Source organism: Citrus clementina, unplaced genomic scaffold (genome assembly GCF_000493195.1).
Source record: "Citrus clementina cultivar Clemenules unplaced genomic scaffold, Citrus_clementina_v1.0 scaffold_8, whole genome shotgun sequence".
Taxonomy (NCBI): Eukaryota; Viridiplantae; Streptophyta; class Magnoliopsida; order Sapindales; family Rutaceae; genus Citrus; species Citrus x clementina.
This window is the reverse complement of record NW_006262022.1, coordinates 5362424-5424365: the sequence shown is the minus strand read 5'-3', so window position 1 is coordinate 5424365 and position 61942 is coordinate 5362424. Positions and strand designations below refer to the sequence as shown.

General features: G+C 39.0%; 5 protein-coding genes across 8 annotated transcripts; all 5 read right to left on the bottom strand.

Annotated features, from left to right (window-relative positions):
* Window positions 1–1280: 1280 nt before the first annotated feature.
* On the bottom strand, window positions 1281–16188 carry LOC18035121 (isoflavone reductase homolog PCBER). Of its 2 annotated transcripts, none has more exons than XM_006423246.2 (5): window positions 15957–16188; window positions 15685–15819; window positions 15342–15579; window positions 14641–14844; window positions 1281–1456 (listed from the first exon to the last, which is right to left on the bottom strand). In XM_006423246.2, the coding sequence occupies exons 1-5, from the start codon at window positions 16137–16139 to the stop codon at window positions 1281–1283; spliced, it is 936 nt and encodes a 311-aa protein (XP_006423309.2). In that variant the 5' UTR covers window positions 16140–16188. The 2 variants fall into 2 exon arrangements, with proteins under 2 accessions (XP_006423309.2, XP_024034775.1); XM_024179007.1 differs by having other exon boundaries at window positions 1281–1444.
* Window positions 16189–19831: 3643 nt separating this feature from the next.
* On the bottom strand, window positions 19832–28576 carry LOC18033754 (isoflavone reductase homolog PCBER). Of its 2 annotated transcripts, none has more exons than XM_024179322.1 (7): window positions 28511–28576; window positions 23285–23413; window positions 23071–23182; window positions 21427–21449; window positions 21091–21328; window positions 20236–20439; window positions 19832–20004 (listed from the first exon to the last, which is right to left on the bottom strand). In XM_024179322.1, the coding sequence occupies exons 1-7, from the start codon at window positions 28574–28576 to the stop codon at window positions 19838–19840; spliced, it is 939 nt and encodes a 312-aa protein (XP_024035090.1). In that variant the 3' UTR covers window positions 19832–19837. The 2 variants fall into 2 exon arrangements, with proteins under 2 accessions (XP_024035090.1, XP_024035091.1); XM_024179323.1 differs by having other exon boundaries at window positions 19832–20001.
* A 10745-nt stretch (window positions 28577–39321) lies between these two features.
* LOC18034881 (isoflavone reductase homolog PCBER) lies at window positions 39322–41485 on the bottom strand. Its single transcript, XM_006423243.2, has 5 exons — window positions 41219–41485; window positions 40947–41081; window positions 40466–40706; window positions 39835–40038; window positions 39322–39740 (listed from the first exon to the last, which is right to left on the bottom strand). The coding sequence occupies exons 1-5, from the start codon at window positions 41399–41401 to the stop codon at window positions 39574–39576; spliced, it is 930 nt and encodes a 309-aa protein (XP_006423306.1). The 5' UTR covers window positions 41402–41485; the 3' UTR covers window positions 39322–39573.
* Window positions 41486–44068: 2583 nt separating this feature from the next.
* On the bottom strand, window positions 44069–52367 carry LOC18035004 (isoflavone reductase homolog PCBER). The gene is given in 7 exon segments (XM_024179344.1): window positions 44069–44235; window positions 44467–44670; window positions 45312–45549; window positions 45648–45695; window positions 45698–45808; window positions 45911–46039; window positions 52302–52367. Coding segments are annotated over 7 exon segments (963 nt in total).
* Window positions 52368–59588: 7221 nt separating this feature from the next.
* Window positions 59589–61821, bottom strand: LOC18035583 (isoflavone reductase homolog PCBER). Of its 2 annotated transcripts, none has more exons than XM_024179168.1 (5): window positions 61478–61821; window positions 61213–61347; window positions 60733–60973; window positions 60102–60302; window positions 59589–60007 (listed from the first exon to the last, which is right to left on the bottom strand). In XM_024179168.1, the coding sequence occupies exons 1-5, from the start codon at window positions 61658–61660 to the stop codon at window positions 59841–59843; spliced, it is 927 nt and encodes a 308-aa protein (XP_024034936.1). In that variant the 5' UTR covers window positions 61661–61821; the 3' UTR covers window positions 59589–59840. The 2 variants fall into 2 exon arrangements, with proteins under 2 accessions (XP_024034936.1, XP_006423303.1); XM_006423240.2 differs by having other exon boundaries at window positions 60102–60305; window positions 61478–61820.
* Between the last annotated feature and the right edge of the window lie 121 nt (window positions 61822–61942).

The window sequence follows — 61942 nt, the reverse complement described above, 5'->3', positions numbered from 1 at the left end:
TTTATTTATTTAATTTTTTGTGTAAAATTATTATCATCATATCAAAGATTAAATTGCTTCTTTTGCACATTCTTTTTTTTCCCTTTCATAAATTGATTTTTAGTAGTAGAATAAATTGTCTTTAGCTCGTCAATTTAATAAATAAAATTTCCCTTTAAAATTTATAAAAATTAAATAAATTAAATCAATTTATGAAGTACCTAGCACCACACGGTCAATTTTACAAAATTCATAAAAAGTAATTTTTACCATTTAAGAAGGAAGAACAGCAAATGATGATTTAATTATAAAATTCATAAAAGGTTAATTACATGGTCTTTTACGCTCCAGGGATAAAATTGACCTTTTATTAATTTTCTGTTACATATTAACTGAGTTTTAACGGAATGGTGGGAAAATACTAACAGTTTAAACGTTTGGTAATAAATTGATGGTTTTACCAAACCGTGGTACTGACATGATGTGTCAGAATACCTTTGGTGGGAAAATAATAATATCCCTAATAATTATTATTTCAATTTCTTTACTTTCTCTCTCTCCTTAGTGGATTTTGTTGAAGTTTTGATAACTTCGACTGGTTTAATCTAATGAATATTATTAGTTCTAGATCTAAAAATAAAATCTTATAGGACATACCCAAAAAACATTCGATGGCATAGGAAGATTGTTGTCGTAAAATAGAGCGAAACCAGCAAAGATTGTCGCCGGCAAAAGAGAGAGATGTTGGAGCCGTCGTCCAAGGAGCTCGCGAAGACGTGAATGGGAGAAATAGGAAAATAGTTAAAAAAAAGCTTTTACGCCGTTAACTTGGGGTGATTTAACTAAGTGACGTGGTTAGTACCCATCAGCTGCCAACTCAGGTTGTACAAAAAGATTTCTACAATAATTTGTACAAAAAGATTTCTACAATAATTTGTGGCTGTATCATTATTGATTCTTATATATCTTGGATTTTTACACTTTTCTCACTCATAAAGTTGGTTCCTGGAATCTCTCTTCCATAAAGTAAATTTTACGTGACAAATGTTGATGAATTACCTTTTAATTTCTAGGTGTTTCTGACTTTATAATTATTTTATATCAGGCACATAGGGCTACTTTACTTGATCACTGGTGTACTCACGTAGCGGGCATAATATGGTGTTACAAATTCCATCGAAAACCAAAAGAAAGGCCAACAACCAACAACCATAATGTTTATATATATATATAATTAAGATGGCAACAAGCCAATTATTTATTTCCTAAGGTCCCGCAAGCTGTAGCTCAGCAGAGTAGGGTTACACAAACTGATTGAGGTACTCATCAACTGTAGTGTATTTGACACCAGGATAAAGCCGCGACGCCTCAACTCCAAACGATGGTTCAATCTCGAAGTTGGTTTGATCTCCCTTCACGAAAACAGAGCGCTGAACTGATAATATCACGTCGACTGGAGGTGCAGCTGGTGCAGCTTCTGCAACATTTTGGGGAAGACAGTATCAATAAGGCACAAAATTTATTGCTCTCTTTGATAAAATTTAAAAAGTAAGTGTTTTCAACTGATTTTGGGGTAAGAAAAACCAAACCAATCTAGAACAATAAATTTGTTATTTTGAGGGGAGATGGGGTACCTCACTGGTTTGTTGTGTGCGGTGCGGTGCGGTGTATCTGAAATTCTGGGGAGGTGAGAAGGGGAGAAAGAGTGGTAACAATGGTGAAAGGTCATAAACAAGAGAGGTGTCCTTCCAAATGAGCTCCACGCCTGCAAAACAGTGAAATAGAGGTTAGAGGTAAAGCCGGGGTACCCCGGCGTTCACACTCCGACGCTCAAGTTAGCAAACTCAAGCTTTTATGGCAAAGAGAGCTAGCTAGCCCTCTGTAAATTAGGGTTTAAGGTTGAAGAAAACCTCTTTTTTGGAGTGTGAGTGTTTTTGGGCGAATGAGAGCATGCCCTAGAATGAAACCTAGGCACCTTTATATATGGAGTACCTCAGCTGCCACGTGGCATACCCTTTTTGGCTAACGTCCTTTTACCTCTTTATAATTGTTTTTGGGCCGTTATTTGAATGTTCGCGGCGTATCTCATCTTTTGGAAACGTGGCGCGCGCTGGAGAGTGGTCCAGGGTACCTCTGCAGTAGCTGTTGGGTAGGCGGCTAGGGACCACTGTCCTTGGGACAGTGTCCTTCACTTTTGGCAGAGGTAGCAGGCGGCTGTCCCTCCTTTTAGCACGTCGCTTTTGATTCCTAATTCTGAAAAAATCAAATGATATCTTTTAGGAGGCGGAGACGTTTCTCATGGCGGGTATTTTTGGTGGATTCTCTTGCATTCGCTTTTCCGGATACCTCGAATTACATGGGGTATCCCCAATTACGCGGGGTACCCCTATCTGTATGGGGTACCTCTATTTGTATGGGGTACCTCATATTATATGGGGTACCTCTATTTGTGTGGGATACCTCTAATTGTGCAGGGTACCTCTATTTATACGGGGTACCTCAAGTCATGCTGGGCACCTCGGATTATGCAGGGTATCTCCGATTGTGCTGATATCATTCCATTGGCTGACACGTGGCGCTCTATTACCTTTCCTACTTTTCCCTCAAACAACATCCCCCTAGTTTCTTTTTGGTGAGAAGTATTGGAGGCAAAAGAAACTCATTGTATGAGTGACACGTGGCGACGCGGCCGGACCGGAGGGTACCTTGCTTAGCTTCTTCCCTTGACTAAACTTTGTGTACTTCAAACTAAAAGTCGTCTCTTTGTCTTTTCCTTTTCCCGCTTTTTTTTTTTTTTTTTTGACGATGAGAAAGAACAGTTGTCTTCATATGTCTCTCTCCTTTTTCTTGGGAAGTGGCAGCCGTCTGACACGCAGTTTGAATTTTGAAAATACAAATCTCACTCAGACATCCCCGAACTCCTTTCTTGGGCAACGTGTTCTGTCAGGTTGAATTTAAAACTCCTGACGTGTGTCAAAATTTTGAAAATCCCCAAACGAACTCCAAAAAATTGATTATTTCCAGTAGCCTTTTTCTTCCATAATTTCGTCTCTTCTTCTAAATGCATCAACATCATCAAAAAATTTTTTTTTTTTTTTTTTTTTTTACTTCCTTTCGTCTTCCCCTAGGTTTTATTCTTTCTTCCCTCTTTTTCTTTTATTTCCTTCTCTTTCCGTTTTCTCTTCTTTCTCTTTCTCTCTTTTCTTTCTTCCTTTTCTTTCATTCTTTTTTCTATTTCTCTCTCGGCTGGCGTTGATCTAGTACGTTTTCCGGCGTGGATCTCGGCTGCTGCAGTGGCGGTTTTGGGCTCCAGATCTGGTCGGTTCAAGGCGATTTCCGGCGGCTCACGGCGAGATCTCAGTCCGGCGATACACACGGTAACCCTCCCCTTCATCGTTTCTTCATTTTTCCCTTGGTGCTTTCTCTCTTCCTTCCTTTTTCTTCTCTCTTTTTCTTCTCTCTTTTTCTTTTCTCTTTTTCGTTTCGGCTTGGTGTTTTTCTCTGTGATTTCCGGCGTCGGTTTGGTGTGGTTGCGGCCGGCGTCGGTTCGGTGGCTGCAGCTGCGGCAGCCGGCGTCGGTTTGGTGGTTTCCGGCGTTAGTTTAACGGCTGCAGCTTCTCGATTTTTCTCTTTTTTTTTTTTTTTTTTTTTTTTTGGCCGACGTCCTCCTTTGCATTTTTCCGACGTCGGTTCTTCTTGGTGGCGGCAGCTGCGGCGATCGGCGTCGGTTCGGTGGCTACGGCGGTCGGCGTCGGTTCTCGGTGGTTGCAGCCATTACAGCCGACGCCGGTTACTGCAGCTTCTTCGTTCTTCATTTTATTTATTTACTTATTTATAAACAATTACATATATATAAGCTTTATTTTTTATTTTTATACTTGCATATTTTTACTTACTGTTTTTGGTTGCCTGCAGCTTCGTCTTGCCACGATTTTCAATCCCGATCTACTGAGTTGGTGAACCATAGGTATCCCTCATCATTTCTCCTCCTTTGGCGTATTTACAGTGGCGCTATTTTGCATACTCTGAGAAAAATTTATTTTTGGTTTTTGTTGTGTTTGTTTGTTTTTTTTTTTTTTTTTTTGTTGGTTGGTGTTTGCATTTGGTGGTTGATGTGTGGTGGATGGTGCTTGGTATGGACATGTTGCTGTTTGGGAAACGTGTGGTTTGCTGGATGTGTCGTTGGGGGCTTGTGGATGTGTTGTTTGGGGAACTTGTGGATGTGTTGTTGGGGGCTTGTGGATGTGTTGTTGGGGGAAAGTAGATGGGTAAGAAACACACGGGACCCGTGATGAAACGACGTAAAGTTGGGGCTAGTAGGGTTGACAGCCCTTCTGCGGGTTCCCCTTCCCACATCTCCATTAGCGAGGGGGATCGGTCCCCTCCTAGTTCCTCCAAGAGTTGTAATTCTCGTTCTGAGCCCCCTCCCCCTAGGAGTACCCCTCGTGTCAGCCCACGCTTTCCTAGTAAACGGCCTACCCCCCATCCTCGAAAGAAGGGTAAGCCAACCAAGCCTAAGGTTCCAGCTCGTTCCTCGGTCCAGCCGCCTAAGTCTCCCCCTGCCACACCTTCAAAATCTAGCAACCCTTTTTCCCTAGGCATTATGAGGGCTATTTTAGGGGACTTAGAACAAATTAGAGCCAAATACAATATTCCTCCGTCTGTCCAGCTTAGGGTACCCCATGTAGATGAGCGACCCGAGTGTCCAAAGTCTGATGGGATTGCTCTCCATATCGACCTCTTCGATCTAGGACTCCGCCTGCCCCTCCAACCATTCTTTATGAAAATGTTTAGTTATTTGGGGGTAGCTCCTGGGCAGCTGTCCCTTCCAGGGTGGAGGACACTGACGGGCTTACATGTGTTATGGTTGGAGGTCGTGAAGCGCGACATTTCTGTTCGGGAGTTGAGGGGCCTTTACCAATTCAAGAAGCCTAAGGGTCCCGGCATTGCTTACTTCTCCCCCTGGGGTGATCATGGCTACATCGTTGAGGGGAACCCCGCCTTGAAGAAGGGTTACCGAAAGGGATGGTTTGTCGCTGAGGGTAGGTGGGGGACAGAGACTCTGGGTGAGAAGGGCGACTCCGTGGAGGTTCCCCATTCCTTCAACGTAGACTGTAAGTATCTCCCTTACTTATGGTTCTTTATCGGAATCTTTCGCCTGAATGTCTCGCTAACCTTGAGTTCTTTATGCTTTCGCAGGTGTGACATGGGCTAAAGGATCATGCCCAGTTCAGGAGGTGGGGAGAGAGGTGAAGAAGTTTGTGGACAGGCTTCGAGGTGCACATAGGGGTAGTGATGTGCTGGAGGAGAGCCGATTATGGAGAGCGGGGCTGATTGACCGAAGTCCTACACCTGCTCCTGGGGGTGACTCATGTATGATTTGGGTGTCGGGGGGTATCCTATTATTACTTATGGGACTGGGGTACCCCATTATCATTGCATTCTTCGTTTCGCTTCCCCGCTTTCCTTTTCCCATTTTTTACTTTTGCAGTACTTAGTACTTGTCCAGCTAACATAACTTTTGTGCATTGGGTGCAGTCATGGAATCGACGGGTGACGCTTTTGACGCCTTCTTCCAAGCGGTAGTGGGCGGTGCTTCCGGATCTCAGGATTCGGCGGTACCCCCGAAAGGCTCCCGACCTCCTCGAGCTCCCGGTCCAAAGGGGAAATCTCAGGGCACCTCCCACAGCGGGTCGAAAGGTACCCCTCGCTCGAAGAAGAGAAAATTCGGGCTGGTTTCTACTTTCCCTGATGAGTTACGTGAGGGTGACTTAGACCCGGCTTCTAACAAGGAGGTTTCGCACTTGGCTCGCCACTTTTACTACTCTGCTGAAAATGTTACCTCCGAGGTTGCTGAAGAGGCTGACAAGATGAGCTTGAGCCAGCGTTACGGTCAAGCACTTAGGGCTACCCAAGAGGTAGGCTTTCCCGGGGTACCCCGGGTGTACTCTTCATCATTTTCTTTTTACTTATTTAATCTTTTTTGTCATACACATATATTTAACATGTCTTTCATGACCCGCAGGCATCCTTTCTCCTTAGCCACTACCTTCCGGATCTCGACTCCCTTGTTGTCGCACAGTCAGAGGTCAACAAGTTAAGGAGTGAGCTTCAAAGCCATCAATCTCGTGAGGATCAGCTCGCTCGAGAAGTTAAAACTCTGCAAGAACGCATTGCTGGCCTGTCGGGAGAGAAAGCTAGGGTGGAGAAGGATTGTGAGGAGTTGAGGGCCACCAACGGAGATCTGCTATCTCGACAAAAGACGATGGCGGAGGATGCATTCTCACTCATCATGACGGAGGTGTAGAGTGTGGATCCGGAGTTGGAGGTACCCCGCGTGCAGAAATTTGTCAACAAGGCTACGATTCTGAAGACGATTGCAGAAAGGAAGAAGTCTTCTCAGGCACGGTCGGGTACCCCTTCCGGGTCGCCTAGGGTACCCCGTGCGCTCCAGCCGTTGCCTGCCTCGGATGCCCCTACTTCGGCTGCTCATATTCCGGGTACCTCGGAGTCCTCTGCAGATCGCCCTCTAGAGACGGATGTTGGGGATGGCGTTCCCCCCTCGGTGTAGCCTTTTCATTGTGCCCTTGTTTTTCGGATCTATCCATATTTTGTTGTTTGGACCTTGTTTCTTTCCTTTTGGTTTCCTGGGATATTTTGTATGATTGAGACTTCACTTTTGTTATGATACTATGCCACCGAGCCCTTTTATACTTTGCATTCTTGTTATTTTGCAAATGAATGCTTGGCTAAACTGTTATCTTGTAAATGCTTAGGGTACCTCTCATTTTTTTGAAATGGGGTACCCCTGGTACCTTAACAACGATTCAGCATCAGGCGCCTGCTGGTTTACACAGATCGGCGAGTTTGGTGCATGCCCTTCTCGGCAACCTTGGCAGATTTCCCACAAATAGGTCATCAAAACATCATCGCGACATCTCGATCAAAAATTGAAAGTGCGTAATTGGTCCAACCAATCAATTTCTTATTCTTTCGAAGTTCTCTCCGAATTTTTGAATAGCTTACCCCCTACTTTGCTCAAGTACGAGGACGGAGGTGTGGGTGTTCTCATACCTAAGCCGAACCTCGTGCCGCTAGGGTATGACGGTTTTTCTTCACCCTCGGGTCCTCTTTGACCCTCCCTCTCTTTGTCTATGTAGCTCGGTCCTGCTTCCGCAGAAAGGCTATCCCTGGGCTGTTCCCTCTGTTGCCCCTCTTGGCTTTACATAGATCGTCACGATCTTGGCATATCAGGTACCCTGACTGGTCCTGTGTTTGGTTAGTCATAATTGACAAGCGTATGGCGAGAATTGCATATAACCAGATGCAAGGGTATATTAATGGCGATAAGTGAATATAATCCGTATTCTAAGATCGAAATGGCGAAAAATAAAGGAGATATCATACTTGCAAAGAAAGAAAATGCATTTATAGATAACGAAAGCGTTGATCAGTACATGACTTAGCTTTGTTATCCTAAGGAGAATGGGAGACCGCAAGACCTCCTACTCTTTTCATTTGAAAATTAAAGAAACTTCTAAAGTTGCAACTGACCAACATAGGGCATTTGGGGTACCCCATTTGGCCTACCACCCAAAAACATTAAAGAAAGCATTAAATAAAGCAAAAGACTAAAGGTTAAGACACTGTCCTTTAGTAATATTTCCGTAGCATTGCAGCATTCCAGGGGTGCCTCACTATTGTGCCATCCATGTGGAGTAGCCTGTATGCACCTGTCCCAACGGGTTTGTCGATGCGGTAGGGTCCTTCCCAATTCGTCCCAAAAGCGCCTTCGCAGGGTACCCTAGTGTTCTGAGTTACCCTTCTCAAGACCAAGTCTCCTTTCTTGAAGGATCGAGGGCGTACCCTTTTTTCATATAGACCCGAAATGCGATGCTGATATATGGTGGTCCTCAATTCTGCTCTTGCCCTTTTTTCAGCCACCAAATCAAGGTTTGAAGCAACCAAGGAGGTGTTCTCGGCCTCATCAAAGTATTCAACCCTGTGAGAGGGTACCCCAATTTCTGCTGGAATCACTGCGTCAACACTGAATGTGAGGGAAAACGGGGTCTCCCTGGTGGAGGTGTTTTGAGTAGTTCGGTACGCCCACAGTACCCCAGGTAGCTCGTCTACCCATGCTCCCTTTCTTTCTTCTAGCTTCTTCTTCAGGATACCTTTGATAATCTTGTTAACGGCTTCGACTTGCCCATTAGATTGGGGATGGGCAGGTGTAGCAAATCGGTTGGCGATCCCCAACTCCGAACAAAAGCTTCGAAATTTGTCATTATCGAATTGCTTGCCGTTATCACTGACAATTGCATAGGGGATTCCAAATCTGCAAATGAGGTTCTTCCAAATGAATTCGGTGGTTTTCCTTTCTGTGATGCTTGTTAGTGGCTCCGCTTCCGCCCATTTTGTAAAATAATCTACCGCCACGATTGCATGTTTTGCTTGTCCCCTCCCGGTAGGTAACGGGCCAATGAGGTCCACTCCCCACATAGCAAAGGGCCAAGGGGAAGATATAACTGTTAGCTTCTCTGGGGGTAGGTGGGGTACCCTGGCGAACCTTTGGCATTTGTCACAGCTTCGTACCATATTCTTGGCATCTTCCCGCATGGTTGGCCAGTAGTACCCCTGACGGAGAGCTTTTTGCGCCAGTGATTGTGCTCCATAATGATTGCCACAAATCCCCTCATGTATCTCCCTCATGACATACTCGGCCTCGTCGCTTCCCAAGCATTTAAGATAAGGAAGAGTGAAGCCTCTTCTGTATAGGGTACCCTGGATCAAGCAATACCGGGCAGCTTTATACTTTAATCTTCTTGCTTCACTTTTATCGGAGGGGAGGTCTCCGTCCTTGAGGTACCTTATGATAGGCTCCATCCAAAGCCCCTCGTTGGACAGCCATCCTACTTCCAATGGCTCTGGGAGACCAACACTGGGTGCGGGTATGTGTTCTGTTGTGATGGGGCCAGATGATTGGGCTATCCCAAGGGATGCCATTTTCGCTAGGGTGTCGGCTTCGCTGTTCTCCAGTCGGGGTACCCGTTCCACCTTAACCTCACAAAATTGGGACATCAACTCTCTGGTTTTCCCGAGGTACCCTTTCATGTTTTCCTCTTTCGCTTGATATTGTGTGGTAATTTGGCTTACCACCAACTGGGAGTCGCTCTTGACGTGTACCCTTTTCGCTCCCAAAGCCTTCGACATCCTCAGCCCCGCTATGATGGCCTCGTATTCGGCTTCGTTGTTTGAAGCCTTGAATCCAAATTGCAAGGCGTAGCATATTTTCACCTTATTCGGGTCGATTATAATAACTCCTGCACCACTTCCGTGTGAGTTAGAGGAACCGTCTACATATATTTCCCAGACCTGCCCCCGTTCATCGGTGGGTGGGGTATCTAACAGGTATCTCAAGTCACCTTCACCACTTGAGTCATTGGCGAATTCCGCAATAAAATCAGCGATGGCCTGTGCTTTAATCTCCAAACGAGGCTTGAAAATTATGTCGAACTCGCTTAATTCAAGGGACCATCGGAGAAGCCTTCCGGACATGTCTAACTTCTGGAGGATTTGCCGAAGGGGAAGGTTGGTGACGACCGCAATGGTGTGAGCCTGAAAATATGGTCTGAGCTTCCGTGCGGAGACCACCAATGCCAAAATGATCTTCTCAGATGTGGGGTACCTCTTTTCGGCATCAACCATAGCCTTACTAGTGTAGTAAATAGGTCGTTGTACCCCATTATCATCCTCTCGGAGTAACACAGAGCTGGTGGCATGCTCAGATACGGCGAGATACAACAAAAGCACCTCTCCCGGCTCAGGTTTGGCAAGTAGTGGAGCATTCACGAGGTACCCCTTCAGTTCTTGGAAAGCCTCTTCGCAATCGGGTGTCCATTGGAGCTTCTTGCCAGTCTTCAAAGCTTTGAAAAAAGGCTTACACCGGTCAGTAGCCTTGGAGATGAAGCGGCTCAGAGCAGCTACCCGGCCCGCCAAGCTTTGAACCTCCTTGATGGTGCTTGGCGATTTCATGTCAAGAACCGCGCGAATTTTATCGGGGTTGGCTTCAATCCCCCGCTGTTGTACCATGAACCCAAGAAATTTTCTCGAGGTGACCCCGAATGCACACTTTTCAGGGTTAAGCCGCATATGGTGTTTTCTCAAAACGGTAAAGGTATCTCTGAGGTGCCCCAAGTGTTCCCCCGCATGCACCGATTTGGTGATCATATCGTCTATGTACACCTCCATGGTGCGCCCGATTTGTTCCTTGAAAATTTTGTTCACCAGCCGTTGATAGGTAGCCCCGGCATTCTTCAAACCGAATGGCATAACCTTATAACAGTATAATCCACGGTTGGTGATGAAAGCCGTTTTCTCTTGATCGGGTTCATACATCGGAATTTGGTTGTACCCGGAGAAGGCGTCCATAAAACTAAGCATCTCATGCCCCGCTGTTGCATCAACCAGCTGGTCCACCCGAGGAAGCGGGAAGCTATCCTTGGGGCAGGACTTGGTCAAATCAGTGAAGTCCACACACATGCGCCACTTTCCGTTTGATTTCTTGACTAGAACAACGTTGGATACCCAATCAGGGTACACTGCTTCCCGGATAAACCTTGCGGCTAATAGGCGGTCTACCTCTTGTTCAATTGCATCATACCTCTCTTGGTTGAAGGCGCGATGCTTCTGTTTGACCGGTTTATTATGCGGGCTGACATTGAGTTTGTGACAAGAGAGGGAAGGTGGGATACCCGGCATATCCGAGTGGGACCAAGCGAATACATCGTGGTGCTCGCGTAGAAATGTGATGAGCTTCTCTCTTTGTTCTTCCGAGAGGTTGGAGCCTACTTTCACTGTCTTTGTTGGGTCGGTGGCACAAATCGAGACTGAAATAAGGTCTTCAACTGGGGTACCCCGCTTTTCATCTTTCAATATTCGGGGATCCAAAGGTGCCTCAACTTCACATCTGGGCTCCTCCTGGTCCCCGTGGGGTACCCTCGAGCTATCCCCCGTAACTGCTTCTACCCCCATTGGTGAAGACTCCAACTGTTTTCGTGGGTGGGCTACCTGAGGAGATTTTTTGAGTACTGCTCTCCGCTGTCTAGCAAGTGCTCGCTTTGAAGGGGAAGGTGTGGGCTGGCTGCCACTGGGGTACCCCTTCATTGGCGGATCAGAAGCTATTTGGTAAGTGACTTTGAAGGCCACAGAATAACATCCACGAGCCGATTGCTGGTCCCCTTTAATGGTGATAACTTCTTGGGCGGCTGGGACTTTCATGGCGAGGTAGTGCATGGATACCACCGCTTTAGTTGCTACTAAGAACGGCCTACCCAATATAATATTGTAGGCACCCGGGTGATCTACAATAAGAAAATCAATCATATGAACAACACGGTGAGGTACCTTACCAAGTGTAACGGGCAGCGTAATGATGCCTTTTGGTATAACCATATCTCCGGCGAACCCAATAAGAGGCGTAGCATATGGGGTGATCTTTGGCGACTCAATCAATAGTTGATCCAATGCGCTTTTGAAAATGATGTCAACGGAGCTACCGGTATCTACGAGAGTTCTTGCTACCTTACCAGTGGGTAATTACGAAGGCATCGTCGTGGGGGTACGAGATGCCCTCCGCATCTTTTTCTGTAAAAAAGATAGGCGGGGGATGGTGGGGTACCTTCGGTGTACCCCATTCATTAAGGTTGACTTCTCTGCCCATATTGGTGGTTATCGACAACGATCTACCATAGCCTTTGATAGCCCTCCTAGATTGGCCCGCTAAAGTCGGTCCGCCCATGATCATCCGGACATACACGCCTTTCTTGTGTCCAGGGGGTACCTCTCGTTCAAGGCTACCATCAGCTACCCGCTTGCCCTTATCCTGCTCCGCAGATTTCCGAGCTTCTCTCATGCCAGTAACAAATTCTTTGAGGTACCCGCTGAGAATCAAAGATTCAATTTCCTCTCGCAAGGTGAAGCACTCGGCTGTGCTGTGACCAAAGTCCTCATGGAACTCGCAATACTTCAGGCTACGCTTCATGTTGGGGTACTTCTTCATTGGCTTAGGAGGACGGAGGAGGCCGCTATCCCGAATATGATAGAATATCTGCTCTGGAGATCGATTCAGTGGGTGGTAAGACTCGTACCGAGGCCTTGGTGGTGGCTCTCGCTGATCCGGTGGTGGCGATCTTGGAGGTTGGGGTACCCTTGAGGTACCCTGAGGGTTATACCCTCGTCCCCGCAGGGCAACCCGTGGAGGGCTCCGTGCTCGGGGTACCCTAGGTATTGGGGCCTCCACTCTCTTGGGCTTCTCCTTATTCTTTGTAACATCGACCTTATCTTCTTGGCGCTTCAATTGGCATTTTTCGTCCATCTCCACTTGCTGCAACGCCCGAGAACGGGCTTCCCCATATGAAAGTGGGCGCTTCTTTTGAAAAGAACGCCATAACTTGCCCAACCTCAAATTTTTCTCAAAATGGGTCAATGTGTATTGGTTTCCAAATGCTCCGGTTCGCAGCACCTCTTGGTGGAAACGACTCACATACTCCGCCAAAGGCTCGGCTTCCCCTTGCTTGATAAAGGCAAGTTTGGAGGCTACCCTATCTTGAGTGGATGCATAGGAAAACTCTTTAGTAAATTCGGATAGCAATTGGTGTAGGGAAGATATGCTACCCGCTTTCAAAGAGCGAAACCATGACTTCGCGGGGCCCGTGAGTGTGTGGGTAAACATCCTACACATGGCGCTCTCATCTACACCCTTGATAAGCATTTGGTCGCGGTATAACTCAGCATGCTCCGAGGGATCAGTGGTACCCGAGTATTGGGGTATCTGAGGCATGGCGAACGCCTCGGGGAGAGCTGCCGTCCTAATCTCCATAGTGAATGGTGACTGGTAGGTCATTGGTGTTGGTGCAGCTGTGATGTTTTGCTTCTCGGAGAGGAGCTTCACTTGGGCTTCTAGGTTCTCCATCTTTTCCACAAGTTCGAGGGGTACCCTCGGTGTACCCGATGATGTCGCCGCCATTTGAGAAGCCCTTTTGGCATTTAGCTTCTCACGGAGATCCTCGTGGGTACGCTTTGCACGCCTCGTACCCTGGCTGCTGCGGGAATTGCAAGAGGCGGTGGAACGCTCGTCGCGAGAGCCCACGGTTTGAAACTTAGAATGGGTACCCGATGGCCTAGGCTTTGGCTTGCTGGCCTCGGGTACCCCTCTTCTGACCATAGCTTGGTCGTCCGTTTGAGGTGGCGGAGCTTCTAGCATCACTGGTGGAAGCGAACTTTCGGGTGCTCGAGATCCGACCGCCCTAAGTATTGCGTGGGCAAGATCCTCAAAACGCTTGTGCGAAATAGGTTCCTCTTCTTGGCGAACACCTGTCGATTGCTTGATACCTTTGCCCTTGCTGATGCGGGCTACCCTTCTTGCGGGATCACTATCTTCACTGCTGCTGTCATCTCTCATCCTTGTAGGATCCCCCATTAAACCTTCGGGAGGTACGTCGGGTGCCATGTATTGGAGTACACACAACAACTAGTTTGGTAACCTCGGTGGAGGCTTTTTGTGCGACTTCCCCACAGACGGCGCCAATTGTTTTCAACTGATTTTGGGGTAAGAAAAACCAAACCAATCTAGAACAATAAATTTGTTATTTTGAGGGGAGATGGGGTACCTCACTGGTTTGTTGTGTGCGGTGCGGTGCGGTGTATCTGAAATTCTGGGGAGGTGAGAAGGGGAGAGAGAGTGGTAACAATGGTGAAAGGTCATAAACAAGAGAGGTGTCCTTCCAAATGAGCTCCACGCCTGCAAAACAGTGAAATAGAGGTTAGAGGTAAAGCCGGGGTACCCCGGCGTTCACACTCCGACGCTCAAGTTAGCAAACTCAAGCTTTTATGGCAAAGAGAGCTAGCTAGCCCTCTGTAAATTAGGGTTTAAGGTTGAAGAAAACCTCTTTTTTGGAGTGTGAGTGTTTTTGGGCGAATGAGAGCATGCCCTAGAATGAAACCTAGGCACCTTTATATATGGAGTACCTCAGCTGCCACGTGGCATACCCTTTTTGGCTAACGTCCTTTTACCTCTTTATAATTGTTTTTGGGCCGTTATTTGAATGTTCGCGGCGTATCTCATCTTTTGGAAACGTGGCGCGCGCTGGAGAGTGGTCCAGGGTACCTCTGCAGTAGCTGTCGGGTAGGCGGCTAGGGACCACTGTCCTTGGGACAGTGTCCTTCACTTTTGGCAGAGGTAGCAGGCGGCTGTCCCTCCTTTTAGCACGTCGCTTTTGATTCCTAATTCTGACAAAATCAAATGATATCTTTTAGGAGGCGGAGACGTTTCTCATGGCGGGTATTTTTGGTGGATTCTCTTGCATTCGCTTTTCCGGATACCTCGAATTACATGGGGTATCCCCAATTACGCGGGGTACCCCTATCTGTATGGGGTACCTCTATTTGTATGGGGTACCTCATATTATATGGGGTACCTCTATTTGTGTGGGATACCTCTAATTGTGCAGGGTACCTCTATTTATACGGGGTACCTCAAGTCATGCCGGGCACCTCGGATTATGCAGGGTACCTCCGATTGTGCTGATATCATTCCATTGGCTGACACGTGGCGCTCTATTATCTTTCCTACTTTTCCCTCAAACAGTAAGAATTATAGCTAACCCTGAATATTCTTTAGGACTTGCTCCTCTGGAACGTACACCCTATCGAGGGTTTTGCCAATCTTTCTCTCCCACAAGGACACAAGATCATTGAATGAGTAAATATTACCAGGGGGTTTAATGTAAAGGATTTTGTTCAAGGTTCTCGGATCATCAACCGCTTTGATGGTGTAGGTTCCAATATCATTTTCCTCGTTATAGATCGCTGAAAATCAAATGACGAAGCCAGTGGATTTAGATTCATTCAACTATTTTGCAATGAAGACGTTTGGAATTATTGTGTTGCAGCTGTGATGTGGCAATTTAACAGCTAAAGTGTTTGGTCATTATTTAAAAGTCTATCCAAAGTTGAATACATGGATTCATTTAGTATTGAGGTGCTCCATTTAATATATATATATATATATATATATATATATATATTTTGACAAACTTCTTAGGGATCATAAGTTTTAATCAGACAAATGTTGGATAAAATCATCTCGGTTTAAAGTTAAGTCTGCAAATATTCATCAAACACTTTTGCAGTTAACTTTAAGTTACAGCTATGCAACAACCACACCGAACAGAGCGTAAGTTAGGTTGCTACACCTTCCATTGTACAGCAGTTTTAGGCCATAAAATTAACACCGTAGTAACAAACGGAGCCTTAATCATGGTTATTTCAACAGTCTTGCTATAAGCAATGACCTAAATTCATACCTTTTGGATTTCCATCGCCTAAGATGACAACTTTATACCTAGGTGGGGCAGTGGCCCCAGGCTGCGACAAATTGGGAAGGAAGTAGCCAGCAAAGAGATTCGATGCTACGTAAGTATACGGAATGCCTTCAGCCTCAACGGCTCGGCGGATTTTCGCCTTTATGGCAAATAAAGACTTTGCTGGCTCAACGGCGTGGACTCGATCAATGTCATTTCCAAATTCAGAAGGGAAGAATCTCTGGATAATAATAATCACATTCAACATCAATTAATTAATTGAGTCCATGCCATTGGTTTATAATTAATTATTTTAATTTTATTGACAATATTAATTATGCTATACCTTAACGTTACCGGCTTCTTTAATGGCAGCAATAATCTTGACCTGATCAGCTAATAAAGTGTGACCGACCGTTGATATCACCACGTCCACTTGTTTAATCGCCTTCACCAAACTCTCGTGATTCAACACATCTCCCTGCATAATAATAACAGCAACCAAAAAAAATTAAAAAATAATAATATCATTATGTATATTAAGTAGTAGATGCTACACTTCTACGTGTAAAAATGATCGGAATAAAAAATTAAGAAAAGAGAAAAATGAAAACGCACTATGACGAGATTGACGCCGAGGTTTTTGAAGTGATCGAGGAGTTGAGATTTGGAAGGACCAGAGATTGTGGATTCTCTCACGAGCACGAACGTCGGGTGGCCGGCTTTTACGCTCGCTTCGACAGTGAATTTACCGATATACCCTGTCCCGCCGATGAATAGAATCTTACTTTTCGATGCCATTTCTGAGACTCGTTCAGTTCAATTCCTGAGATTTTTTTTTTTTTTTCGTTTTGTTTTGAAATGATCAAATGGATAGATATTTTTTATCCGACAGTGGTGCCTTTAAATGTGCATGGAGCGTGTAAGCGAAGCAGTGCTTACATGCAGTTTCACGCTTGAGTGAAAGGATGAAAATGCCCTTGAGGTTTAAGGAGAAAAGCCATAATGTTTCTAGGTTTAAGGACTGAAAGCACGACTGTTGATATCTCTGAAATGACATAAGCATAACGCTGGCTCGTTTCCGGTTCGCAAATATCGCCGGATTCATTTTTTTTAGTTTTTCAGTTCGATTCTTAAACGGGCCAAATTTGGACTTTGTGACTGAATGCACGAAGGATGAAATTGTTGCAAAGTTAGGGTACCTTACAACTGTTGCAAGGTAGCTGGATACACATACGAATTCCAATTCAGTTTTAATTTTTTTTTTAAATTCAGTTTTAAAATGTTATGTATGTACCGTATGGTATTATCCCATTTAAATTTGTTTACATATTATATTCATCCGTCCAGCTATATTGACTTTGTGGTATGTTACCCTAAGTTTTTGTCATTTTATTGATTGACAGTTAGATATCTTTTTTTTTTATGTTAATATTATAATCTATAACCTATATTGTATGAGACTACAACTGATATTTACAAACATATTATGATTAAGTCTAGTTTATATTAGTTATTATTATACATGACCTAGATTTTTATCCTCCGCTCAATTATTTGTTATAATTAAAGAAGAAAATGAGCCCCCATAATACTTTTGTGGGGATTTGAATTGTTATTAGGGGTGGGTAAAATTGGGTTCGGATCAACCCGATCGGGTTTCGGGTTGGTCGGGTTAGATGAGAACTCATCCGAATTCAACCCGAATCTATAACCCGATCCGACCCGATCCGAATATAATTCGGATCGGATCGGGTCGGATATAAAAAATACACACAATCTACCCATTTACACACACACGATCTACACATTTACAGCAACAACCCAAAGCTTTCAAAACTCAACAGACAAATGGAGCTTGAATCGGATCGGGTGATGGCGGAGGATTGGAGGCGTGGAGGTGGCGCAGCAGATCCGGTACTTGGTAGCAGTAGATCAGTAGATCGGGTCACCATTCTCACGGAGTAGCCTCGGTTGGAGTGGGCTGTATAACTGTCGCTTGTTTCCGTCGATAGTGGGATGCGAGAGAGGGAGGCTGTGGCTTGTGGGTGGGTGTGGGCGATTATGTTGCTGGTCGGCAGGGGGCTGTGGGTGTGTCAGTGTGTGTGGTGTTCACTTCGTGTTCCAGTGTGTGTGTTCCAGTGCGTGGGGGGCGTGGTGTGTGTGTTCCAGGGCGTGGGTGGTGTGTATGTGTTCCAGTGTGTGTGTTCCAATGTGTGTGTTCCAGTGCGTGGGTGGTGTGTATGTGTAATGTGTTCCAGTGTGTGTGGTGTGTATGTGTTCCAGCGTGTGTGTTCTAGTGTGTGTGGCGTATATATGTTCCGGTGTGTGTGTGGGGTGTGTATTTGAGGTTTAATTTTTTTTTTTATTTTGTGTCAACCCGATCGGGTCAACCCGATCCGATCCGATCATGATCCGATCGGGTTGACACAAATGCACCCGATCGGGTTTTCTTTACAACCCGATCCGATCCGAACCCGATTTTTTTCGAATCGGATCGGGTCGGATCGGGTCGGGTCGGGTATTTTGCCCACCCCTAATTGCTATGGCCGAGTGGTTAATTCACCCTTATTAGATATCAAGCAAATGAATCTGATTTAGTGCGTTTTAGACAAAATGCTTTCCTTTTCCTAACAAAATTTACGCAATACACGCAGGTCTTGAAGAACCAGCATTTTTTTTTTTAACCAAAATTCATCGGTTCATATTTTCTTTAATATATTCTCAGATCTCAACTCATTTTGCTCACTTCATTGTGCGTCATGAACTCAATTTCATTTACATTTGCAAGCGTAGAGGTAGCCCCCGTTTCGTCAGCACCCATTATCAAGTCTAGTTTATATTAGTTATTATTATACATTAGAAAGCTACAATGTGGGTGGGGGGAAGAGAATCAGTCATTGTTGAGGCAACTATGGTTAAATAAAGCTCCTAATAGTTGGCTTAACTTGAGGTGAGTTTCTAAAACCTTTTTCTGCTGATTGGGACACTAAGTTTGACCAAATCCCATGTTTTTCATTTTCTTTCACTTCACCAACTCAATGACATTATCCTTTCTTTTAATATTTTCTCTTTTTGACTTTACACAAGGGCTGAAATTATTTTTCTCATGTACCACTATACATTAGTTATCATTTGGATTTCTTTCATTTATACAAGCAAAACTCATTTCTTTCTTTGTGAATGGTCTCGAACCAATAGGCCATTGACCTAGTAGGAGAGCATATTCAAACCCTCATAAGAACAATTCTGAAAGTTTAGTTCCCTGTAGAGGCAGTCTTTTCCCTGCAATAGCCAATGCAATCGATGTAATTATAAAAAAAAAAAAAAAAAGGTCCAGTTTCAGTGGATTTGATTAGTACAGAAGTGTGGGGATCAACGAAATTGTCATTTAAAACTAAAAGTTGGTGCAAATACAAAATTGATTATTTTATAATATGCTTAAATGGATTATGAGTTGCTGAGAGTGATTGTTGACGGTGACAATCAGACAACTTATTAAGGATGGTAAGGTAGCCACTAGTATTTTCATATTTGGCACTTCATTATTTTCTAGAAAGCATACACAACATTACAACAAGACGAGATAACAACCATTCAGTTTTAACAATGTTTCTTTCTTGGTAAAAATAGAAAAGAAAACAGAAGCAGCAGAGTGACAGATCCATAATACACACCAATTTCAATTTATAGATAATCCATACGGTAGATGGTTGGTCGACTTATTGTGATCCTACTGACAGTTAAGGAGGATGCCAGTGCAGAAGAGATACTTCATACGTTCATAAATTGATACCCCTACTAACAAATGACGTGCATGCAACAACCTCTTCGGTTTTATCATTTTGAATGCAAGAAAAGTAATAAACATGAAAAATTTTCTGTTTCATCACTCACTGTCCAACGGGCCAAGCTGAGAAGAGTAAGTCTAGGTCTGGATAATTAATACGCATAAAATGCAGAAAAAAAATGTGAAGAGTCAAAAGGTAGCTGTTAGGGATTGGCCACTGTTTTAATGCGATGCTAATTGTTGAATGACAATGTCTCAAGTTATGGAACTGTAACATGTTTCATGTCTAACCAGAACTAGAACAAGACTCATGTGGGAGTTCTCAATGCATACTGTATCATATTGATGTTATGATCTTATCCATAAATGATCTTTTACGAATCTGCAGAGACAGCAAGTGAAGCATAAGGAAAATCAAAGTTAGTACCATACAAGAGGGTATCTCAACTGATGATGGAGGTGTGAAATGAAAAAAAAAAAAATTAGTGAATACCAATATTAGTGTGAAAAACTAGCATAAACCAATGCCAGAGCTTGGCTTCTTGACAAGAAAGGCAACTTGATCTTTGCTAGTATAGTATAAATAACATCATCTAACAAACTTCATTGAACTGGCAAAAGCAGGGAAAGCCGCTATCTTTATACTATAGAATCAGGGATGGAAACCACCCAATTTTTGGTTAGGATCCTGCTGCTCATCTCAGAAGGTTTATATGAACTGGTTGAGGTACTCATCCACAGTAGTGTAGTTGGCATCTGGATAAAGCTCTGTTGCCTCTACTCCAAATGAAGGTTCAATTTCGAAGTTGGTCTGATCTCCCAGGACATAGGCAGAGTGCCCAATAGGTAATAGCATATTGAGTGGATATGAAGCTTCTGTAAACACAGGAAAAGAGGCAAGCATCATCAAAACTTGACATCCTTGCGAGCAATCTGAGATCTAGAAAGAAAACTGATACATACAGATTTCAAACAACACAACCAGGAATAGATGTTCTTGAGATTGTTGAAACCGATTAGATTCTATCGCATTTTGGAGAAGGAAAAAAATTTCCATTATCGGTCAGTTACATCTATCCACTTGATAAAGTGATAGTTCTAACTAACCTTGAATGTTTTTCAGAAGTTGTTCCTCTGTAACATAGACCCTGTCAAGGGCTTTGCCAATCTTTTCCTCCCACAGAGACACAAGATCATTGAATGAGTAGATACTGCAACGGGGTCTGATGTAAAGTATTTTGTTCAGTGTTCTTGGATCATCCACCGCTTTGATAGAATTGATTCCAATATCATCTTCCTTGTTAAAAAATGCTGGGGATCAAATGACAAAACCAGTTACATTCATTTAACTCTAGTGTCAAGATCAAATATCAATATTTGGCTATTGCCGAAGAAATTACTCTGATTCGTAGTGGCAACTGATCTTTTCCAATTAATGTTGGTGAATTAATGTGTTAAAATCATCCCCTTATTCATGCTTTTCAAGTTCATGTGGCTTAATAAATATTGCCTTAAAACCAAAAGTTTTTTGCATAATTTGCAGAAAAATAAAATAGAGTGTAAAAGAAAGAATTTCTTAGTGGGAGAAAGAGAGAAAGAGATGCCATGGAGAAGAGAGGAAAAAAATAAAAATAAAAATCCTGCCTAGATAACGTCCCACTCCCCTTTTTTATTCTCCCCTCCTTCCATTTTCTTCTTTTGCTCACTATCCTTTATAATTTTTTGTACTTGTCTCCCTTAAATGGCCTTTGAACACAAGTAAATGTCTAGGCTTTGGCGAGGATAGTTTGGTCATTGCATTTTGCAAGTAAGATGAGTGGTGGAGAAAAATGAGGAGTGCACGCAACTCTTCAGCAAATCCCTCAATAATTTCATTTTCTTTATTAATTAATCTCCTTTTTTATCTCCAAACAGTAACCACACATTGCGTGTACAGAGTAAATGTATCCAGAAGCGCTTTGCCTTTTGCATTTCCATCACCTACGATGACCACTTTATCCCTTGGAGGAGCTGCGGCTCCAGGCTGTGAGAAACTGGAAAGATACAAACCAGCGAAGAAATTGGAAGCTACGTAGGTGTATGGAATTCTTTCAGCCTCAACAGCTCGGCGGATTTTAGCCTTGGTGGCAAATGATGTTCTTGCTAGCTCAACGGCATGCACGCGATCAACATCATTTCCAAATTCTGAAGGAAAGAATCTCTGACTAATAAACATATATCAATTTTGAGAACAATTCACGCATTTGAATTTGAAATCCCAAGTAATTAGTTAACGCATTTACTTAGGTTAATCAGTACCTTAACATTTCCAGCTTCTTTAAAATCCCAGGGAAATTTACGAAAATAACCATAAATATTTTATTATTTTCACAACTAATCCTCTCAACTTTTTTCTATCAACATTAGCCAAATACAAGCCTTTCTCCCCAAATTACCCTTCATTACAGACCAAAAGCAACCATCTTTCTCCCATATCCTCAAACCAAACGCAGCTTAATCATTAACCAACGGCGACGGCAAAAGACAACGATAAAAGTAAAATCTGATCATAATTTATTCGGATCCAATACTAATCGGCATCACATAGTGGTATGAATTATTTTCTGAACTTGATCGAGAGTTTCGAAACTGCGAGTCGTGAGTGAATTTGACAACAGACTGCCTGTCGCACCAAAGGTTGGTGCGACAGGTGCCTGTCGCACCAAAGCTTGGTGGAGCTCGTGCTGTTTTGAAGCAACATTTGGTGGAGCTCGTGCTGTTTTGGTCTGCTCACTTGTTGGAGAAGCCCTGCTGTTACCTGACGTTATCTTCAAGTGGTGATATTTAGTCGCACTCTTGCGTCCAAGATTCTGGCGTCGGCTAATCCAACGGTGTGATCAGCGGATGTTGACGAGTGATCAAGGAGAGAATGACAAGAATGGGAAGAATGATCAAACCAGTTGCCAAAATCTTGGCAAGCCTCGTTGTATTAATATTGAATCTCTTATTTGGAGCTCGTGCGAGTTCCGTAAGCCGTTGATCTGCAAAATCTGACCGGTGATGTCGCCTCCGATGTGAATGCCGATCCATAGTACGTAATTGATCGTTAGAAAACTTAGTTTCAGAATTTTCAAATTTATTTCTGTTGCTACTTGCTGTTGTTAAGAGTGGTCAAACGCAAACCGCCAAATGTGCACGGTCCGAGGGAAAATTTTTATCGAGTCTTTCATGTTTGTGTTTAATGTTTATTAGACTTAAATAAACATAATATTGATAGTTTTTGTTGAATTTTTTTGGTATGGGATGCACATCTCGTTTAATTATATAAAAAGCTACAAAACATTGCATGTGCACTGTACGTACGCTGTGTGTGGCAAACGGGAGCAGTGTAAATGCTGGTGAACGAGTCTAAGAACGCTGGATCATCCTCTCCTGTCAACCCATCTTCATAAAAATTATCCCCAGTTGAAGAATATGCTGAGGTTTCGAACGGTCTCACTGTAACTAAAGAGCGTGTGGTTGATAATTGTTTCCGGCCATTTGACTGAAGGACAATAACCACCAAGCAAATTACTGCAATCAAGAAGCAGAGGATTGTGGGGACGCAGTGCAGAATATGTGCTGGGAGGATACTTTGCTCATGATTAAGTTTTGCAAAAAGTCATGGAGAGAGATTAGTGAAGACTTGGTATGTAAAATATAGATTTGAATTAAAAAAGATGGAGTATAACTAGAATAAACCAACTGAGATTGTTTGCAAAGCTTGGTTCTTCGGTTTGGGAGAGATGGGAGAAAGAGAGATTGTTGGGGGAGAGATGAGAGAGAGGGGTATTTTGGTCTCAAAGGCTTTTTTATGGCTAATGTTGATAGAAGTTTGTTTGGGGGGTTAAGATGGAAAAAGTCAAAATTTTTATGGTTATTGGTGTAAATTTCCCAAAATCCCAAGTAATTAGTTATCGCAATTTGCTGCGATAATGTTGAGTTGATCAACTAATTGAGTGCGACCTATCGCTGATATCACCACATCCACTTGCTTTATTGCACTCACCAAGCTCTCATGGCTGTATAGATCTCCCTGCAAACAAAATTATAATATAAAATCTTTACTTTAATTAATTAATTAATCACAATAAAAGCAAATTGGCGGGAAAATTGGAAAGCTAAAAGAGTGGCGCACAGGAACTAAATTGACGCCGAGATTTTTGAAACGGTCGAGGATTTTGGATTTGGAAGGAGTGGAGAGAGTGGAGTCTCTCACAAGCGCGAATGTTGGGTGATCGGCTTTTGCGCTCGATTCCACTAAGGTCTTTTTTGGAATTGAGGTGCTGTAGTTTTTAAACTACAGCTGCGGTAAAAAAAAAACTATAGTTATAAAACAAAAATTAATAATATGTAGTATGTATATGATGGGTGAATTTTCGAATTTTAAGAATATGGAGGCAAAGAACAAAAAAAATTTATTAGGATTTGAGACGTGTTTGCACACTTTCCTTTAAAGTTTTATTTGCCCTCACCAATCTTGGTTTGCTATAGAGTTTTAATGGCAAATTACCCCCAAGATATATCAAATCCTGAATACAATCTCTAGCAAATAAGATTGTATTTCCATAACATATATGAAACCTGCAAAATCTGATTATGATCTAATTGTTTGTCTATATCTGATTATGATCTAATTGTTTGTCTATCTTTAATAAAGAAGATGTTTATTTGAAAGAATACAACCATTAGAAATTGTACTTCTTCAAAAAAACACTCTTTTGTTTTGAGTTTGCATCGATTGACAATTGAAATTTCCAAGTTTGCTAACCGTTTTTCCAGTTGACGCAAAAAACACGCTCTCTGGAAATAAATGGTTAGCCGTTTTCTCAATAACGGTAAGCCTTTTTATTCCAGAATGTCAAATAAGTTGCTCTCTGTAATTAACAGTTGGCCGTTTTATCTAAACGGTTAGTCGTTTTCTCTAGAACAAAAAACATGCTCTCTAGAATTAAACAGTTAGCCATTTTCTCCAAACGGTTAGCCGTTTTCTCTAGAACAGAAAACATGCTCTCTGGAATTAAACGGTTAGCCGTTTTCTCCATAAACGACAAACCGTTTTCTTTCAGAATATCAAACCAAAGATTGAAAATGTTACAATCTCTCTTACAATCCCCCACTAGATTGTAATATTTTTCAGATTTATTAATGATAAACTTATACATACAAAAAGATATCTTTCGATTTTAACCTTTAATTAGTGAGTGTATTTCAAAGCATTTACAAGACAATAATGTGCTAAGCATTAAACTTTGTCTCTTAAGTAAATACCGGAGATACATCACATATAAGCTATCCCAGATTTTCAAAGTTGTGTTCCAATATTTAGCACTATTCCGGGCTTGTGCTCTATCTTGGATTCATGAACATTTACTAGATTAAACCATGATTTTGTTAGAAACGGCACCATTTCTTATGTTCACTTAGGTGAAGTTTCAAATCATGTCTTTAGCTACTATAAGACTTGAACTTCATTAAGAGTAAATACTCAACCTCAACCTCCTAGCTATTTGCACCGAATATCTCGAATGTGATTATTTATTACTCGGTGCCAAACCAGTCACATAACAACAACTTATTATTATCCATTTAACTATGGAGTAGCGGTGCAACTACTACATAGTTAGGTTACCGTCGTTGGTGACTTTATTATTTAAAGGTTTCAATCCCATTCCAAAAGATGTATCCTTAACTAAGTCTCTTGTAAGACCTTTTGTTAAAGGATCCACTAGGTTCTTATTAGTCCTAACATAAACAATATTAATAACACCATCTGCTATTAATTGTTTCACATATTCATGTCTCAAGCTAACATGTCTAGACTTTCCATTATACACTTTATTATAAGCTCTAGACAATGTAGCTTCACTATCGCAGTACAAAGAAATAGATGGCATCGGTTGTGGCCACAACATTATATCAAACAACATTATAATCGAATCCATTTCATTATTTACCGCCTCTCTCCAAAAAGAAGCATCTCTAGAAGACATAGCCTCGCTAAATGTCTTTGGATCTTTTTCAATATTTAACAACAATGGTACTTTGTTAAGTACATTCTTTCTATCCCCTTCAACCAAGAAGAGTAGTGCTTGTGATGAAATAAAATCCGGAGCTAAACTCTTTTCTTTTTTTTCACGTTGACTCCTCATTGGTTCGAAAGATGTCATAGAGTCTTTCCTTTTATTATTGTTAGTGGAGGTAATAGGAGTATTAACATATGGTTGATCAATAATTGATTCTAATTCAATATTAGAATCATGTTGAAATTTATTCTCAATAAATTCAACATCTCTAGATTTCACAATCACATTAGAATCTAAATCTAACAACCTATAAGCCTTGGAATTTTCAGCATATCCTACGAAAACACTCTTTATACATCTAGCACTTAACTTTGATGATTTAGGATCATGTATTTTATAAAAAGCTAAACAACCCCAAACCCTTAAATACATCAAGTTTGGTTTTCTTCCTTTCCAAATTTCATAAGGAGATACATGTGTTTTCAAAGATGTAATTCTGTTATGAATATGACATGCAGTGAGTAATGCTTCCCCCCACAAATTATTTGGTAGTTTTGCATTAAGGATCATGGAATTTATCATATCCGTGAAGATCTTATTCTTTCTTTCAGCCAAACTATTTTGTTGAGGAGTAAATGGAGCTGATCTTTGGTGAATAATTCCAAATTCTTCACAATAATTATTAAATTCAATTGAGAAATATTCACCACCTTTATCACTACGAACCACTTTGATTTTCTTATCTTTTTGGTTCTCAACTTCAGCTTTGAAAATTTTAAATTTATCAAAAGCTTCATTTTTTGTTCTAAGTAAATACACATAAGTGTATCTAGAACAATCATCAATAAAAGTGATAAAAGTATTTTTTACCTCCTCTTGTTAAAACGCCATTATACTCACAAATATCGATATGTATTAAATTCAATATTTGAGTATTTCGTTCGGCTTTAAGAAAATGTTTCTTAGTTAATTTAGCTTGGATGCAAATTTCACACTTATGACCTTTAACATCATTGCAATTAATCAAACCATGCTCAGACATGTATTTCAAAGATCTAAAATTCAAATGTGCTAATTTAGCAAGCCAAACATCTCAAGACTCAACAATATAAGCTAACTTGATATTATTATTATTAATGTTGAGTTTGTACATTCCATCACAAGAATACCCTTTCCCAACAAATAATCCATTCTTTGAGATAATACAAGTATTACCCTCAAGCACAATCTTAAGCCCATGCTTACATATACAACTAGTAGAAATAAGATAAGTCCTAACGGAAGGTACATAAAAGACATTATACAATGTGACTTTATTTCCAGAAGTGAAGTTGATCTCAACTACTCCTTTCCCTGCTATTATGGCTGCATTATTGTTCCCCATGAGAACCATTTGTCCTTCCGTTTCTTCTTTGTATGATAAGAAAATTTTCTTATTATTACAAACATGAATTGTTGTACCCGAATCGAGCCACCAATCATAGGACTTAGTTTCAGCCATATTGGTTTCGGTAATCATGCCAATTTGCATTTCAGAAACCATAGCACAAATCTCTTCAGATTTGTTTTCAATAACATTAGCTTTATAGGAATTCACTTCTTCTTTTTTCTTCTTGAATCTGCAATCACTTTGGCGATGGCCTTTCTTACCACAAAAGAAATAATTTCCAGAAAACTTTTGTGTGCTGGACTTCTTGAATTTCTTGTCATTCTTGACTTTAAAATTCTTTGAGAATTTACTAGCTTCAACAACATTAACTTTAGTAGAATCATGCTTATCCTTGGATTCGCGAGACCTAGTCTCTTCTTCAATTACCAAGTGTTTTTGCAATTCTTCTAAAGTTATGTTCTCTTTACTATGAAGGAGTTTCTTTCTATAATCATTCCAACTTTGAGGCAATTTAGCAATAATAGCCCCAACTTGAAATGATTCAGAAATTTTAATTTTTAACTCTCGAAGCTTAGCAACAATAATTTGTAACTCATGTATTTGATCAAGAATGGATTGTGTGTCTACCATAATAAATTCAAAATATTTAGAGACAAGGAATTTGTCAGTACTTTCTTTCTCCGTTTTGTATTTGTATTCAAGAGCATTTCAAATTTCCACCGGAGAAGTCATAGAATTGTAGAGATCATATAACATGTCAGAAAGCGTATTGAGTATGTGACCCTGGCACATCAATTCATCATCTTTACGACGTTTCCTTGCAGCCTTAACAACTTCGGTATCATCTTCTCTTGGTTCTGGAAATGGTTTCAATTTCGGATCAAGAACATATGCCACTTTAAGAACAGTAAAAAGAAAGAATAATTTTCCCTTCCAACGAGTGAAATTAGTTTCATCAAAACGATCGAGATGGACACTAGGATTAAGAAATGACGTCAAACTCTTCTCAGCCTCCATTTGCATCAAAATAAAACCTTAAAGATTGATGGGTGAATTTTCAAAGTTTAAGAATATGGAGGCAAAGAACAAAGAAAATTTCTTAGGATTTAAGACGTATTTGCACACTTTTCTTTAAGGTTTTATTTGCCCTCACCAATCTTGGTTTGCTATAGAGTTTTAATGGCAAATTACCCCTACGATATATCAAATCCTGAATACAATCTCTAGCAAATAAGATTGTATTTCCATAACATATATGAAACCTGCAAAATCTGATTATGATCTAATTGTTTGTCTATTTTTAATGAAGAAGATGTTTATTTGAAAGAATACAACCATTAAAAATGGTACTTCTTCAAAAAAACACTCTTTTGGTTTGAGTTTGCATCGATTGACAATTGAAATTTCCAAGCTTGCTAACCGTTTTTCCAATTGACGCAAAAACACGCTCTCTGAAAATAAACGGTTAGCTGTTTTCTCAATAACGGTGAGCCGTTTTATTCTAGAATGTCAAATAAGTTACTCTCTGTAATTAATGGTTGGCCGTTTTATCCAAACGGTTAGTCGTTTTCTCTAGAACAGAAAACATGCTCTCTAGAATTAAACGGTTAGCCGTTTTCTCAAAACGGTTAGCCATTTTCTCAAAACGGTTAGCCGTTTTCTCTAGAACAGAAAACATGCTCTTTGGAATTAAACGGTTAGCCGTTTTCTCCATAAACGGCAAACCATTTTCTTCCAGAATATCAAACCAAAGATTGAAAATGTTACAATCTCTCTTACAGTATATATTTTAAATAATAATTTTGACAAAATTATTAAAGATAATAAATTTTTTATTATACAAGTGAAAAATTATATTAAATAGCTTTTAAGTTACAACAGTTAGTGTTTACCAAACATTTTAGTGCTGTAGTTTTAAAGTTATAGTTGTTCAACCTCAATTTCAAACGCACCTTAAGTATTTACTGATGTATCCAGTTCCGCCGATAACCAGAATCTTGCTTTTAGTCGCCATCTTCCCAAATTCCGCTTGAAAATTTTGAATTTTTTTTTGGTTTAAAAACAAATTGAACACTTTGAGATGTTGGTTGGATACCGTTGAAGATATGAGATTGGGGATAGCGCGAGCGTTACTTATCTGTTTCTGCTATCTCGGATGTCCAATTCATTTTTCTATTTGGATCGGGCTTGGTGGGTTTATGGGCATGGGCCGACTGACGCAAGCATGTTGTTGGCGTGCGTTTCTGGTTTGGGTCCGGTTCAATTTTATACTCGGCTTTTAGCTCAACGGATTTTTTTCCTTTTTAAATATTACATTAATTTTACTAATATCAACATCAAATGGAATAAATGTGTAGCTTGAAAATCAGCTAAATAATCAGAGGACGTTACTACAAATAAGAAAAGTAATCTTTATATTAATTGCCACTGACATGATTGATCTTATTTTACCTTTTCAAAGTTTGGAAGGGAGGTGAGAACCATTCAATTAAAAGACAATTATGTATTGATGATTATTGGATGCAAATTCTTACACAAATAAAAATTGTACATATTGATATTTGAGATTGACATACTATTATTCACTTATTTTTTTAAAAAGAATTAAAAAAAGATAATATAAGACATATTTTACTTAAGGATGTACTGTTTGTTCCATCCATTACAAAGAATCTATTGAGCATTTCAAAACTTACCGTTGACAACAATTTATTTGTCGAATTTCTTGGATCTATTTGTTTTGTGAAGGATTCATTGAAGAGGAAGGTTTTGCTGAGAAAAGGTTGTATAAATTGCTGCTCAAATCCTTTCCACAACCTAAATACAAGTCTTTTATATCTTACAATCAAATAAACAAACCTTTGTCTATGTTGCCTTTTTTTTCATTCCAATTTTGTAGCTAGCATTGATCATCTTAAAAAATGTTTTCAATCTCAATAAAATGCTTGTACTAACTCTTTTTCACCAAAAGTTTTGACATCCCAACCCTCAAAATCTAATGTATATTTAAATTTATTTATCCTCATTTATCCTCTTCAAGTATTCATAGTCAAGTATTAAAGCACTTTTGTGAAGCATGTTAGCTTAGTAAATTTCATACGCTTCATTTTCCTAATACTGAAATCAAAACCAAAACTACACTAGAACTTAACCACACTAATCTATGGGGCCTTCACCACTCTATTCCGGTGATGATTCATCCTCTAGTGAATCAAAAGATAAAGATATTGATACAAAAGCTGAGATAATAGCTTGTGCAAAGAAGACACTAAGCAAAAAGCATAGAGAGCAAATTCTGGATGATGCTTATAATAGGTACATGTTTGACGATGATGGCTTGTTAGACTAGTTATTACCAGAGGAAATGAGGCATCAGCAAGCAATTAAACCTATTACCAAGAAGGAGATTACTGCAATGAAAGCACAATTCAAAGAAATTGATGCCCAGCCTACTAAGTAGGGATGGGCAGAATTGAACCGAAACAAAAAAAAACATTCGGTTCGGTTTAGTTTTTTCAGTTTCAATTTAGTTTTTTAAATTAAAAACCCGAATATATAAATACCAAACCAAATGGTTCGGTTTGGTTCAGTTTTCAGATCACAAGTTACAAAATTCGAATTGAACTGATATAATGGCATTTTTGTAATTTCACATTATATATATATATATATATAGACACACACACAATTACACATGTTTGCACCACTCTCAGTCTCTACTTTCTACTCTCTCGCTTTCAGTTTCAGCAGCCACAAACCTAAATCCTAAGTCCCAACTTTGCAATCAAATCCCAGTCTGTGGGTGGTCGGTGCTGCTGAATCTTCGCTGTCGACCTGCCGCTGCCGTTGTTGCTTCTTTCCATTACTTCTGTCGCCAGTTAACTAGCCAAATAACTTGCTATTTTCCTTTTTTTAAATGGCTTTTTTTTTAAATAGCTCTTTAGTCTTTTCTAATTTCATGTTTGCCTTTTTTTTATTCTTACTTTACACTTGATGAAACTGATAAAAAATATGAATTAATTTTTTTTTAAGATGAGGCAGCCTTATAAAAAACAAAAAAAGCTATTAGCCAACAATACAAATAAAGAAGCAACACAAGATAAAGAATAAAATGAGAGAATATATTATAGAGTGATTTTATTTATTCCAATTGTGTGTGTACAAAACAAAAAGATAAGCTCTCCTTTTATAGTTACATAATCACTCCATGAAATTAATGAAAAATTATGGATCATAATTCCTTGTGAGATAGTGGGAGTTATAAGGAAGTTAAAGGTTGCTAATGGGAGATAGTGGGGAGACTAAGAGATATATGTTATGAACATCTACATTTATTTTAATAAATTCATAACACTCCCCCTTGGATGTTCATTACAAAGAATATGCTTCATTAAAATCTTTACATAATTGTTATTGTGTAAAAACAATCAAATTAATTATGAGAAGATGAAAAACCAAATCTAAAAGAAAATTTCTCTATTTATTAGATAATAGAGAATATACAAAGATGAGAAATGGTGATGCCACATCACCTCCTCAAGTCCCAGCTTTATATATATATATAGATACTAAATTATTAATAATATTTAGTTTTATTATATATGTGTGGATATGCGTATCCTACGGTGCTTTTTTAGTTTTTCCATTTCGATATTGTGGTAGCTGCTAAGTGACGAATAAGGATGGCAATTCAACCCGCACCTGGCCCGGACCTAGATGAAACCCGGATTTTCCAGTCCGGGTTCAACTCGTACCGGATTAAATAAAATCTGGATCCGGATGTCATTTTAAAAACCCACGTGTGTTCGGGTCTAGGTAAACCCGTACATCCGAAACTCAGACCCGGATATATATTAATTTTTAAAAATTATTTTTAATATAAATAGGAAAGCAAAAAAACCCAAATGGTGCCCTAGCAGCTCATTACACTTTCCCAGCCGCACAAACATTTCCTCTCTTATTCCCTCTTCAGCTCATCTTCATCAAATCAAATCATCGTCGCATCACTTACCCATCTTCGCGGTTGTTCAACATCATCATCATCATTATCAACTGTCGTTTCCTTATCTTTTCCGCCGCGACCGATAACCAGCTGTGATACGGGTTGAACGCCGCCTTCGCCAATCGTAATCGCGGCTGTGTTCATCATCATCAGCCGCCGTCACTTTTAAGAATGATACTTGAAAATATTTTGATGGGAATCTTATTTTTTGGTCATTTTAGTAACAGTGTGTGCGAGTGCGAGTGAGAGAGAGAGAGAGAGAACGTGGCTTACTCAATGCCACTTATCATGATTTCATCTTTTTTCATCCAGTGCGGGGTGGTGTGATGGTGTCTGTCTTTGTTGGCTTTTTGGAAAACTTGTTGCTTTTAATAGCGTATTACTTCTTCTGAATATCCAATCAACGTAAACTTATTTGCATTACCCCTCCAGCTTTCCCATCACCATTAAAAGTGCTTTGGCTGCTCCTTGACTCTTGACTTCCTACTCGCAACTAAAGCTAGTTCTTTAGCTCTCTTTACTAATTGTTTGGGGGAAAAATATGAAAGATAGCAGAACGCCACGTGTCAACGAATGCAATAACTTCAGTGCAATCCGAGGTACCCGACATGATTAGAGGTATCCCGCACGATTAGAGGTACCCCACACAATTTGAGGTACCCCGAACAATCTGAGATACCTGGCATAATTCAAGGTACCCTGCGCAAATAGAAGTACCCCGCATAATCTGAGGTACCCTGCACAACCTGAGGTACCCGGCCTGATTAGAGGTACCCCGCATGATTAGAGGTATCCGGCGTGATTAGAGGTACCCAGCCTGATTAGAGGTACCCCGCATGATTAGAGGTACCTCGCATGACTTAAGGTACCCTGCGCAAATAGAGGTACCCTGCACAATCTGAGGTGCCCAGCATGATTCAAGGTACCCTGCGCAAATAGAGGTACCCCGCACAATCTGAGGTACCCGGCATGATTCAAGGTACCTTACGCAAATAGAGGTACCGCACACAATTAGAGGTACCCCGCGTAACTGGAGGAACCCGGCTGATCGGATGCAAGAGAATCCTCTGAAAATATCCACAATGAGAAACGTCTCAATCTCTTAAAAGATATTATTCGATTTTGTCAGAATTAGGAATAAAAAATGTGGTGCTAAAAGGGGGGACATCCGCCTGTCACCTCTACCAAAAGTGAAGGACACTGTCCCAAGGACAGTGGTCCTCAGCCGCCTACCCGACAGCTACTGCAGAGGTACCCTGGACTACTCTCCAGCGCGTGCCACGTTTCCAAAAGATGAGATACGCCGCAAACATGCACATAACGGCCTAAAAATCATAAAAAGGAAAAATGACGTTAGCTAAAAAGGGTACGCCACGTGGCAGCTGAGGTACTCCATATATAAAGGCGCCTGGGTTTCATTCTCCAAGAGGTCTCTCACTCACCATTAACACTCACACTCCAAAAAAATAGGTTTCCTTTAACCTTAAACCCTAATTTACAGAGGGCTAGCCAGCTCTCTTTGGCATAAAAGCTTGAGTTTGCTAATTTGAGAGTCAGAGTGTGAACGCCGGGGTACCCCGGCTTCACCTCTAACCTCTATTTCACTGTTTTGCAGGTGTGAAGCTCATTTTGAAGGACATCTCTCTTGGTTTTGACTTTTCACCATTGTTACCACTCCCTCTCCCCTTCTCACCTCCCCCAAATTTCAGATACACTGCACCGCACACAACAAACCAGTGAGGTACCTCATCTCCCCCAAAAATACAAATTCATTGTTCTAGATAGGTTTGGCTTTTCCTACCCCAAAATCTGTTGAAAACACCAATTGTTATCCGAATTTACTAAAGAATTTTCCTACGCTTCTACTCAAGATAGGGTAGTCTCCAAACTTGCCTTTATTAAGCAAGGGGAAGCCGAGCCTTTGACAGAGTATGTGAGTCGTTTCCACTAAGAGGTGCTGCGAACCGAAGCATTTGGAAACCAATACACATTGACCCATTTTGAGAAAAATTTGCGGTTGGGCAAGGTATGACGTTCTTTTCAAAAGAAGCGCCCTCTTTCATATGTGGAAGCCCGTTCTCGGGCGTTGCAGTAAGTGGAGATGGATGAAAAATGTCATTTGAAGCGCCAAGAAGATAAGGCCGAAGTCACAAAGAACAAGGAGAAGCCCAAGAAAACCGAATCCCCAATACTAAGGGTACCCCAAACTCGGAGCCCTCCACGGGCTGCCCCGCGGGGACGAGGGTTTAAACTCAGGGTATCTCACGAGTACCCCAACCTCTAAGATCGCCACCATCAAAGCAGCAAGAGTCACCATCGAGGCCTCGGTGGTGGGGTACCCCATAACTAGTTACTCTGAAGTTATGCGGGGATACCCCAAGGGGACCAGATTAAGCCCAAATGTGAATTGGAGGCACATTTGGATCCTCGAATACCCAAAGATGAAAAACGGGGTACCCTGGTTGAATACCCAATTTCAGTCTCAATTTGCGCCACCGATCCAACAAAGACCGTCAAAATAGGCTCCAACCTTTCAGAAGAACAACAAAGAAAAGTCATACTACTAGTAAAGTGATAACACTTTACCCCCTTCTACTTAGTTTGTTTGTTTTCTTTAATGCTTGTATGTTTGAAATATATGCTTGGCTATATGGGGTATCCAGAGTGTACCCCAAACTGGTCAGTTTCCTAAGCCTTTAATGACAATAACAAGTGATCTCGGGATCCCCTATATTCTCCTTAGGATAATAAAATAGTGTCATATAATGATCCATATCGCCACTCTTTGTGAATGTATTTTCTTTACAAAATTTGATAATGTGTGCTCTTTTATTTGCCTCTCGATTTTTTGATATGGATGAGTAGCTTGAAATGCTATAATAATATGTTCACCATTAAACTAATTTTATATATGTCGTTGAGCATTGTTTATTATGAAGCAAGATGGAATCCAGAGATCACCTTATTCCGGGGTACCCGAGGTACCTTATTCCAGGGTACCCGAGGTGTACCTGACCAATCTCCGATCATGATAATCTACTCAACAGTAGACCCAGCAAAAGGGCACGCTAGTAGCCGCCTTTATCATTATTTTTTCGTCATGTTTGATTCCATGCGAATGGTGGATCATGAGGTTTCGACCATCTCGCATAAGGGTAGGCGAGCAGCCACCTTTATCTTAATCTATATTGTTTATTTGATTCCATGCGAATGATGAATCATGAGGTTTTCGACCATCTCGCATAAGGGTAGGTGAGCAGCTACATTTATCTCAATCTATGTTGTCTATTTGATTCCACGCGAATGGCGGAGCATGAGATTTTCCACTATTTTGCATAAGGGTAGGCGAGCAGTCACCTTTATTACTATTTGTCTTGCATATTTGATTTAGAGTGAATTGTGGATCATGAGGTTTTTCATCATCTCTCAACAGAAACCGCCACAAGTTTTGTGAAGATTTGCAGTAAGCATTTCTATGAAAATCGTCATACGCTGATTAAGGGTACCCCACGCCAGAAAGTTATTCCTCAGATACACCAGGAGGAACCCTAAGAAAGCTTAAGATAAGCGACAAGCATATCTGGAGGAATCGTCATACGGTTGATGAAATTGGGTTATTCCGCCATGAAGTAATAGATAGCTCAAGGGATATCCAAGCATTAGGGTACCCGAGGTACCCCATACACCTTGTCAGTAATGCCGAACAAGGTTACACAGCAGGATGGTTATCTTCAACTTCATCTCTTAAGATGAGGGGATCAACAAAAGTGCTAAAAGTAGCAAAAACACAAGGGTTAGTATCAGGGGTACCTTATAGATACTTCATCTGAGGTACCTCAGCTAATCTCAATGGGCTTTCAGACCAAGATGTGTTGGGAGCCCCGCTATCGTCAATCGCCTTCAAGATAGCCGGTTCATCTACTATCTTCTCCACTCTTGGCACCACCAACCCCAGATCAGCACTCCATTCCTCGATCATGATACGCTTAAAAGCATTGTCGACTATGTTCTTCTGTCGAGGGTACCTCTGAAGTTGCAAGGAAGGAAGCCCTATGATTTTATTTTTGTCTTCGAAGAACATGAAGGAAATGTACCCTTAAATAAGGTGGATCCCGAGATAATTAAATAATTGCTTCTTAAATGCCCAAAGAATGCATTGAAGCCTTCACCAGAGCGATTTATCCATGGCAGTCACTAGAAAACAAACTATGGATAATGGTGGGGTACCCTAACGATACCTTCTACCAGTATTTAGTGTTCTTCCCCAGAAATAGATGAAAATTTTTTGATCAATTAGCTCTGTCATTTCCAACATGTCCAAAGTGGTAGTCATTTCCGAGGAAAGGGAACTCATCTTCCCTTTTTGGGTTCTCAGGGTACCCCTAGAGGCGCCCTCTATTTAGTTACCCATCGAGCTAAACATCATATCGCCACGTGTCGCTCCTACTTTTTATGTAAATTTCTTTTGCCTCTAAAACTTCTCGCCAAAAGAAACTAGGGGGATGTTGTTTGGGGGAAAAATAGGAAAGATAGCATATCGCCACGTGTCAACGAATGGAATAACTTCAGTGCAATCCGAGGTACCCGACATGATTAGAGGTACCCCGCACGATTAGAGGTACCCCGTACAATCTGAAATACCTGACATGATTCAAGGTACCTTGCGCAAATAGAGGTACCCCGTATAATCTGAGGTATCCCGCACAATCTGAAGTATCCGGCCTGATTAGAGGTACCCCACATGATTAGAGGTACCCAGCGTGATTAGAGGTACCCGGCCTGATTAGAGGTACCCCGCATGATTAGACGTACCCAGCACGATTAGAGGTACCTGGCCTGATTAGAGGTACCTCGCATGACTCAAGGTACCCTGCGCAAATAGAGGTACCCCGCACAATCTGAGGTGCCCAACATGATTCAAGGTACCCTGCGAAAATAGAAGTACCCCACACAATCTGAGGTACCCAGCATGATTCAAGGTACCTTGCGCAAATAGAGGTATCCCGCACAATTAGAGATACCTCACATAATCTGAGGCACCTGGCATGATTCAAGGTACCTTGCGCAAATAAAGGTACCCCGCACAATTAGAGGTACCCCACATAAATTGAGGTACCCCGCGTAACTGGAGGAACCCGGCTGATCGGATGCAAGAGAATCCTCCGAAAATATCTAACATGAGAAACGTCTCCATCTCTTAAAAGATATTATTCGATTTTGCCAGAATTAGAAATAAAAAATGTCGTGCTAAAAGGGGGGACAGCCGCCTGTCACCTCTACCAAAAGTGAAGGACATTGTCCCAAGGACAGTGGTCCTCAGCCGCCTACCCGAAAACTACTGCAGAGGTACCCTGGACCACTCTCCAGCGCACGCCACATTTCCAAAAGATGAGATACGCCGCGAACATGCACATAACGGCCAAAAAATCATAAAAAAGAAAAAAGACGTTAGCTAAAAAGGGTACGCCACGTGGCAGCTGAGGTACTCCATATATAAAGGCACCTGGGTTTCATTCTCCAAGAGGTCTCTCACTCACCATTAACACTCACACTCTAAAAAATAGGTTTCCTTGAACTTTAAACCCTAATTTACAGAGGGCTAGCCAGTTCTCTTTGTCATAAAAGCTTGAGTTTGCTAACTTGAGCGTCGGAGTGTGAATGCCGGGGTACCCCGGCTTCACCTCTAACCTCTATTTCACTGTTTTACAGGTGTGAAGCTCATTTTGAAGGACATCTCTCTTGGTTTTGACCTTTCACCATTGTTACCACTCCCTCTCCCCTTCTCACCTCCCCCAAATTTCAGATACACTGCACCGCATACAACAAACTAGTGAGGTACCCCATCTCCCCCAAAAATACAAATTCATTGTTCTAGATAGGTTTGGCTTTTCCTACCCCAAAATCTGTTGAAAACACTAATGTATTGAACGAGCCGCCACATTGGGTTGCTGATTCTGGGCAGCCAAACAAAATTGTTGTTTTTGTTAATTAGTTTCCAGATGAAATAATTTTTTTTTGATTTGTTGAAATCCTAGATATGTATTTCTATTTGATTTTTTTAGTCAAATTTAGTTTTTTTTTTCAATTGGATTCATCAATCCGGGTTAGAAACCCGCAGTCTGGGAACCCGAATTTTTCCGGGTTGAACCCGTATCGGACTCGGAGTGGAAAAATGCGGGTTTATTTCTGGGTTCGGTATAGAAAATATTCGTTCGGGTCCGGATCCGGAATGGCTATACCCGGACCCGGACTCGGATTTTGCCATCCCTAGTGACGAAGGTTGAAGATGAAGTAGAGGGATAATATCGTTTGGATCCCTACCTTTGAAAAAAATTTAGTATAGCCCAATGTTTAGGAAATATTTGCATATAGAAATTTTGTTATGGCCAGTTTTTTTTTTTTTTGTAAATTTTTCAAAAGTGTCATTGACCGGAAGTCAATAAGGCAAAATAAAACTATTAGGAGAATCGAAACTGAACTGAAACCGAGCCGAAATCGATAGGTCAGTTTCGGTTTGGATTTTTTCCATTAAAATCTACTTATTTTTTTATATTATTTTTGAATCTAAACCGATACGAAACCAAAAGTTTATCCCAAAACCGAATCGCCCACCCTTACTGCCAAGAGCGTGGCTAAGACCAAAGCTCGAAAGATACGGGTTGCCATGCGAAATCTTGAGAAGGTTCGCAAGAAGGCAAATGTCATATCAGACTAAGCGGACATCTCTGATCGTTCGAAGCGGAATCAAATTGAACAATTATACCCAAAAGGCCTACAAAAGAATACATGGTCGCAAAGCAAGGAGTTCAAGAGAGAGCTGGAAAGGGGGAGATTCTTGTTGATCCACGAATGAAAAAGGATGCAAGGACACGTGGATCCAGCAAGGCCAGGTGGTTTGAAGAAGGGGAAAATTGGCAAGGCTCAGAAAGGTAAAGGATCTGTGAAGGCTTCAGCAAAGAAAGGAAAGAAAGGAAAGAAAGGAAAGAAAGGAAACAAGTGAATAAAGATAAGCGTGCATGGCTGAACTGGCAAAACTTCAAAAAGATTTTGGTCACTTTTTTATTTCTTAGTCAATTTTATCTTATTTTTGGTTTCTTTCAAATTAAAGAAAAAGTGTAATGAATGTCGAGTTAATAATTAATTGTTGCGGGCTCATGTAGGAACTGTAGAATGTTTTGTTCTTCTTGTCGTATTTGTTTCCTTCCAATAGTCTGCTCTTTATTTTGGAACTGGTTCGCACATATAACGAGTTTCTTTTGTTTATTCGAAAATGTTGTACTCATGTTGTTGATGATGCATTAGTTAAACGGATTTGGATATTCTCCTAATATAATTTTTCTTCATCTTTATAGGAAATTTTGACATACAGTAACTAAATAACTCTATAGATAAGATTAAATTTATAAGAATTCAACATCATCGTAACAAAAAAAGACCAAGATTTGCAATTTTTTAATATTATTATTCTATTGTTTTTCCTTATCCTTTTCTTTAATTAAATTTGCTCTCAAATGTACTAGATCTTTAGTTTAGTTGGAGGATTATCCAACTCTTTAGAATGCTATCTTTAATTTAATTTCTGAAATATCATACCTACTTTTTATTAATTTTAATTATTTTTATTGATAAATTACTTTTAATTTTTGCTTTTTACATAGATTTGTAACTCTATAATCATTTTTATAATGACTGCCCGTTAGGGGCTGTCGAACCCATATCACAAGCCCCTGAAGCCCCCCAACACACGCACCCTAATAGAAGCCCAACCCACGCACCCACCTGATCATGATGGCTTTATAACTACTACTCTCAAATCAAGTACATGGCCTACTTCATTTGATCACTGACATAGCAAACATAATATGGTCTAACAAATTCCATGGACAACCAGAAGAAAGTAAGGCCAACAACCATAATTTTTACATATAAAACCAAAGATGGCAACAAGCCAATTATTTATTTACCAACAGTCCAAGATCCTGCAAGCTGCAGCTGGAAACAGCGAAGGGTTACACAAACTGATTGAGGTACTCATCAACTGTAGTGTACTTGACATCAGGATAAAGCTGCGAGGCTTCAACTCCAAAAGATGGTTCAATCTTGAAGTTGGTTTGAACTCCCTTCACGAAAGCAGAGTGATAAATTGATAATATCACTTTGTGTGGAGGTGCAGCTTCTGCAACATTTTGGAGAAGACAGGATCAATGACATTTACGGCAGAGAATATACGGCTCTCTTTAATACATTTAAAAAAGAGAGTTTTAACCAACCTTGAATATTCTTTAGGAGCTGCTCCTCTGAAACATACTCCTTTTCGAGGGTTTTACCAATCTTTCTCTCCCACAGAGACACAAGATCATTGAATGAGTAAATATTACCGGGAGGCTGAATGTAAAAGTTTTTGTTCAAGGTTCTCGGATCATCAACCGCTTTGATAGTGTAGGTTCCAATATCATCTTCCTTGTTAAAAACAGCTGAAAATCAAACGACGAAACTAAGTTAGATTCATTTAACTGTTTTGCAATGAAGTTATTTAGGTTCTGTTTGAAATTGTTGTGTGGCAACCATGATGTGGCGGTTCAGCAGCTAAAGTATCTGGTAATCACTTAAAACTCTATCTTAAAATCTATAATGACCACTTAAGATTCATTTCGTATTATGGTGCCATTAATGCTTTAATCGTAATATTTTTTTATCAAAGTAGTAAGAATATTACAAGTTTTGAATTAAACAAGTGTTGTATAAAATCAACTTAACTTGAAAGCTAAGGATAGAGGTGTTTATCAAAACACTGCAGCTCTCCAACAACAGTACCAAGCAAGACCATCCATTGTACAACAGACAATAACATTAACACCGCAATACATACCAAACAAACAGAGCTTAATTAAATTATATTACCTTTTGGATTTCCATCGCCTAAGATGACAACCTTATCCCTAGGGGGGGCAGTGGCCTCAGGCTGCAACAAATTGGGGAGGAAATAGCCATCAAAACAATAAGATTCTACGTAAGTGTACGGAATGCCTTCTGCCTCAACGGCTCGGCGGATTTTCGCCTTTACGTCATACGTCGATTTTGTTGGCTCTACGGCGCCTTCGACTCGATCAACATCATTTCCAAATTCCGATGGTAAGAATCTCTGAGTAATAAATAATTTATAAACATCAACTAATTTTAATTGCTTTCATGCCATTGGTATTTATCCTTAATTAATCAATTAAATTATTTTGAGGCGCAATTGCGCATGTGACGGGGTGTTTATTAGCTGAACTGGGAGCTCTACTCTACAGCGAGCTCCACACCAAGAATAAATCACCACGTGTTCGCGAGTGCACAATCCTGATCGGAATTCAAGATATTTATATTAATTATGTTATACCTTAACGTTACCGGCTTCTTTAATGGCAGCAATAATCTTGACCTGATCAGCTAATAAAGTGTGACCGACCGTTGATATCACCACGTCCACTTGTTTAATCGCCTTCACCAAACTCTCGTGATTCAACACATCTCCCTGCATAATAATAACAGCAACCAAAAAAAATTAAAAAATAATAATATCATTATGTATATTAAGTAGTAGATGCTACACTTCGACGTGTAAAAATGATCGGAATAAAAAATTAAGAAAAGAGAAAAATGAAAACGCACTATGACGAGATTGACGCCGAGGTTTTTGAAGTGATCGAGGAGTTGAGATTTGGAAGGACCAGAGATTGTGGATTCTCTCACGAGCACGAACGTCGGGTGGCCGGCTTTTACGCTCGCTTCGACAGTGAATTTACCGATATACCCTGTCCCGCCGATGAATAGAATCTTACTTTTCGATGCCATTTCTGAGACTCGTTCAGTTCAATTACTGAGATTTTTTTTTTCGTTTTGTTTTGAAATGATCAAATGGATGGATATTTTTTATCCGACAGTGGTGCCTTTAAATGTGCATGGAGCGTGTAAGCGAAGCAGTTCTTACATGCAGTTTCACGCTTGAGTGAAAGGACGAAAATGCCCTTGAGGTTTAAGGACTGAAAGCACGACTGTTGATATCTCTGAAATGACATAAGCATAACGCTGGCTCGTTTCCGGTTCGCAAATATCGCCGGATTCTTTTTTTTAGTTTTTCAGTTCGATTCTTAAACGTGCCTAATTTGGACTTTGTGACCGAATGCACGAAGGATGAAATTGTTGCAAAGTTAGGGTACCTTACAACTGTGGCAAGGTAGCTGGATACACATACGAATTCCAATTCAGTTTTAATTTTATTTTTTTAATTCAGTTTTAAAATGTTATGTATGTACCGTATGGTATTATCCCATTTAAATTTGTTTACATATTATATTCATCTGTCCAGCTACATTGACTTTGTGGTATGTTACTCCAAGTTTTTGTCCTTTTATTGATTGACCCTCAGATATCATTTTTCTTTTTATGCCGATATTATAATCTATAAACTTATATTGTATGAGACTATAACTGATATTTACAATTATACTATTATTAGGACTAGTTTATATTAGTTATTGTTATACATGGCCTAAATTTTTATCCTCCGCTCAATTATTTGTTATAATTAAAGAAGAAATTTAGCCCCCACAATACTTTTTTGGGGACTTGAATTGCTGTGGGCGAGTGGTTAATTCACCCTTATTAGATATCAAGCAAATGAATCCGATTTAGTGCGTTTTAGACCAAAATGCTTTCCTTCTCCTAACAAAACTTACACAATACACGCAGGTCTTGAAGAACCAGCATTTGTTTTTTTTAACCAAAATTCATTGATTCATATTTTCTTTAATATATTCTCAGATCTCAACTCATTTTGCTCACTTCATTGTGCGTCACGAACTCAATTTCATTTACATTTGCAAGCGTAGAGGTAGCCCTCGTTTAGTATTGGAGTACTATACATTAGAAAGCCATGATTAAATAAAGCTCCTAATAGTTGGCTTAACTTGAGGTGAGTTTCTAAAACCTTTTTCTGCTGATTGGGACACTAAGTTTGACTAAATCCCATGTTTTTCATTTTCTTTCACTTCACCGAACTCAATGACATTATCCTTTCTTTTAATATTTTCTCTTTTTGACTTTACACAGGGGCTGAAATTATTTTTCTCATGTACCACTATACATTAGTTATCATTTGGATTTCTTTCATTTATACAAGCAAAACTCATTTCTTTCTTTGTGAATGGTCTCGAACCAATAGGCCATTGACCTAGTACGAGAGCATATTCAAACCCTCATAAGAACAATTCTGAAAGTTTAGTTCCCTGTAGAGGCAGTCTTTTCCCTGCAATAGCCAATGCAATCGATGTAATTATAAAAAAAAAGAAAAAAAAGTCCAGTTTCAGTGGATTTGATTAGTACAGAAGTGTGGGGATCAACGAAATTGTCATTTAAAACTAAAAGTTGGTGCAAATACAAAATTGATTATTTTATAATATGCTTAAATGGATTATGAGTTGCTGAGAGTGATTGTTGACGGTGACAATCAGACAACTTATTAAGGATGGTAAGGTAGCCACTAGTATTTTCATATTTGGCACTTCATTATTTTCTAGAAAGCATACACAACATTACAACAAGACGAGATAACAACCATTCAGTTTTAACAATGTTTCTTTCTTGGTAAAAATAGAAAAGAAAACAGAAACAGCAGAGTGACAGATCCATAATACACACCAATTTCAATTTATAGATAATCCATACGGTAGATGGTTGGTCGACTTATTGTGATCCTACTGACAGTTAAGGAGGATGCCGGTGCAGAAGAGATACTTCATACGTTCATAAATTGATACCCCTACTAACAAATGACGTGCATGCAACAACCTCTGCAGTTTTATCATTTTGAATGCAAAAAAAGTAATAAACATGAAAAAAAATTTGTTTCATCACTCACTGTCCAACGGGCCAGGCTGAGAAGTGTAATAAGTCTAGGTCTAGATAATTAATGCGCATAAAATGCAGAAAAAAAATGTGAAGAGTCAAAAGGTAGCTGTTAGGGATTGGCCACTGTTTTAATGTGATGATAATTGTTGAATGACAATGTCTCAAGTTATGGAACTGTAACATGTTTCATGTCTAACCAGAACTAGAACAAGAATCATGTGGGAGTTCTCAATGCATACTGTATCATATTGATGTTCTGATCTTATCCATGAATGATCTTTTACGAATCTGCAGAGACAGCAAGTGAAGCATAAGGAAAATCAAAGTTAGTACCATACAAGAGGGCATCTCCACTGATGATGGAGGTGTGAAATGAAAAAAAAAATTAGTGAATACCAATATTAGTGTGAAAAACTAGCATAAACCAATGCCAGAGCTTGGCTTCTTGACAAGAAAGGCAACTTGATCTTTGCTAGTATAGTATAAATAACATCATCTAACAAACTTCACTGAACTGGCAAAAGCAGGGAAAGCCGCTATCTTTATACCATAGAATCAGGGATGGAAACCACCCAATTTTTTGTTAGGATCCTGCTGCTCATCTCAGAAGGTTTATATGAACTGGTTGAGGTACTCATCCACAGTAGTGTAGTTGACATCTGGATAAAGCTCTGTTGCCTCTACTCCAAATGAAGGTTCAATTTCGAAGTTGGTCTGATCTCCCAGGACATAGGCAGAGTGCCCAATAGGTAATATCATATTGAGTGGATATGAAGCTTCTGTAAACACAGGAAAACAGGCAAGCATCATCAAAACTTGACATCCTTGCGAGCAATCTGAGATCTAGAAAGAAAACTGATACATACAGATTTCAAACAACACAACCATGAATAGGTGTTCTTGAGATTGTTGAAACCGATTAGATTCTATCGCATTTTGGAGAAGGAAAAAAATTTCCATTATCGGTCAGTTACATCTATCCACTTGATAAAGTGATAGTTCTAACTAACCTTGAATGTTTTTCAGAAGTTGTTCCTCTGTAACATAGACCCTGTCAAGGGCTTTGCCAATCTTTTCCTCCCACAGAGACACAAGATCATTAAATGAGTAGATATTGCAACGGGGTCTGATGTAAAGTATTTTGTTCAGTGTTCTTGGATCATCCACCGCTTTGATAGAATTAATTCCAATATCGTCTTCCTTGTTAAAAATTACTGGGGATCAAATGACAAAATCAGTTACATTGATTTAACTACAGTGTCAAGATCAAATATCAATATTTGGCTATTGCCGAAGAAATTACTCTGATTCGAAGTGGCAACTGATCTTTTCCAATTAATGTTGGTGAATTAATGTGTTAAAATCATCCCCTTATTCATGCTTTTTCAAATTCACGTGGCTTAATAAACATTGCCTTAAAATCAAAAGTTTTTTGCATAATTTACATAAAAGTAAAATAGAGTGTAAAAGAAAGAATTTCTTAGTGGGAGAAAGAGAGAAAAAAAAATAAAAATAAAATTCCTCCCTAGATAACGCCCCATTCCCTTTTTTCTTTCTCCCCCCCCCCCCCTCCCCTTTCCATTTTCTTCTTCTGCTTACTATCCTTTATAACTTTTTGTACTTGTCTCCCTTAAATGGCCTTTGAACACAAGTAAATGTCTAGGCTTTGGCGAGGATAGTTTGGTCATTGCATTTTGCAAGTAAGATGAGTGGTGGAGAAAAATGAGGAGTGCACGCAACTCTTCAGCAAATCCCTCAATAATTTCATTTTCTTTATTAATTAATCTCCTTTTTTATCTCCAAACAGTAACCACACATTGCGTGTACAGAGTAAATGTATCCAGAAGCGCTTTGCCTTTTGCATTTCCATCACCTACGATGACCACTTTATCCCTTGGAGGAGCTGTGGCTTCAGGCTGTGAGAAACTGGAAAGATACAAACCAGCGAAGAAATTGGAAGCTACGTAGGTGTATGGAATTCCTTCATCCTCAACAGCTCGGCGGATTTTAGCCTTGGTGGCAAATGATGTTCTTGCTGGCTCAACGACATGCACGCGATCAACATCATTTCCAAATTCTGAAGGAAAGAATCTCTGACTAATAAACATAAATAATTTTTTAGAACAATTCACACATTTGAATTTAAAATCCCAAGTAATTAGTTAACGCATTTACTTAAGTTAATCAGAACCTTAACATTTCCAGCTTCTTTAAAATCCCAAGTACTTAGTTATCGCAATTTGCTGCGATAATGTTGAGTTGATCAGCTAATTGAGTGCGACCTATCGCTGATATCACCACATCCACTTGCTTTATTGTACTCACCAAGCTCTCATGGCTGTATAGATCTCCCTGCAAACAAAATTATAATATAAAATCTTTACATTAATTAATTAATTAATCACAATAAAAGAAAATTGGCGGGAAAATTGGAAAGCTAAAAGAGTGGCGCACATGAACTAAATTGACGCTGAGATTTTTGAAACGGTCGAGGATTTTGGATTTGGAAGGAGTGGAGAGAGTGGAGTCTCTCACAAGCTCGAATGTTGGGTGATCGGCTTTCGCGCTCACTTCTACTAAGGTCTTATTTGGGATTGAGGTGCTGCAGTTTTTAAACTACAGTTGCGGTAAAAAAAAAACTATAGTTATAAAACAAAAATTAATAATATGTAGTATGTATATGATGGGTGAATTTTCGAATTTTAAGAATATGGAGACAAAGAACAAAAAACAATTCTTAGGATTTGAGACGTGTTTGCACACTTTCCTTTAAGGTTTTATTTGCCCTCACCAATCTTGGTTTGCTATAGAGTTTTAATGGCAAATTACCCCCAAGATATATCAAATCCTGAATACAATCTCTAGCAAATAAGATTGTATTTCCAAAACATATATGAAACCTGCAAAATCTGATTATGATCTAATTGTTTGTCTATCTTTAATAAAGAAGATGTTTATTTGAAAGAATACAACTATTAGAAATGGTACTTCTTTAAAAAAACACTCTTTTGGTTTGAGTTTGCATCGATTGACAATTGAAATTTCCAAGCTTGCTAACCGTTTTTCCAGTTGACGCAAAAACACGCTCTCTGGAAATAAATGGTTAGCCGTTTTCTCAATAACGGTGAGCCGTTTTATTCCAGAATGTCAAATAAGTTGCTCTCTGTAATTAACGGTTGGCCGTTTTATCCAAACGGTTAGCCGTTTTCTCTAGAACAGAAAACATGCTCTCTAAAATTAAACAGTTAGCCATTTTCTCCAAATAGTTAGTCGTTTTCTCTAGAATAGAAAACATGCTATTTGGAATTAAACAGTTAGTCGTTTTCTCCATAAACGGCAAACCGTTTTCTTCCAGAATATCAAACCAAAGATTGAAAATGTTACAATCTCTCTTACAATCCCCCACTAGATTGTAATATTTTTCATATTTATTAATGATAAACTTATACATACAAAAAGATATCTTTCGATTTTAACCTTTAATTAGTGAGTGTATTTCAAAGCATTTACAAAACAATAGTGTGCTAAGCATTAAACTTTGTCTCTTAAGTAAATACCGGAGATACATCACATATAAGCTATCCCAGATTTTCAAAGTTGTGTTCCAATATTTAGCACTATTCCGGCCTTGTGCTCTATCTTGGATTCATGAACATTTACTAGATTAAACCATGATCTTGTTAGAAACGGCACCATTTCTTATGTTCACTTAGGTGAAGTTTCAAATCATGTCTTTAGCTAGTATAAGACTTGAACTTCATTAAGAGTAAATACTCAACCTCAACCTCGTAGCTATTTGCACCGAATATCTCGAATGTGATTATTTATTACTCGGTGCCAAACCAGTCACATAACAACAACTTGTTATTATCCATTTAACTATGGAGTAGCGGTGCAACTACTACATAGTTGGGTTATCGTCGTTGGTGACTTTATTATTTAAAGGTTTCAATCCCATTCCAAAAGATGTATCCTTAACTAAGTCTCTTGTAAGACCTTTTGTTAAAGGATCCGCTAGGTTCTTATTAGTCCTAACATAAACAATATTAATAACACCATCTGCTATTAATTGTTTCACATATTCATGTCTCAAGCTAATATGTCTAGACTTTCCATTATACACTTTATTATAAGCTCTAGACAATGTAGCTTCACTATCGCAGTACAAAGAAATAGATGGCATCGGTTGTGGCCATAACATTATATCAAACAACAAATTTCTCAGCCATTCTACTTCCTTGCTTGCAACTGCGAGTGCTATAAACTCACTTTCCATTGTTGAATGAGTTATGTACGTTTGTTTCTTTGAAGCCCAAGCAACTGCTCCTCCAGCAATTGTAAAAATCCAACCAGAAGTGGATTTATTATCTCTTATATTGGTTACCCAACTAGCATCTGAATATCCTTCCAGTACTTCAGGATAATCATTATAAAACAAACCCAAATTAATGGTCCTTTTAAGATAACCAAGTATTCTACCAATTGATTTCCAGTGTTCAACACTAGGGTTACTCGTGAATCTTGACATTTTGCAAACTGCAAATGCTATATCAGGCCTCGTACAATGCATAGCATACATCAAGCTACCAATAGCACTAGCATATTCTAGTTGTGCTACTACTCGGCCTGAATTCTCTAATAATTTAATACTAGAATCATATGGGGTATTAGCTTCTTTAAATTTCAAATAATTGAATTTAAGAAGCACTTTCTCTATATAATGAGATTGACACAACGAGTAACCCCCACTATGTTTCTTCACTTTGACACCTAAGATAGTATCTACTTCACCAAGATCTTTTATCTTAAATTGTGAAGTTAAATACTTCTTTGTATCATCTACTCCTTGCATATTTGTTCCAAAGATAAGCAAGTCATCAACATACAAGCATATAATCACACCAAAATCATTCGTAAATTTAAAATATATACATTTATCAGCATTATTATGCTTAAAACCATGAGATAAAATTACCGAATCAAACTTCTCATGCCATTGTTTTGGTGCTTGCTTTAAACCATAAAGTGATTTGACTAACTTGCATACCTTTTTTCTCATTTCCTGGTAAAACAAATCCCTCAGGTTGTTCCATATAGATTTCTTCATCAAGATCACCATTAAGAAAAGCGGTTTTAACATCCATTAGATGCACATACAAATTATTCAATGAAGCAATTGCAAATAGCACTCTTATAGAAGTTAACCTTGCTACCGAAGCATATGTATCGAAATAACCAATACCATTTCTTTGCTTAAACCCTTTGGCTACTAATCTAGCCTAAAAAGTTTGCAAAGAACCATCACTATTGTACTTTCTTCTAAATACCCATTTGCTGCTAATTGGTTTAGATCCTAGAGGAAGATCAACCAAGACCCATGTTTGATTCGAAATAATCGAATCAATTTCATCATTTACCGCCTCTCTCCAAAAAGAAGCGTCTCTAGAAGACATAGCTTCGCTAAATGTCTTTGGATCTTTTTCAATATTTAACAACAATGGTACTTTGTTAAGTACATTCTTTCTATCCCCTTCAACCAAGAAGAGCAGTGCTTGTGATGAAATAAAATTCGGAGCTAAACTCTTTTCTTTCTTTTCACCTTGACTCCTCATTGGTTCGAAAGATGTCATAGAGTCTTTCCTTTTATTATTGTTAGTGGAGGTAACAGGAGTATTAACACATGGTTGATCAATAATTGATTCTAATTCAATATTAGAATCATGTTGAAATTTATTCTCAATAAATTCAACATCTCTAGATTCCACAATCACATTATAATCTAAATCTAACAACCTATAAGCCTTGGAATTTTCAGCATATCCTACGAAAACACTCTTTATACATCTAGCACTTAACTTTGATGATTTAGGATCATGTATTTTATAAAAAGCTAAACAACCCTAGACCCTTAAATACATCAAGTTTGGTTTTCTTCCTTTCCAAATTTCATAAAGAGATATATGTGTTTTCAAAGATGTAATTCTGTTATGAATATGACATGCAGTGAGTAATGCTTCCTCCCACCAATTATTTGGTAGTTTTGCATTAAGGATCATGGAATTTATCATATCCGTGAAGATCTTATTCTTTCTTTTAGCCAAACCACTTTGTTGAGGAGTAAATGGAGCTGATCTTTGGTGAATAATTCCAAATTCTTCACAATAATTATTAAATTCAATTGAGAAATATTCACCACCTCTATCACTACGAACCATTTTGATTTTCTTATCTTTTTAGTTCTCAACTTCAGCTTTGAAAATTTTAAATTTATCAAAAGCTTCATTTTTTGTTCTAAGTAAATACACATAAGTGTATCTAGAACAATCATCAATAAAAGTGATAAAGTACTTCTTACCTCCTCTTGTTAAAACGCCATTATACTCACAAATATCGGTATATATTAAATCCAATATTTGAGTATTTCGTTCGGCTTTAAGAAAATGTTTCTTAGTTAATTTAGCTTGGATGCAGATTTCACACTTATGACCTTTAACATCATTGCAATTAATCAAACCATGCTCAGACATGTATTTCAAAGATCTAAAATTCAAATGTGCTAATTTAGCATGCCAAACATCACAAGACTCAACAATATAAGCTAAGTTGATATTATTATTATTAATGTTGAGTTTGTACATTCCATCACAAGAATACCATTTCCCAACAAATAATTCATTCTTTGAGATAATACAAGTATTACCCTCAAGCACAATCTTAAGCCCATGCTTACACATACAACTAGCAAAAATAAGATTCTTCCTAACGAAAGGTACATGAAAGACATTATACAATGTGACTTTCTTTCTAGAAGTGAAGTTGATCTCAACTACTCATTTCCCTGCTACTATGGCTGCATTATTGTTCCCCATGAGAACCATTTGTCCTTCCGTTTCTTCTTTGTATGATAATAAAAATTTCTTATCATTACAAACATGAATTGTTGTACCCGAATCGAGCCACCAATCATAGGACTTAGTTTCAGCCATATTGGTTTCGATAATCATGCCAATTTGCATTTCAGAAACCATAGCACAAATCTTTTCAGATTTGTTTTCAATAACATTAGCTTTATAGGAATTCACTTCTTCCTTTTTTTTTCTTGAATCTGCAATCACTTGGGCGATGACCTTTCTTACCACAAAAGAAACAATTTCCAGAAAACTTTTGTGTGCTGGACTTCTTAAATTTCTTGTCATTCTTGACTTTAAAATTCTTTGAGAATTTACTAGCTTCAAGAACATTAACTTTAGTAGAATCATGCTTATCCTTGGATTCGCGAGACCTAGTCTCTTCTTCAATTACCAAGTGTTTTTGCAATTCTTCTAAAGTTATGTTCTCTTTACTATAAAGGAGTTTCTTTCTATAATCATTCCAACTTTGAGGCAATTTAGCAATAATAGTCCCAACTTGAAATGATTCAAAAATTTCAACTTTTAACTCTCGAAGCTTAGCAACAATAATTTATAACTCATGTATTTGATCAAGAATGGATTGTGTGTCTACCATAATAAATTCAAAATATTTAGAGACAAGGAATTTGTCAGTACCTTCTTTCTCCGTTTTGTATTTGTACTTAAGAGCATTCCAAATTTCCACCAGAGAAGTCATAAAATTGTAGAGATCATATAACCTGTCAGAACGCGTATTGAGTATGTGACCCCGGCACATCAATTCATCATCTTCACGACGTTTCCTTGCAGCCTTAACAACTTCGGTATCATCTTCTCTTGGTTCTGGAAATGGTTCCAATTTCGGATCAAGAACATATGTCACTTTAAGAACAGTAAGAAGAAAGAACAATTTTCCCTTCCAACGAGTGAAATTTGTTCCATCAAAACGATCGAGATGGACACTAGGATTAAGAAATGGCGTCAAACTCTTCTCAGCCTCTATTTGCATCAAAATAAAACCTTAAAGATTGATGGGTGAATTTTCAAATTTTAAGAATATGGAGGCAAAGAACAAAGAAAAGATCTTAGGATTTGAGACGTGTTTGCACACTTTTCTTTAAGGTTTTATTTGCCCTCACCAATCTTGGTTTGCTATAGAGTTTTAATGGCAAATTACCCCTAAGATATATCAAATCCTGAATACAATCTCTAGAAAATAAGATTGTATTTCCAGAACATATATGAAACCTGCAAAATCTGATTATGATATAATAGTTTGTCTATCTTTAATAAAGAAGATGTTTATTTGAAAGAATACAACCATTAAAAATGGTACTTCTTTTAAAAAACACTCTTTTGGTTTGAGTTTGCATCGATTGACAATTGAAATTTCCAAGCTTGCTAACCGTTTTTCCAGTTGACGCAAAAACACGCTCTCTGGAAATAAACGGTTAGCCGTTTTCTCAATAACGGTGAGCCGTTTTATTCCAGAATGTCAAATAAGTTACTCTCTGTAATTAATGGTTGGTCGTTTTATCCAAACGGTTAGTCATTTTCTTTAGAACAGAAAACATGCTCTCTGGAATTAAACGGTTAGCCGTTTTCTCAAAACGGTTAGCCGTTTTCTCCAAACGGTTAGCCATTTTCTCCAAACGGTTAGTCGTTTTCTCTAGAATAGAAAACATGCTCTATGAAATTAAACGGTTAGCCATTTTCTCCGTAAACGGCAAACCGTTTTCTTCCAGAATATCAAACCAAAGATTGAAAATGTTACAATCTCTCTTACTGTATATATTTTAAATAATAATTTTGACAAAATTATTAAAGATAATAAATTTTTTATTATACAAATGAAAAATTATATTAAATAGCTTTTAAGTTACAACAGTTAGTGTTTACCAAATATTTTAGTGCTGCAGTTTTAAAGTTATAGTTGTTCAACCTCAATTTCAAACGCACCTTAAGTACTTACCGATGTATCCGGTTCCGCCGATAACCAGAATCTTGCTTTTCATCGCCATCTTCCCAGATTCCGCTTGAAAATTTTGAATTTTTTTTTGGCTTAAAAAAAAATTGAACACTTTGAGATGTTGGCTGGATACCGTTGAAGATATGAGATTGGGGATAGCACGACCGTTACTTATCTGTTTCTGCTATCTCGGGTGTCCAATTCATTTTTCTATTTGGATCGGGCTTGGTGGGTTTATGGGCATGGGCCGACTAACGCAAGCATGTTGTTGGCGTGCGTTTCTGGTTTGGGTCCAGTTCAATTTTATACTCGGCTTTTAGCTCGACGGATTTTTTTCCTTTTTAAATATTACATTAATTTTACTAATATCAACATCAAATGGAATAAATGTGTAGCTTGAAAATCAGCTAAATAATCAGAGGACGTTACTACAAATAAGAAAAGTAATCTTTATATTAATTGCCACTGACATGATTGATCTTATTTTACCTTTTCAAAGTTTGGAAGGGAGGTGAGAACCATTCAATTAAAAGACAATTATGTATTGATGATTATTGGATGCAAATTCTTACACAAATAAAAATTGTACATATTGATATTTGAGATTGACATACTATTATTCACTTATTTTTTAAAAAAGAATTAAAAAAAGATAATATAAGACATATTTTACTTAAGGATGTACTGTTTGTTCCATCCATTACAAAGAATCTATTGAGCATTTCAAAACTTACCATTGACAACAATTTATTTGTCGAATTTCTTGGATCTATTTGTTTTGTGAAGGATTCATTGAAGAGGAAGGTTTTGCTGAGAAAAGGTTGTATAAATTGCTGCTCAAATCCTTTCCACAACCTAAATACAAGTCTTTTCTATCTTACAATCAAATAAACAAACCTTTGTCTATGTTGCCTTTTTTTTTCATTCCAATTTTGTAACTAGTATTGATCATCTTAAGAAATGTTTTCAATCTCAATAAAAATGCTTGTACTAACTCTTTTTCACCAAAAGTTTTGACATCCCAACCCTCAAAATCTAATGTATATTTAAATTTATTTATCCTCATTTATCCTCTTCAAGTATTAAAGCACTTTTGTGAAGCATGTTAGCTTAGTAAATTTCATAGGCTTCATTTTCCTAATACTGAAATCAAAACCAAAACTACACTAGAACTTGATCACACTAATCTATGGGGCCTTCACCACTCTATTCCGGTGATGATTCATCCTCTGGTGAATCAAAAGATAAAGATATTGATACAAAAGCTGAGATAATAGCTTGTGCAAAGAAGACACTAAGCAAAAAGCAAAGAGAGCAAATTCTGGATGATGCTTATAATAGGTACATGTTTGACGATGATGGCTTGTTAGACTAGTTGTTACTAGAGGAAAGGAGGCATCAGCAAGCAATTAAACCTATTACCAAGGAGGAGATTACTGCAATGAAAGCACAATTCAAAGAAATTGATGCCCAGCCTACTAAGTAGGGATGGGCATAATTGAACCGAAACAAAAAAAAAAAAAATTCGGTTCGGTTTAGTTCTTTCAATTTCAATTTAGTTTTTTTAAATTAAAAACCTGAATATATAAAAACCAAACCAAATGGTTCGGTTTGGTTCAGTTTTTGGATCACAAGTTACAAAATTCGAATTGAACTGATATAATGGCATTTTTGTAATTTCACATTATATATATATATATAGACACACACACAAAATTACACATGTTTGCACCACTCTCAGTCTCTACTTTCTACTCTCTCACTTTCTGTTTCAGCAGCCACAAACCCAAATCCTAAGTCCCAACTTTGCAATCGAATCCAAGTCTGTGGGTGGTCGGTGCTGCTGAATCCGCATGTGTCCGGGTCTAGGTAAACCCGTACATCCAAAACCCGAACCCGGATATATATTAATTTTTAAAAATTATTTTTAATATAAATAGGAAAGCAAAAAAACCCAAATGGTGCCCTAGCAGCTCATTACACTTTCCCAGCCGCACAAACATTTCCTCTCTTATTCCATCTTCAGCTCATCTTCATCAAATCAAATCATTGTCGCATCACTTACCCATATTTGCGGCTGTTCAACATCATCATCATCATCATCAACCGTCGTTTCATTATCTTTTCTGCCGCGACCGATAACTATCTGTGATACGGGCTGAACGCCGCCTTCGCCAATCGCAATCGCGGCTGTGTTCATCATCATCAGCCGCCGCCACTTTCAAGAACGATACTTGAAAATATTTTGAGGGGAATCTTATTTTTGGTCATTTTATGCTGCGTTTACTTTTTGGATTGGAGTGGGAATCCTGAGGAGTGGGAATCCTTGGATTAGGAGTGTGGAGTGGGAGTGGGAGTAGGGTGTTTACTTAGACTAAATGAAAGTATGGATTGTCAATTAGAATCCTAATTATTTGTTTACTTTGTCTTGGATTGAGAGTAAATTGTTTTAAATTACAATTTTATCCTTATGTACAGAATTATAATTTGTAATTAAAAAATTAATAAAAAATATATTTGGAAAATAAAATAAATATTTTATTATATTTATAAATTAATAATAATTACTAATATTCTTAATTATGTAAATCATAATTTTTTATTAATTTTAATTTAAATTATGTGAATAAAAATTATTAATAATAGCAACACAAATGAAATATTATTATTGATAATATAGTACAAAATTAATATTTTTTAGAATAAAATATTTATTATTATTAATTAAATAAATAATTAATATTTATTAAAATTAATGTTTAATATTATTAATTTAAATATAATATTTATTTATTTTATTAAATTTAATAAAATAAATATGATATAATTATTATTTTTAATAAATATGATATTATTTATTTTATGAAATATTATTTATTTTATTAAATATTATTTATTTTATTAAATATTATTTATTTTATTAAATATTATTTATTTATTTTATTAAATATTATTTATTTATTTTATTAAATATTATTTATTTATTTTAATTTTATAAGGATAAAATGGGAAGAGGGGGGAGTGGATTCCCACTCCCACCTCCCCCAATGGGAGTGGGAATCCCACTCCCCACTCCAAATTTAGGTGGGACCCACGGATTCCCACTCCCACTCTCCCCATTTTTAAGGTAAGTAAACACTGGAGTGGGAGGAATCCACACTCCACACTCCCACTCCAGAAAGTAAACACTACCTTAGTAACAGTGTGTGCGAGTGCGAGTGCGAGTGCGAGTGCGAGTGCGAGTGAGAGAGAGAGAGAGAACGTGGCTTACTCGATGCCACTTATCATGCTTTCATCGTTTTTCATCCAGTGCGGGGTGGTGTGGTGGTGTCTGTCTTTGTTGGCTTTTTGGAAAACTTGTTGCTTTTAATGGCGTATTACTTCTTCTGAATATCCAATCAACGTAAACTTATTTGCATTACCCCTTCAGACCAAGATGTGTTGAGAGCCCCGCTATCGTTAATCGCCTTCAAGATAGCCGGTTCATCTACCATCTTCTCCACTCTTGGCACCACCAACCCCAGATCAGCACTCCATTCCTCGATCATGATACGCTTAAAAGCATTGTCGACTATATTCTTCTGTCGAGGGTACCTCTGAAGTTACAAGGAAGAAAGCCCTGTGATTTTATTTTTGTCTTCAAAGTACATGAAGGAAATATACCCTTAAATAAGGTGGATCCCGAGATAATCAAATAATTGCTTCTTAAATGCCCAAAGAATGTATTGAAGCCTTCACCAGAGCGATTTATACATGTCAGTCACTAGAAAACAAACTATGGATAATGGTGGGGTACCCTAACGATACCCTCTACCCGTATTTGGTGTTCTTCCCCAGAAATAGATGAAATTTTTTTGATCAATTAGCTCTATCCTTTCCAACATGTCCAAAGTGGTAGCCATTTCCGAGGAAATGGAGCCCATCTTCCCTTTTTGGGTTCTCAGGGTACCCCTAAAGGCGCCCTCTATTTAGTTACCCATCGAGCTAAACATCATATCGCCACGTGTCGCTTCTACTTTTTATGTAAGTTTCTTTTGCCTCCAAAACTTCTTGCCAAAAGAAACTAGAGGGATGTTGTTTGGGGGAAAAATAAGAAAGATAGCATAACGCCACGTGTCAACGAATGGAATAACTTCAGTGCAATCCGAGGTACCCGACATGATTAGAGGTACCCCGCACGATTAGAAGTACCCCACACAATTTGAGGTACCCCGCACAATCTGAGATACCCGGCATGATTCAAGGTACTCTGCGCAAATAGAGGTACCCCGCACAATCTAAGGTACCCGGCCTGATTAGAGGTACCCGGCCTAATTAGAGGTACCCTGCATGATTATAGGTACTCAGCACAATTAGAGGGTACCTGGCCTGATTAGAGGTACCTCGCATGACTCAAGGTACCCCGCACAATCTGAGGTGCCCAGCATGATTCAAGGTACCCTGCGCAAATAGAGATACCCCGCACAATCTGAGGTACCCGGCATGATTCAAGGTACCTAGCGCAATAGAGGTATCCCGCACAATTAGAGGTACTCCGCATAATCTAAGGTACTTGGCATGATTCAAGGTACCCTGCGCAAATAGAGGTACCCCATAAAATTAGAGGTACCCCACATAAATTGAGGTACCCTGCGTAATTAGAGGAACCCGGCTGATCAGATGCAAGAGAATCTTCCGAAAATATCCACCATGAGAAACGTCTCCATCTCTTAAAAGATATTATTTGATTTTGTCATAATTAGGAATAAAAAATGTCGTGTTAAAAGGGGGGACAACCGCATGTCACCTTTACCAAAAGTGAAGGACACTGTCCCAAGGACAGTGGTCCTCAGCCGCCTACCCGACAGCTACTGCAGAGGTACCCTGGACCACTCTCCAGCGCGCGCCACGTTTCTAAAAGATGAGATACCCGGCGAACATGAACATAACGACCCAAAAATCATAAAAAGGAAAAATGACGTTAGCCAAAAAGGGTACGTCACGTGGCAGCTGAGGTACTCCATATATAAAGGCGCATAAGTTTCATTCTCCGAGAGGTCTCTCACTCACCATTAACACTCACATTCCAAAAAATAGGTTTCCTTGAACCTTAAACCCTAATTTACAGAGGGCTAGCCAGTTCTCTTTGTCATAAAAGCTTGAGTTTGCTAACTTGAGCGTCGGAGTGTGAACACCGGGATACCCCAGCTTCACCTCTAACCTTTATTTCACTGTTTTACAGGTGTGAAGCTCATTTTGAAGGACATCTCTATTGGTTTTGACCTTTCACCATTATTACCACTCCCTCTCCCCTTCTCACATCCCCCAAATTTAAGATACACTGCACCGCACACAACAAACCAGTGAGGTACCTCATCTCCCCCAAAAATACAAATTCATTGTTCTAGATAGGTTTGGCTTTTCCTACCCCAAAATCTGTTGAAAACACTAATGTTTTGAACGAGCCGCCACATTGGGTTGCTGATTCTGGGCAGCCAAACAAAATTGTTGTTTTTGTTAATTAGTTTCCAGATGAAATAATTTTTCTTTGATTTGCTAAAATCCTGGATATGTATTTCTATTTGATTTTTTTAGTTGAATTTAGTTTTTTTTTTTCAATTGGATTCATCAATCCGAGTTGGAAACCCGCAGTCAGGGAACCCGAATTTTTTCGGGTTGAACCCGTACCGGACTCGAAGTGGAAAAATGCGGGTTTATTTTCGGGTCTGGTACAGAAAATATTCATCCGGGTCCGGATCCCGAATGGCTAAACCCGGACCCGAACTCGGATTTTGCCATCCCTAATGACGAAGGTTGAAGATGAAGTAGAGGGATAATATCGTTTGGATCCCTACCTTTTAAAAAAATTTAGTATAGCCTAATGTTTAGGAAATATTTGCATATAGAAATTTTGTTATGGCCATTTTTTATTTTTTTTTTGTAAATTTTTCAAAAGTGTCATTGACCGGAAGTCAATAAGGCAAAATAAAACTATTAGGAGAATCAAAACTGAACTGAAACCGAGCCGAAATCGATAGGTGAGTCTCGGTTCGGATTTTTTCCCTTAAAATCTAAATATTTTTTTATATTATTTTTTAATCTAAACCGATACGAAACCAAAAGTTTATCCCAAAACCGAATCGCCCACCCATACTGCCAAGAAGGTGGCTAAGACCAAAGCTCGAAAGATACGGGTTGCCATGCGAAATCTTGAGAAGGTTCGCAAGAAGGCAAATGTCATATCAGACTAAGCGGACATCTCTGATCGTTCGAAGAGGAATCAAATTGAACAATTATACAAGACAACTATACCCAAAAGGCCGACAAAAGAATACTGGTCCCAAAGAAAGGAGTTCAAGAGAGAGCTGGAAAGGGGAAGATTCTTGTTGATCCACGAATGAAAAAGGATGCAAGGACACGTGGATCCAGCAAGGCCAGGTGGTTTGAAGAAGGGGAAAATTGGCAAGGCTCAGAAAGGTAAAGGATCTGTGAAGGCTTCAGCAAAGAAAGGAAAGAAAGGAAAGAAAGGAAACAAGTGAATAAAGATAAGCGTGCATGGCTGAACTGGCAAAACTTCAAAAAGATTTTGGTCATTTTTTTATTTCTTAGTCAATTTTATCTTATTTTTGGTTTCTTTGTCAAATTAAAGAAAAAGTGTAATGAATGTCGAGTTAATAATTAATTGTTGCGGGCTCATGTAGGAACTGTAGAATGTTTTGTTCTTCTTGTAGTATTTGTCTCCTTCCAATAGTCTGCTCTTTATTTTGGAACTGGTTCGCACATAAAACGAGTTTCTTTTGTTTATTCGAAAATGTTGTACTCATGTTGTTGATGATGCATCAGTTAAACGGATTTGGATCTTCTCCTAATATAATTTTTCTTCATCTTTATAGGAAATTTTGACATACAGTAACTAAATAATTCTATAGATAAGATTAAATTTATAAGAATTCAACATCATCGTAAAAAAAAAAGACCAAGATTTGCAATTTTTAATATTATTATTCTATTGTTTTTCCTTATCCTTTTCTTTAATTAAATTTGCTCTCAAATGTACTAGATCTTTAGTTTAGTTGGAGGATTATCCAACTCTTTAGAATACTATCTTTAATTTAATTTCTGAAATATCATACCTACTTTTTATTAATTTTAATTATTTTTATTGATAAATTACTTTTAATTTTTGCTTTTTACATAGATTTGTAACTCTATAATTATTTTTATAATGACTGCCCGTTAGGGGCTGTCGAAGCCATATCACAAGCCCCTGAAGCCCAACACAAGCACCCTAATAGAAGCCCAACCCACGCACCCACCTGATCATGATGGCTTTATAACTACTACTCTCAAATCAAGTACATGGCCTACTTCATTTGATCACTGACATAGCAAACATAATATGGTCTAACAAATTCCATGGACAACCAGAAGAAAGTAAGGCCAACAACCATAATTTTTACATATAAAACCAAAGATGGCAACAAGCCAATTATTTATTTACCAAGAGTCCAAGATCCTGCAAGCTGCAGCTGGAAACAGAGAAGGGTTACACAAACTGATTGAGGTACTCATCAACTGTAGTGTACTTGACATCAGGATAAAGCTGCGAGGCTTCAACTCCAAAAGATGGTTCAATCTTGAAGTTGGTTTGAACTCCCTTCACGAAAGCAGAGTGATAAATTGATAATATCACATTGTGTGGAGGTGCAGCTTCTGCAACATTTTGGAGAAGACAGGATCAATAACATTTACGGCAGAGAATATACGGCTCTCTTTAATACATTTAAAAAAGAGAGTTTTAACCAACCTTGAATATTCTTTAGGAGCTGCTCCTCTGAAACATACTCCTTTTCGAGGGTTTTACCAATCTTTCTCTCCCACAGAGACACAAGATCATTGAATGAGTAAATATTACCGGGAGGCTGAATGTAAAAGTTTTTGTTCAAGGTTCTCGGATCATCAACCGCTTTGATAGTGTAGGTTCCAATATCATCTTCCTTGTTAAAAACAGCTGAAAATCAAACGACGAAACTAAGTTAGATTCATTTAACTGTTTTGCAATGAAGTTATTTAGGCTCTGTTTGAAATTGTTGTGTGGCAACCATGATGTGGCGGTTCAGCAGCTAAAGTATCTGGTAATCACTTAAAACTCTATCTTAAAATCTATAATGACCACTTAAGATTCATTTCGTATTATGGTGCCATTAATGCTTTAATCGTAATATTTTTTTATCAAAGTAGTAAGAATATTACAAGTTTTTAATTAAACAAGTGTTGTATAAAATCAACTTAACTTGAAAGCTAAGGATAGAGGTGTTGATCAAAACACTGCAGCTCTCCAACAACAGTACCAAGCAAGACCATCCATTGTACAACAGACAATAACATTAACACCGCAATACATACCAAACAAACAGAGCTTAATTAAATTATGTTACCTTTTGGATTTCCATCGCCGAAGATGACAACCTTATCCCTAGGGGGGGCAGTGGCCCCAGGCTGCAACAAATTAGGGAGGAAGTAGCCATCAAAAAAATAAGATTCTACGTACGTGTACGGAATGCCTTCTGCCTCAACGGCTCGGCGGATGTTCGCCTTTACGTCATACGTCGATTTTGTTGGCTCCACGGCGCCATGGACTCGATCAACATCATTTCCAAATTCCGATGGGAAGAATCTCTGAGTAATAAATAATTTATAAACATCAACTAATTTTAATTGCTTTCATGCCATCGGTGTTTATACTTAATTAATTAATTAAATTATTTTGAGGCGCAATTGCGCATGTGACGGGTGTTTATTAGCGGAACTGGGAGCTCTACTCTACAGCGAGCTCCACACGAAGAATAAATCACCACGTGTGCACGAGTTCACAATCCTGATCGGAATCTAAGACATTTACATTAATTATGTCATACCTTAACGTTACCGGCTTCTTTAATGGCAGCAATAATCTTGACCTGATCGGCTATTAAAGTGTGACCAACTGTTGATATCACCACGTCCACTTGTTTTATCGCCTTCACCAAACTCTCGTGATTCAAAACATCTCCCTGCATAATAATAACACCACCCACAAAAATTAAATTAAAAAAAAAAAAACCAAGTCTATCAAGTAGAGGCTACACCGCCACGTGTCAAAATTTGGAATTAAAAAAATGAAAAAAAAAATTGATAACTCACGACAAGGAAATTGACGCCGAGGTTTTTGAAGTGGTCGAGGAGCTGAGATTTGGAAGGACCAGAGACTGTGGATTCCCTCACGAGCACGAACGTCGGGTGGCCGGCTTTCACGCTAGCTTCCACGATGAATTTACCGATATACCCTGTCCCGCCGATGGATAGAATCTTGCTTTTCGATGCCATTTCTGAAACTCGTTCAGTTCAATTCCGGAGAGTTAGCTGGTAGCCGCACTTTTACGTTTGATTAAATGGACTAAAATGCTCTTGAGGTCTAAGAGGGTTTTGAAAGTTTGTTTGTGGATCAAAGTCCTAATGCGTCCAGGTTCATTTCTTGTTGGGTCGTATATTGTTACTGTGTATAAGAATAATTTTTATATAATTTTAAAAAATTTTGATTTTAATTTAGGGTAATTTTTAGGATGACAAAAAGGTTTTATCCGACCCTCGACTTGATTGATTCGATCT

Bases quoted from the DNA above. Each gene is read 5' to 3' on its own strand.
- LOC18035583 (XM_006423240.2), bottom strand. From the start codon at position 61,660: ATGGCATCGAAAAGCAAGATTCTATCCATCGGCGGGACAGGGTATATC. The intron at 61,348-61,477 runs GTGAGTTATCAA...ATTATTATGCAG, and splicing joins TCGGCGTCAATTTCCTTGTC to GGAGATGTTTTGAATCACGA. The intron at 60,974-61,212 runs GTATGACATAAT...TTTATTACTCAG, and splicing joins AAGAAGCCGGTAACGTTAAG to AGATTCTTCCCATCGGAATT.
- LOC18033754 (XM_024179322.1), bottom strand. From the start codon at position 28,576: ATGGCGACTAAAAGCAAGATTCTGGTTATCGGCGGAACTGGATACATC. The intron at 21,450-23,070 runs ATTGCGATAACT...TTCCCTGGGATT, and splicing joins ACTCAACATTATCGCAGCAA to TTAAAGAAGCTGGAAATGTT. The intron at 21,329-21,426 runs GTACTGATTAAC...TTTATTAGTCAG, and splicing joins AAGAAGCTGGAAATGTTAAG to AGATTCTTTCCTTCAGAATT.
- LOC18034881 (XM_006423243.2), bottom strand. From the start codon at position 41,401: ATGGCATCGAAAAGTAAGATTCTATTCATCGGCGGGACAGGGTATATC. The intron at 41,082-41,218 runs GTGCGTTTTCAT...ATTATTATGCAG, and splicing joins TCGGCGTCAATCTCGTCATA to GGAGATGTGTTGAATCACGA. The intron at 40,039-40,465 runs GTAATATAATTT...TTTGATTTTCAG, and splicing joins AGGCGATGGAAATCCAAAAG to CTGTTTTTAACAAGGAAGAT.
- LOC18035121 (XM_006423246.2), bottom strand. From the start codon at position 16,139: ATGGCATCGAAAAGTAAGATTCTATTCATCGGCGGGACAGGGTATATC. The intron at 15,820-15,956 runs GTGCGTTTTCAT...ATTATTATGCAG, and splicing joins TCGGCGTCAATCTCGTCATA to GGAGATGTGTTGAATCACGA. The intron at 1,457-14,640 runs GTTAGCTATAAT...AAAATGTTGCAG, and splicing joins AGTCCTAAAGAATATTCAGG to AAGCTGCACCAGCTGCACCT.